Below are 52,435 nucleotides of genomic sequence, written 5' to 3' on the forward strand. Positions count from 1 at the left end.
AAAAAAGAAGAAAAAAAAAAACTTCGAATGGTGCTTATCAGGACTGTACATTGACATGATGTGTAAAGTGTTCCTCTGTGGGAGCAGAGTTGGTGGTTTATTTGTCAGGGGGTATAAGTATATTCTTCTGGCCAGGTGACGTGGGTGTAGGCAGGATAAATTGACAGTGCAACCCCACAGTGCAAGAAAATCCCCAGGAGATTTTGTATTTATTCATTTTTTTCTGCATAAATAAACTTGATGTTTGGCCATTTTTTAAAAAAGGACACAAATAGCTCCCAGTTTTCCAAAGATAGTCACACACTTGACTTAGACACAAGCACGATGTCGTGAGGAGAGACTGGGGAGGAGGAGGGGGAGGAGGTGGTGGCGGGGGGGTAAGGGCGTTCACCGGCAGGGTTGGTAGGAGCCTTTCAGAACCACGGACAGCTCACGTGAATCTCATTCAGGGAGTCTGCTTTGTCCTGTCCGCCTTGGCTGCTGCACCTTTCAACAAACACCCCTCCTAAAAAAAAAAAAAAACACAATACCCCAAATTAATGATTCTTGGATAACAATAATTCAATTAAATTAAAAAAAAAAATCTGTCAATTTTAGACCCCTTGCATGAAGCTTCTATCTTATTTGATCAGCTGGTGTACGCAGCTTTCCATCATTTGGGAAAGAGTTGGTATCACAGAAATAAGGATCACTTTTATAAACAAATTTGATATTTTATTACATCACACTAATGTGGCTGGATTTGATCTGTGACTATGCAGAAAAATATTGATATGCTGATAGCCAATTAAAAAATACACATTTATGAAACCATCAAATCCTGCGACCAACTGTTGAGCTTAGCTGTAGGTCTCATTTACACCGATCTCCTTCCAGAAAATTCAAAACTGAAGCAACTAAAAAATCTAATTTAACATTTTTCTTATTATTCCTGCTACTATATGTTTATTATGTGCAAAAATTGTCATTCTTAAAATACATTATTTGACTTTCTGCTCTGCAAATCCTGTAAAATGTAAAAATAGTTGAAAGCGGGAATTATTTTCTACAGTTTCATTGTCAAATAATGTAACGATTTATAACAAGCCCCCATCCTCATCCTTTTTTACTCAGATGATACCAATTTGTTTTAAAAAAATATTCTTTAGTGTATATAGTCTCTAGTGAAACTGGGATTTCTTTTTAACTGTTCTACAATAATGAAAAAGTCAAATATTTGGCAAAATTGAAAACATTTACTTTGGCAAATCAAATAGTACACCAAGTACTGTTTACTGCTGTTCTACCTGCAAGACTCAAATTCAACTATTGATTGTCACAGAAAGCTGAAAGATTGACCCTAAATGTCCTGACTCTGCGTTTCAGGTTCTGGTCCGTCTGTGACTCTGGACATCCTCTCCAGCAGAGACCGTGTTCTTTTCAGGTCTTTTTGCGGTCTGGGCTTGCTGTCAAGTTCATATCCAGGAAGCCCTTACCCCAAAAAGCATCTGCAGGGGATCCTTTCATCGACAACCATTAAGCAAAAAAATCATAGCTTGTCTGTAAATATGATTGTAAAGCACAAATGTGAATCTGTTTTATGTTAACCCTCAAACTGACTGCTCAACCAAACGTTGGGAAAAATTTAGAGAATACGTTGTTAAAAATGTTGATTGTGTGTATTACTCCCCAAGGTACGGAGCCTCTAAAGGGATAGTGAAGAAGTTTTTTTCACAAAAATTGAAACAATAATAATAATAGAAAAATAATTCTGGTTAATGGATGCACACCAGATAGTAACTGTTGTGCATCAATTAGTAACCAGAGCATTTTTAATTTAATTTTTGGGGGGAAAAAAACAGTTACTATCTGGTGTGCACCAGTTACAAACCAGAATTCTTTATATTTTTTACTACTTTAATTTTTAGAAAAAACAAGTTCTGATTAGTAACCAGAACTTGTTTTTATTACTTCATTTTTTTATGGAGCCTCTAAGTATTTTTAGAAGAAAATTTTTTTATTTCAATTTTTTGTTAACTTTGTCCCTTTAGGGGCTCCGTACCAAGGCAAAAAAACAACTTTTTTTGTGTGTTTTTTTTTCATTTTGAGTAGTTAAAGTGTAAGCATTTTAGTACTGCACTGTTTTTAACAAACCAGATAAATTAACTTAAAAACATAGCCAATTAGTTTTCTTCAACAATATTTAAGTAACAGTTTGTGTTGTGTGACCGCGTCAGGTAAAACCTGTTCTCTGATTTTATTCATGAGATTTGGGATTTAGGCAGGATGGGATGATTCCACAAGGTGGCAGCATTCTTTTGGAGGAGTTTTTCCTCTGAATATTGAAAGTTGCTTGCCTCCTACCCAGCACTGACTGGATCCTCATCATGTAAACAAACTCTGAGCACTAAAATGGACAATGAACACCTGAGGGCGCGTGGAAGCTTCTGGTGACAAGATGTTGCTCATTTGAGCTCTACACGTGGTGGACTGCGCTCTGAACAAATCTCTCCTCAGAGTGATTTTTATTAATTTATTTTAAATTGGAGAATAGCTGATATTTGAAGGGCACTATGTTTGTAAAAATGAAATGAAACCTCTGTGTTTGTCAGGTTGCAGCTTAAACTGGATGACAGAAGAACCAGAGTTTCATATCTGGTTCATGTAATTGTTATGCTTGGTGTGTTGTGCATGTTTATGACAAGCACTGAAGTTGGTCAGTTCTTTCCACGTGTGCAGCAATTGGAAAATATAGATGCTTTAAACAAGTTTCAATCAAAAACAGATGTGTTATTTTAATTCACAACATTGTCTCACAATGACACACAACACAATCTGGCAGAAACGTCTTATCATAAAACTGTTGCTCCAGCCGATTCAATTAGATTTAGATTATTTAGCAGATGCTTTTTCCAAAGAAACTCACAAAAAAACATCAGAGAAAGCAAATTGTGAGGGTCAGAGAGTTTGAGTTGTAAGACGGCTTAACCACAACAGAAAATGCTTTTGTTTTTTTATGTGGCAGGAAAACACAGACAGATTCTGTGGAGGTTACAACACAGGCTACTGATGGAAAGTCTTGGAGGAAATAGCTCCAGAGAAATGTGTCATCTCTTTGGTTTACGTTCATTGATTTTTTGTTTTTTCCCAAAGGGAATTCCTGTTTTTCGTCATTGTAAAAAACACATTTATAAATGTCAGTGGTTAACCAAAAGTTTATGTTTTTTGTTAGCTGCTTTCATGTATAGAAAACATGAGACACGTTTTCCATTTTCAGGAGAAAAAGTTCACATGAACAATGAGCTCCTACTTCTTTTAGTGGAATTTTCCTCTCTGACGTTGTTTAAATGTGAGTTATTTTTCTCAAATATATATTTATTTCTTAATTTATTAGTTTAATCCTTGTTACAGGAAAGTTATTGGCTGATCCATATAGAAATGGACATTATTTTATATAATAAGCTGAAAGATTTGTCTTTCTCCGTCTTTCTCTTTAATTTCAGGAAAAGTGACAGGCTGTCGTGCAAAAGCTTAATTTAGTACAGAGAAAGTGATGAAGCAAATGTGTCTTATAATTCATCTGACTGTAAAGTTTCATTTTCATTAAATCTTCAGTTCTCACGTGCAGCCGGACACCAGACTTGTTCTTTTTGCTGCTTCACCAAAACATACTGGAAGTCCTCAATAAAAGTGAAACTGTTCGAGAATTAATTATTTTTATAACCAAAAAAAAAAAAAAATTGCAATAAATTATTTCAAAAACATTTCTTCTCTTTTGTTGAAGAATTACTAAAAAAAAACTAGATAAAGTATGGCACACGACCTCCCCTTTAGATATCGACAAAATCATAACAGATAGTTTTATTAACTTTATTGACATATGAAGGAAACGTAACTGCTTATCTTAAAGTCTTTCTTGAGTTAAACCTGAAGTGCATTGTGAAGTATGTAAAAAGAAAACCTTTTTTTACCAAATACTTTTTATTAATTTTTGCTCTTTACAACACAAACACCCCCCTCCCACACAAATACTCCCAAATCTTAGTAAACTATACTTGAAATGTATAATTGAAAGAATTATGCATACATACATTTACAAATATAAATAATGAGAGTAATAAAAAATATACAGAACTGAACTGACAGTAAAGGTATAATAGGCAAAACAAATAAAGATAACAAAAGATAGTCATCCCTTTTCTTTTTCTCATTTTCCTCTCTTTCCTCAGCTGGAACACAAGATCAGCTTCACATTGAAGCAGATGTAGTTTGGACAACTATTGTTTGGCCACTAATCTTTAGAGAATGGTATTTTAAAAAGGTAGTAAATGGAGTCCAGAATTTGTGAAACTCTGGAACCGTATCCCTCTCAATATATGTTTTTAGGCACAAAGAGTTGGACATTTTTTTTAACCACTGGCTAAAAAAAATATTTTCTGAGAAGATTATATTTTTCTTCAAAATGCTGGAACGACATCATAGTACCCGCATCGTATAGCTCTCCTATGTTAGTTACCCCCCTGTCCATCCAGTGTTTAAATCCCATGTCATTTCTACCTGCTATAAAATCATTGTTCAACCAAATAGAAAAGAAAAGCCTTTTCTACAAAAACAATTGAGTTACTTGCACTAATTTTCTTGCAAAAATGATTTTTAGTTCTGGTTAAATGCCACACACATTTGGAAATAATGCACATTTCAAGCGTGTTGAAAGTGAGTTTAGAGGAAGGAAATCAGGGACAGGAAGCAACATGACATCAGTGGGTTTTCCTCATTTTTTTCCCCTTTTTTGTGTGTGCGTATGCTTCAGTCTTTGTTAGTAAATAGAACAATACATATTAATTTACTGCATTCAAGGAAAGTAAAATAGATAAATAATAATAATAACCTTCACTACTTTTGAACTGTTCAAATTTACAAGAGAATTGACCAAATGATGGTGCATATTGTCCTCTAATTGGATCAAATATTGACTCCATTTTTATGTCAAGCCGACAGGAAGGTTCCCACTGGGATTTAGGGTCTAAAAAAACTCAGTTGTGAATCAAAATATATGAGAGGTGTGTACGAGCCACATTAATATAGAAAAGCATGAACAAAAATTGATATATGTATCACATTTATGTGATTAGGTATTAAAATATATGATTTTTACCTAAATGTTTTTAGAGTTAAAAGCTATTTCAAGAGCTATTTTTTATCATGCATATTTTATTCTAAAACTAGTATTTGGAATTTCCTTCCCTCTCTGTCAGATTTAGATTTTAATCTTCTGATTTTTATCTGCAAGAGGAAGAATGATGACGAAGGTTTTTGTGACCACAGAAAAAAACTCTAGTAAAGAATTTGCACACCCACTATAAAGGAAAAAAAAGAAAGTCAACCATGACGTCATGTAGATATGACTGTTTGGATATTTAGAAATGTCTTTTTGTGTTGTGTTGCCCAAAAGTATCTGAACCTGCCGATTGAAACAGTTATGTTGGGAAAAAAACTAAAGAATTACAAGTAGGAAGATAAAGAGTCTTTGTTAAATTTGAAATAATTGTCACATTTTAAATGATCACACAGAGGGACAAATGAGTATTTTTTTTTTAAATAATGTATTTGTATGCTACTGCTGCAAATAAGTATCTGATCACCTGTCAATCAGCTAGAATTATGACCCTCATAGACGTGTTTGTCCACCTTTAAAAATCCCACATTCACTCCACTTAAATTAGAAGCCCCTTTTGGAGGTCGTTGGCTGCATAAAGACACCTGTCCACCCCAAATTTACTAACATGGCCAAGACCAAAGAGCTGTCCAGAGACACCAGAGACAAAACTGTAGACCTCCACAAGGTTGAAGGACTATGGGTAATTGCTAAGCAGCTTGGTGAAAGAAGATCCACTGTTGGAGCAATTATTAGAGAATGGAAGAAGCTAAAGATGACTGTCAATCTCCGTCAGACTGGGGCTCTAAAGATATCACCTCATGGGTCTCATGAGGACTCAGCCCAGAACTACATTAAAGGAGCTGGTCAATGACCCCAATAGAGCTAGGACCACCGTTTCTATGGTTACTGTTGGTAATACACTAAGACATCATGGTTTGAAATCAGGTTCCCCTGCTTAAACCAGCACATGTCAAGGCTCGTGTCTTCCAATGACTATTTGGATGATCCAGAGGAGTCATGGGAGAAAGTCATGTGCTCAGATGAGATCATATAATAACTTTTGGGTCTTAATTCCTCTCACCATTTTTGGAGAAAAAAGAATGGTGAATACCATCTTAGGAATCCCGTCCCTACTATGAAGCATGGGGGTAGTAGCATCATACTATGGGGGTGTTTGTCTGCACGTGGGACAGGACGACTGCTCTGTATTAAGGAGAGGAGGACCGGGGCCATGTGAGATTTCAGGGAACAACCTCCTAACCTCAATAAGAGCATTGAACACGACAACGGCCCAAAGCACACAGCCGGTATAACCAAGGAGCGGCTCCGTAAGAAGCATGTCAAGGTTCTGGAGGGGCTTAGCCAGTCCCCATACCTAAACCCAGTGGAAAATCTTAGATTTTCTTAGACATCTTAGACATTTAATCTCTAGAGAAGATCTGTGTGGAGGAGTGGGCCAAAAAAACCACCTGTAGTGAGTGTAAACCTCATGAAAAACTACAGGAAACGTTTGATCTGTGTAATCGTGAACAAACGCTATCGTACCAAATATTAACACTGATATTTTTCAGGTGCTTAAATACTTATTTGCAGCAGCTGAACATAAATAAATAATTTAAAATAATGCCATGTGACTTCTAGATTGTTTTTCTTCATGTCTCTCACAGTGGACACAAACCTAAGATAAGAAAATTCAGATCCCTCCATGATTTCTAAGTGAGAGAATTTATAAAACTACAGGATATCCAAATTTTAATTTTACTCCCTCTATCATAAAAAAAAGAATTGCAGGAAAAAAAGTAACTTTTTAAATTTTTCAGATTTATCAGCTATATTTTATAAACAAACTGCCATTTTGAACTACACAGGCACAATTTGTTTTATTTATTTCTTGAATAAAATAATAAAAAAATAGATTAAATGTGTAACAACCAATTAACAAAAAAGTTATCATTGCTAAATATTCTTTAGGTATTTGGAAAGTGAATGCAATTCAATTTTTCTTTCTACCTGGACCTTTCAGATCATATTAGCAGATGTTTTTTTAGAAGGTCCTGCAGAAGCCAAACCTGAAAGACATCAAACTTTTATGAACAGTTACATGAATCCTGCATCAGAGACTTTATCGGAACAAACCAAAACAACTCTAACTGTAACAGGGTGCACATCAAGATAAAGACATGGCTGACAAAAGTCTCCCATTTGGTGCCCAAAGAGTTGTGCCTCATTAAACCTGGCACAATAGCATGCCTGCATTACAGTTTCCACCATATTTGACAGATAGACACGGAAAAGAGAACAACATCATTAATTGTGGGAGTCCAGATGTGATCAAGAGCTTTTTTTCCTTACAAAGACAATCTGAAATCGAGAGCAAATATGCATTACATTTTGCATTAAAATGTTTTATTTCTTCAAACTTCTCAAAAGCAACAAAAAAGTTAACTAATATATGAGTAAAATATGCTTGCATGAATTACTAATGTGAAAAAATGACAAAAATGTAAGGCAAGTTTATTCTGACAGGGCTCCATCCAACTTCCTGGAAGGTGGAATTTTTTAAGCCATTTGAATGTATTATTAAACAGGAACAGAAACTGAATAATTGTGGGAAAGCCCTGACCGCTGCATAATTTCGCGTCATCTGGACGTTCTGTAGCGCAAAACAGACACATGTTGTTATCAGGTTGGACGTAAGAAACCACTCATGCCAGCTGAGTGACAGAGTATAAACCTGAATTTCTGCTATTCCTGACTCACAAACTTCCACCAGTCAGTTCAACAGAATTTCTGGCTTTTGTGTTGAACCTAAGCAATTAGCTTGATAAATCTGTAAACCGTTTTATCAGCAGCAGATCTTTCTAAACCATTAGCTTCTGGTGCAGTATTAGCTTTTCCATGACTTTAGGAGTTAAATAAAGACGTGTGCAGAGCTGCTGCACATGTAAGAGGGCAGACTTTGATAAGAAAGAAGCAGACACTTCAGGATTAGTGACTCATGTTCTCCCATAAATCATGTGATGCAAAAATCTCATCAAATATTGATAATCATTTCATGCCAGACTGTTGTATTCTTTTTTTTTTTTTTTTTTTTTTACTGTATGAGAGCTTCCTGTGCAAAATTGTACTTATTGCAATACTAAGATTCATAAAACCAAAGCAGAGAAAAAAGATTCCTTTCTTCTGTTTGAAGTTTAATAAATACTTTTTATGATGAGATCTAACTGTTTGGATGTCTGCTACTAAATAATTAAAACATTTTTTTGTTTTATTGAATAAAAACAAAATAGTATTGCAGGTGGTGAGAGTTTTTTGGCCTTTCCTCAAAGAAGGTCATCGCACACAGACGTCAGAAACAGACGTGCAAAGCCTTACACACACCATCTTTAGTCATTCCAGATGTTTGGCAGTGTTTTGGCCCATTAGTAAAATGTGTTTCCAAGCAGCTGGAAAACTTTTCTTGCACAACTTTAAAAAAAATATATAGACGTTTTCTCCCTTTCTCTCATTTGTATTTTTCCATAAACTTTTTTTTTCATTCACTGGTTAGTATCTGAAATTATTTAGTGCTGTCTAAAATGTTTGCCAATGTTTATTTTATTTCACTGATTTTACTCTCCAGTTTAACGGAAAATATTTTGTTTATCCGAAGACTAAATACTGCTTTAGACTTTTTCATATTTTAATCACAATAAAAGATTGTCAAAATGATTTTTTCACTAAAAGAGATCAAACAAGCATCAATATCTACTGCACATTTGATGTTTCATTTCTGAAAAGTTGAAAGTCAACCGTCAGTTTAAATAAAATAATTCTCTAGTACATAAACTCATCAAAGCTGTAATTGTAGAGCAAAAGTGAATAAAATTCTCTGGTTCACCAGTTAAAATATATTATGGAAAGATGCTGAGGAGGAGCTACAGGTAATTGTATATTTAAAAAAGATATAGACCTTTGTACTTCTCATCAATGAGTCAATTTGAAAGTAAAGTTTTGCTGTTTCCACACAAAGTACTTTTTATTTATTGTACTATTGACTCATAAACCAAATTATAAATCTAAGATATAATGAAATAAAACAAGAAATAATCAAAACCGTATTTGCTCTACAATATATTATATTTAGCATTGTATTTTTAAATCAATGTCCCATATGAAAAAAAATTTGTTTCACGTAATTGGTGAAAATAACATTTACCATAGCCAAGATATCAGCTCTGTTCATCTAGGTTTCACACAGAGTAGGAAGAAATATTAAAGATCAAACATTTTTCTTTGTGTTTATTTGGTTCTTATTCAACACATTTGGTCAGAATGACTGTATGTTGTCAATTAGACAAGAGAACTTTGTATTTTATTTTATTTTTTAGCATTTCATGTTGGTCCTGTGCCATATTTGTAATTTTTTTTAATGAAAAATGTTATTTAGCTAAAAAATAAAAGATTGAAAAACATTAAAATAGAGAAAAGTGATCAGAGGAGTGTTTTTTCCCTACTTTCTTTATTAAATTTTTATATATTTTTTAAATATAAACTTTTTTTGCCCCCTACAACCTAACCGGGATGTCCAGGAACATGAAGTAGGTAAGTTTCAGGATGAAGGGGGAGTGACTGGGGTGTCAGACAGAGGTGAGTAAGAGATGAGTCAACAGCCCTCACTATAAGATGCTGCATTATGGTGCCCAACAGCACCAGACAACCGGACTCAAACCGAGGTAAGGTCAACTCTAATTCCTCTCTTCGCATGACTCTTTCTCTATTTTATTTTATTTTATTCCTCGTATCATCACACTTAGTTTAGTCTAACTTGGTATTTTATTTATCTTTTTTTATTATGAATATTATTCTAAAGTTACATTTGTTAGAGATGTCCTACACAGATGACGTGCTGTGTACCTGTGGGTTCAGCCAGCACCTGAGCAGAGAGCAGTAGTGCTGCCAAACTCTGTGATCTTTGTACCTGTGACACCGTCAGATAGTCACTGGTGTCTCCATCTCAAATATTTGCTGCTACAGTCGAACATGCCGAGTTACAGGAAGGAAGCAAACATAGGAGAAAGTCAACATTCTGATATGAACTCAAGCCAGATTTTTTTTTTTTTTTGGTTGTTTTTTGAACCAAATATCAAGTGGAGAAAAGTAAGCAAATCTGAATGTTAAGAAAGTCTTTGTTTCAAGAAAAAAGTCTTCACTAGCATGTTATTAGTTTGAGAAAAAAAAAAAAAAACAGAAATTCTTGGTTTTTAATTAAAGAAAATCTCCCAATTGGGAGGCTGTTTTTACAGTTTAATCATGTCATCTTCTTTTTATTCTCATAGGACGTTTTGCACAGCTACATACTTTATTTCAAAGGAAATAAACTGCGACCATGGACTACACTCTGGTGCTTTTTGCCTTTCTATTCCAAAGTTTGAATGTGGCCACAGCCGCCCCCGTCAACGCAGAACTACAGGAGATGAAGTCAAATGTAATAGACATCACTAAAGAACTGTCTCTGAGACTGGAACAAATCTTACAGGTAAATTGTGTCCTTTTTGATGAACACTAACATTACATAAAAACTTCTTTCTGATATATGTTTTTAATTGATTCACAGACTTCTATTGGCCCAAAGTTCTCTCCGCCGTCCGATGAGCTGAACGGACTTCCCTCCATTATGGCCGTCTTAGAGGAATGCAGCAGCCAAATTTCAGACGACTTTGACGGGGCCAAAAAGATCAAGGCTGACGTCTCTGCACTGATTGACAATATGTCTGAATGGATGGAAAAGCACTGCGGGGAGGCGCCCTCGGCCCCAACAGAGAATCAGACATCCAGACGGTTCAGCATCACTGAGAGCATGCAGGCTGTCACCAGGCTGAAGAACTTCCTGCTGCTGCTGCCCAACAACTCCAACCAGCTGGAAATCTGTTGAGACATTTTGGTCTCTTAACTCCTGGATTTATTTCAAACTACGAGGGACTTTTGTGAACAAAATTGTATTTATTAAGCATATTTATGGATTATTCTGCACCTAAGTAACTTTGTTGTCATTATATATTTACATTTAAATATTTATGAAAATGTTGTTTTATACACTTAATGTTTTTAGTTATATATATATATATATTTAAGTATTGCTGCTTCTTAGCAGGCAGCAACAAAATTAACATTACATTAGTGTAATGATTACAGCCTGTCAGGAACAAGGTTGTCTTTTAAGGAAATTCCTTAAAATCAACATTGGTGAGTTTCTATGACAACCAAAGAGTATAAATGAATGGAAAAATTGCATTTTAATATTATCACTTAGTTAAGGATAAGTGCTGCAAAATATTTTGTACACTTTGTATTTATTTTTTGTACTTCTTGCAATAAAGGATTAATATAATTCTGTGCTTTCCACTTTTGTGAAATTATTTTCAGAATTAAATTGATTTCGACAAATTAAAAAACAAAACAGATTATTTTTTTAATTTAAACTTTTTTAGAGAGTGTAAGTTGCAAGTTTTCAGAGCATTTTAAAAAAGGGATTAAAGGTGGACAATATATCTAATACAATTATGAGAAAACATCATAAAATACAACTCATTCCTTTAATATTTATTTATTAAAAAGCAACAAACAAAACGTTGTTTCTTTACATATTTTACTTGTTTAAAATGAAAGAAAAAACAGTTTTCTGGAAAACAAATCGAGTTTTTTACACCATAATAAGTCTTTGAAAAGTGTCTCAAATTTTACAAGTTTTTACTATTTTTATTATTTCAAAAACAAAATCCTCTGCATTCATTTTCCGTTCTAACTATCAAACCACTTGTTTCTTTTGACGATTGCTCCTTTGTTCCCGCTGCCCAACAGTTTCTTCTTGTATTGCTCCACCAGGTTCTCAAAGCGGTCGCCATCTTTTCTCTTGAACCGCTTATTATTTTGATTTTGGACCTTCTGAAGATCAGAAAAAAAAATAAAAAGTCTCATCAGATATAATAAGACAGCTGATGATCATTCAAAATATACTACATTTTCTACAAGAAAAGTAAATTGAAAGTGTTGCTTTCCCCCACAAATGTAGTAGTTTGCAACTTTTTAAACTAAAATAAAAAAATTAAGGTCAGAAAATAAAATCCTTTAAACTCACAGATAATCTTCTTTTTCATACACGAGAATTACAACAGTTAACTTGTAAATGATCTGCTCATCGATGAATCACAAAGACAACAACCGGCTTATCAGTTCTACAAAAACGGCAAGTTATTTATTTATATTCCAGATAAATAAAAAAATAAATATGGGATGACCAGAACAGATGATCACTTCAGAGATGAGTTAATGGATTCGTCCACTGTGGCGACTTCAGCTCTCCATGGTGGCAGGAGGAGCTTTCCCACTAAGGTCTCATCGGTTTTCTTTGCACCAGAACTCCTTTTTTTGGGGCAGCTCAGCCAAAAACACTCAACACAGCTTCCACCTTTACAACAGCCAACATTCTTTGGAAAATTCAATAGAGGAAATATTCTGCCTCTAAGCTATTTTAAGATTAACAATTACCTTTCAGGTCTTCTCCCTTTACCTACTAAGAATAATGTATGGATTTGAAAAATATAGATACTGCATATAAATTCTGCTAGATCCAATTTAGTGTTATTGTACTATTTCTTTCTGTTACTTACCAATATGTCACATTTACCAAACTGTCATATTTTATTAAAGCCACAGTTTTCTGATCCGAGTCTTATGTTTGGTGAATATGGACCACATGTGGGTAGAAATGGCAAATTGTTTTGTGAGTTATGATGTTATTACTTGGAAAAGAAATTAAAGCATACAAACCTGATTTCTAAGCTGTGACGGCTTTTCGATCTGCAATCTCCTTTGATTGTTTCTTTTGGATCCTGGCTTCGCTTTCTTGGGGGGCGGGGCTTGTTGCTTTCCTTTGTCCCGCATCCTGCAAAAGGTCAAGAGTTTAATGTGTAGTGTCCAGATCAAATTGGAAAAAAAATGTTTTAACTTTGGACAAAATAACAGTCTAGTGATGAAAAATTGACAAAAACAAGTCAGATTTATTTAAGACGACAAAAGGGGTGCAATGATTCATTTTAACAACACTTAGATTCTGTATTTGTGGTTGCCGATTCGATTCACTTTCAATTTAATTACCTAAAATAAAAAAAAATTAAATATGTGCATAAAATAAATATGTAAACAGAAATTAATGGAAAATCAATTCAGATTTTAGTTTCAGAAAGTTAAACCAACTGTTGTTTTTTCCACATAAAATAATAGAAAGGGAAATAGAACATTATAGCTCACTGTATGGTCACATGACTTTATAATTTCTAATTCTTTCCATACATTGGACTGTTATGATGGTTGATCATTTTTTTGCTGCCATCATGTATGTTGTCAGCTGTGATGGCACCTTTTTAATAATAGTAAAATAAGCCCAACATGTCTCAATCTTAATTTTTTTTTTCCAATTTTCATTGAATTTTGAAACAATTTTTAATGATATAGTTGGATTTGATTCAATTCTGCCTCAGCCAGATGGATCAGGTTGGATCGTAGGAATAGAAATCGATTCATAGATGAATCGTTCCACCCCAGGAAACGATAAGTCATGAGTGTCTGTAAGCAGTAATCTTACCTGATCTTAGGTCCTCGGTGAGAAGGCAAAGGTAGAACCTTCCTTCGCTTTTTTCCATTCTGCAAATCGACATGCTCGACCTCGGCTTTGGTCTTGAAGCCCGAATATAATCCGCGTTGGTTCTGCTTTTCGAAATTCCCTGACAAATAAAAATAAATTGAAAAACGACATTTATAACTTGCTGAGCATTTTAAATGTTGGCATTCAGTGTAAGGGGAAAAATAAACCCATCAGTGATTAAACTACAAAACCGTTATTTTACAGTTGTGCAAAGTGCTCTGTCAGACTTCTCTCTTCCTGTGTCTCGTCATGAGTAACTGTACGGTGTCAGCGTGAGCACAAACTCTTTCAGATTGGGAATTACAGCTCAAACACATTGGCTTCACTTCTAACATCTTATCCTGGTCATCTATCGACCATGACGATGTTTGAGGTTGCTACATTCATCACAACCGCATGTCTTAGTCACCATGTTGAGGGTTTGTGTCTGACAGTCCTGGTGTCTCGAGACTTTTAACCTGGACTCAGTGCTCTAAAAGAAAGACAGAACCTTTCTTACATTTATCTTTTCCTTTCTTTTTAGACGTTGACTGTTCTTCATCTCCACTTCTCTGAGTTCTGTTAACTTCTCCAGGATATTTCTGTTGAGGCTTCCCTCCCTTGAAAGCATGACTTTTCAGGAAATCCTGTAAACACAAAGTCACAAAGTCAATGAAAACCACACAAGCGTGTTAGCTGCAGATCAAACATACTGTTAAAGAGCTACCTTGTGCTTTTGCTTTCTTATTTCTTTTATTTTGAGCTTCCTTGAATCTTCCAGAGAGAACTCCACAATTGGTCTCTACAGCAAGAAATGAAAAACAAAGATTTACATGTTGTTTTCTTATACCAGGGCATAGGATAGAAAAAAAAATGGCACCAAATACTGATTTTACAGTGTAAACGTGTACCTTGTGGGCGCTGAAGATGTCTGGGTTATTATTCAGGTAACGCAGAGTGCTAAGAGCGTGTTCATGCTCCTGGAACTGAACGAAACCATAACCCAGAGACTGTCCGACCACCTGACCCTTCTCTGGCTTCCTGTCATACATGACTCGACACTGAAAGAACAGAAGTCAAAGAAAATGACAAAATGAATCCAAACTGGAGGAAACAGATATTTGCTTAAAGCCAAAAACAAAGTAAATGCGTCACAATCTACCTCTACGATCCGAACTCCTTTGACTCCTTTCACAGCTTGAAGGCAGAGTGCCCGGAGCTTCTTGTTGTCCACTGACTTAGGCAGGTTGTGGATGCACAGGCGAGTTTTGGAGACGAACACGCTGATGTCCCGAAGCTTGGCTCTTTTCATTTCCTCAAACTATGTAGAAAAAATACATATTTCTTTAAAAAGAAGAATGATAAACAACATAGACGATTGAATGAAGCTTCATGCAATTACAAAAAAAGTTTTTTTTTTAATAAAGATTGACTGACTCTTGTTCTTTTGGCCATGTCTGCCTCAGAAACCCCTTCTGCAGCCTTGGTCCCAGAGCGAATCACTGAAAGTTAAGAAGAAATTTTACACTAAAAAAAAATATTTCCATGGATAATTCTAATATTGCAGTATCAAAACACACTATTATAGTTAGTTATTAAAAAGGCTGGAATGTGCTGACTTACATCCTTCTCTGGCAAGGTACAGATTCCTGCTGCCCGTTTCTACTTTCTTCTTATCATCTTTTAGCTTGACAGCATCTTCTCTGCTCACTGCTGCAACAACCGACAGCTTTCTGCCGTCCACACGGATGCCCCCCTTCTAGATCACATGCAAAGAAAAGTCATTATTTCTACAAAAGCAGCTCAGTTGATGGGAAAGAAAAAAAATGTATTTCTTACCTCTGCTTCATCCTGAGCTGCAGCAATACATTTGTCTGCAGCTTCTTTGGTCTTAAACTGAGCAAACGCACAACCTGAAAAAGTTACAAACAAGGTTTTAAGGGTACAGCTCTTTGTTTTGAAGCATTTTTGTTGGACCTTTCTGACCTTTTGAATGTTCCGTGTCTGGATGGAGGACGATCTTTATGTAATTAAGCTCTCCGTACTGAAGGAGAACTTCCTCGAGTCCTTCTTCTTCCGTGTCAAAAGACAAGTTCCTAAATCAGAAGTTAATGTTGAGATCAGAGATGACAAAGTGTGAACTCTAAAAAACTTCTGTTCAGCTAAGTTTACTGACTTTAAAGGAGAGTTTAGATTTAAGAAGAAGAAGAGACCAACCTTATAAAAACTGTTCGGCCTTCTTTCACATCAGAAGGAAGTTGTTTTTTCTTAGCTTTCCTTTTAGCTACAAGATAAATACAAACAAATAAATGTCAATTAAATATCAATAAAGAACAAATTTTATGATCAAATGTATATAACATATCTTAACCTGATTGATCATCTTCATCCTCCTCATCCTCACTGTCATCTTGTACACTGTCTGAATCAAGGCTATTATCATCATCATCATCATCATCCTCCTCCTTGTCGTCGTCTTCCTCTTCTTCTTGGTCATCTTCATTGTTTTCATCATCCTCACCGCCGTCTTCATCCTCACTGCCATCTTCATCCTCATCTTCCTCCTCACTTTCATCTTCATCCTTTGACTTGGGCTCTTCCACCGGCTGCACCACTTTGTTCTTTTCTTCATCCTCGTCATCAGTGTCTTTTGCTTCTATTGTTTTCTTGTTGCCTAAGAAGAAAAAGTAACATGTCTGCTAAATTTCCCATCAAAATAAAAACACTTGAACAGTAAAAACTGTTGATCAAGATTCTGTTTATTGTCATTTGACACATAGTATCTGCAGAGAAGTACACAGGTGAAATGAAATGTTGCTCCTGACTAGTATGACAGTGCAAACAGAAATATAACAATAAGAAAAACAAATACAATGAAATAGCAGTAAAATAGAACCATCATTCAGTTATTAAAAACTCACGTTCAATTATTAAAAAGTGCATTTAGGAGGAGCAGGAAAAAGAAAGTTCCAACAAAATCAAAACTTTTTCTAATAAAATGAGACATAAAATATGCATTGACATATGTAGAAGATATAATGTAATACATAACTGCTACGCAACTCACTTCTCAGGGAATGCAGCATGATGTGAAATAGTATCATTCGATCAGAATAGAAATCCAGTTTCACATCATGCTGCCTTCATTGAGAAGTGAGTTGCAAAGCAGTTATATTTTAAATTAAATATTCAACATATTTCTACATATATAGAAAAAACATAGTTTAGGTTTTATTGGAACATTAAGGTATTTTTTTAGACTCTGATGGGAAAAAGTTGTTGCCAAGCTTTTAAAGAGGCAAAAAATGTTGGTTTTGAAGCACAAAAATTCAAAAATTAACATTTATTTTTGCATAAATGTCAATTTATGTCAGCTAGTGCTTCTAAAAACCATGACCTGGCTCTGGTGCTGCTCTGACGTTGCATTAAATGTGTTTTCTCAATAAAAAATAAAATAAAAAACTTCAGTGGGAAAATTACCTGACTGTGATGACTGTGCTGAGGCAGTATACTTGTCCTTGGGAACAGCCCAGTCAACTGCAACAGGTCGACCTGTAATAAAACAGTTTCAAATTAAATATAACAATGCAAATTACAAAAAAAGACAAAAGTTAGGCCCTCTGACCTTTTATCTCCTTTAGGTTCATCGCCTTTAGTGCTTTTGCTGCTCCACACACATTTTTAAACAGCACAAATGCAAACCCTCGCATTTTTCCATCTATGAAAGAACCAGATATTGAAATGTTTCTTGCTGTTAAAACAAAGCTGTAATATTTTTGCTTAGAGAAAAAAATGTTCACCAGGTTTCAAGGGAATCTTGGCCTCCAAAACTGTTCCATATTTTTCAAAAACCTCTTTTAGATCATCCTCCGAACACTGAAACATAAGTAAGGAGTTATGAAACAGAGAAGATAGAAACAATTACATGATTAATTCTGTACCTTAAAGCTGAGATTCCTGATAATGAGTCGGGATTTCAGCTGTTGTTTTTTAATGCCCGGAGCTTTCTTTGGACCAGGATTTGGTGCTTTATCTGTCTCTTTAACTGTAAAAGTAAAGATATGTGAAAGATGTTAGAAAACATTGTGGTAATTAAGCTTGCAGCTTGTGCTGTTTTCTTCCCCCAAACCTGCTTTCTTTTTGTCATTAATCTTCTTCTTTGCCATAGAAAGAGAGAGCTTCTTCCCATCGTAGTCTTTGATTTCTTGCAGGGCTCGTTGTGCATCTTCTTCCATTGAATACTTGACAAAACCAAATCCCCGACATTTGTCTGTCCCTGGTTTGGAAATGGACACAATTAACTCAATTTACAAGAGAGAGAAAAATAAAAAAAATAAAGTAATAACTAGGTTTTATATCAATGTCAACATAAAGAATCGAATCATCTTTTAGTCATAAACGGTTTCTATTGATAAATAATTACAAAGATCCTTCAAAAGCCAATTTAACTTGTTTTCACATCACTTACTAGTGCTTTATATTATTTAAAAATTGCTCCACATTTTTCTCATGTATTCTGTTTGATGGTGCATGGTGACAACAGTACCTTTTTCTCGGACCACGAAGCATTGTTTGACCGGACCGATTTCTGAGAAGATTTCTTCAAGCCGTTCGTTTGTAGCTGAATCTGGTAAAGACCCAACGAAGATGGTATGCGTAGACATGGCTCTGCCTGCAGATTACTGCTAGCTACAAACTTAACACGGAGTAACCCACTAATCTTTGAAAATTAAAAAGGCAAAATATAAAGATTTTCGTCAAGTTACTCAACTGTACAATAAATGTGAGAGAAATGTCGTTTTTCAGAGCACCCGATAACACACTTAAGTCGCATGTTTACATGTGGGAGAAACCATCTTGAAAATGGCAGGAAGTTTGGTCGTTTGGTACTTTCTCCCACAAAGGAAGTGTGCTGCCACCTACCGTCCGGGCGGTGAACATACCGGTGGTGCTCAACTGCCACCTATTGATCTAAGAAATGAACTTCATTCTCAGTTCTAATGCCCACTTGATCCTAATCTACAACTGACCGTATCAAGTAAAAAGTATTACAAAATAAATCAAGTCAAATATTACTCATTAAAATATAATTAAAACCATAGAAATCGAAGCCTTTATTGTCAGTATGCCTGGTGTAATGACTCTACCTAAATGGATTCTCAATATAGCTTTTGTTCCTTAAAAGTATTTAGTCCTGTCTTTTTTCCAACCAACATCTGTCATTTTATTGTAAGTCAGATGTGGTCATTTAAATGTGCTTTTTAATAATCATAATTTTCCTTAACTTTTTTCTGAGTAGTCTCTTACAAAATTCTTCTTTTAATTGCCTGGTTGATTAAAACTCACTACAGTTAAGTCTCCCATTGTTTTTCTGTGGTTTCACTTTACCAGAGGCAAACTAGTAATCTTTAATAAACCATATTTGTAAAATACTTCACTTCCCACTTCAGATAGGATGTTTTCTTCAACTGAAAGTACTAAATGACTCATTTGAGACACTATCATGAGTATTAAGGATTACTTTCAAATGAAAATTAAGAAGCAATGTATATTGCACAACAGTTTGGAAGTAGCATGTAAAAACTGTGTGTTGGTTTACATGAAATAAAACAAAGAAAACAAACAAATAAAATCCATTTCATACAGTTTTTTCTGGTAATTTTCAAGTTACAAGCATTACCAAAAAGTTACACATTCATAACAGAATTGTTCAAGTATAGATATGTAGTGTCATAATGAACCATCAGGTCACAAACCAAATCACTCTTCAGAATTAAAAACAACTCAAAGAAAAGTCAGCTACAGAAAAAAGACCTTCGTTTATCACTACTTAATATGATAATGCATGACGGTGATTTCTCTCTGGTTCCACATTGTTCTGCAGTGTTTCATGACAAAAAAACTTTTTCACATGAGGCAAAAGCAGTCAAGAACATCACCTCTAAATGTTAGAGACCACAAAAAAAGGTAATAAAATGGCACTTGTGTCAGAGAACTAAAAGGAGAATCTCTAAACATAAACACAAGTGATTTAAATATGGTATAACAGTTAAAATTCAAGTGTTACATGTTTTGGTTATATTCATATTTCCACAACTTCCAATAGTTTATCCCGTCTCGACTGATCTGTTTCTTGATTCAAACTTTTGATTGATTAATGTAAGAATAAAGTCTCACAATCAAGTGATTATAAGGGAGTTGTTGAGCTCAACGGAAATCTGTTATTGAAATGGAAGACTTTTCCGGAAGTATCTCTCCTCTCCACAACAGTTTGTCTTGGGTTTAGGTAAACTGTGTTCACAGCTGTACTGCATTTGCAACTTGCACCCATGAAATCCCCACATTTAACTTGTTAAACATCAAGATATACAAATTATAAAACAAGAAATAAATGGAAGTGACAGTTTTCAAAAACAATAACTTCAGTCGATTTATGTAAAACTTTCATTTTCAGTTCACAGTAAAGTATTAAAAAGACTGATTTAATTGATTTCTGGCAGCTAAAGTAAACTTGAAATAGTAAAACTGCTGTTTTTCTGAGAATGTTGTATCTGAACCCTGCTTTGGATCTGCATTTAAAAACGCCTTACATCTTTGCCCTGAGAGGGGAAATTTGAAGGGAGTGGAGGAACGTATTTAAGGCGGTCAGATATTCTTGAGGATACCGCCTTAAGTGACCTGCATGTGTTGAATCCTCCCACTTCTTTGAAGTGACGTCCATCCCACGCGTCTTCCAGTGATCGATTAATTTCTCCACCGTCTGTGAATGGCTCATGACATCGTTCTCACAAAAGAACATCAGTGCCGGGGCTTTGACTGGAGTGTTCCAGAAAACGTCGATGCCGGAGTTAAAGTAGTCCACCGTTTGGGTTTTAAAGATGGTGAAGTACAGCAGGCTTATTTGTTTAATCAGAGTCTCGAAGCGAGGAAAGACGGTTTTTCCAAGACCTAAATAGAAAAAAAGTTTAAAAAAAAGCTGGCTTTAAATACATAAATTATTGAAGAAAAAACAAATCTACGGTCTGAATTTGACGCTTGTACAAACTTACCTGTGGCCATTTGCTCCAACGAGCCAATCACCAAGCTGTCATAGACTTGGCCTTTGATCCGATTGACAATTTCCTGGTATTTCTGTTGGTCGTGCGACACATGAACAAGCAGCTGGGCAAATGTGTAGCCGCCGATCGAGAAAGCATGGACGAGCAACGGCCGGGACATAAACTGATCAGTCAGAAGTAAATCCAGCAATTTTTTCCCGCGGTCTAGTCCCCATCGAGGCCACAGGAAATCCTTTACCTAGATAAAAATAAAAGGAATGTTGTGAAAATGAAGCTATTACGTGCAAGATCAAACCTGAATATGTATGAACATTACCTCTTTAAATACTATTATTACACTTAGGTAAAGAAAAAATGGATGTACGTATCCTTTAGGTTATTTGAAATTTGTATTTTAATTTATACATTATTGATACACTAATATTTGATGATTTTATTTTTTTAAACCCAACAAGTTAATTACAACTTGAAGAATGATCTGTGTGAACAGTGTTTCATTTACAACATCCTCAGTAGTACCCAAAACATGCCTATTTTTTTTTCCTTTTAAGTTTCATCAGCTTTTTTATTTTTCCTGATCACAGATAACTTAAACAATACTGTCATTCAGGAATTTCCATTATGATGTATTGTTTTGCACAAGTATGGGGCTTTCCAAAAACAGGTAATGGAATAAACTGTCATTTAATTGTATTTCACTGCATCTGCAAAACAAATGTTTAGCACAATTTAGGATTTTCCACTTAACTGCAGGGGCTTCAATGTGAGTTAAATTGCATTTTTTAACTCAAAGTTTAAATAAAGTTTTATTTCAACAGTCCTTACCTCACTCTCCACCACAAGCACGTCAAAGCCGGTGCGAAAGTAGATCTCACAATACTTGGCCACAGCTTGTGGACGTGAACCTAACCACGGCAGCATCAGCATCAGTGGTTTGGAGGTCTGACTCGGACTTTCCGAACCGGTAGCCGTCAGTTCATTCATATACAGAGTTACGTTTTTACACAGGTGCTGGGCAGTAACGCCTCTGCTCAGGGCTGTTCTGGCCAACATGGTCGCTGACAGCATTCCGAAAGAAAAGAAATGTCTGCAGAGGGGACACAAACCGGGATGAGAAATTAAAGCACGTGCGCATCAACAAATAACACGTATAGCAGCTTAGCTAAGCTAGGCACACACTAGGTTTGAAATTGTGTGTTTAGCCACACGCGTAAGGTAACATTTAAAGAGATTTAAACTTTTTGCCATTTTGTATTTATTTTCAAAATAAAGACATATGTTCAGATGTAACATGATATGTAACATATAATTATGTAACTTTTTACATAAATGAGAAATAAAGTCAAAAGTTAAGGTCGTCAGGGTTCGGTTGGATAACTGACCTGTTTGTTCCGAGAAAGGACAAGAAAAGGCATCTAAATCGTAACTAAAGCTCGTTCGAAACACGACAGTAGATAGTTTATAATCTAAATATAACTGTTATCTAAACTAAAACGCCATGATAAATAACAAGTTTACTCTTGTTTTTCCTCCCCCCGCTCCACTCACTGATGTCCCTTTCTTCTTCGTGTGTTTCAAAGCTGTGACGCTGAACTAGCGACATCTAGCGGCCATACTTAACGTAGTTTGTCATAAAAAACTTTATTGACAAAATTGACAATGACACAAGATTATCCGCTGCAAAATGGTAAAGGAACATAGAGTTGTCTAAAACTTTTAACGCTAAAATAAAAAATGAAAGAAAATAAAAAAAATAAATTAAAAAAAGGTCACGTGTTCCAGTTTCTTACAGACCAAAACCCAGCAAGAGCAACAAAAACATTTAGAAAAATATACTATGTATGCATTTGTGACCATTCCTTTATAACATGTAGCTTTTAAATATTAACAATAATTAAATGATAAAAAATTATTTGTTTTAAATAAAAAACAACTTTTCAGCAGCACACACTCTTTCAAAATAAAATACACATTGTGTCAAATAAGATCCTCCTGTCAAACATGCTTTAAAAAAAATCATTGTAGGTTTTGTGTACCACCATTTTTTACTATCAAATGTAAAGTTGCAAACATTTTACCTTTAGGTGCATATGCAAGTATACCTGAGAGTATATTTGAGAGCAACAACTACATGCTGTTGTGCAGCAGAAGACAAAAAATTATGCTTAACTTAACTAAATATAAATTCATGACATTTTTCTTTAAAGTCAACAAGTTTTAATGGAAAGAGATGACACATGTGGTATCATAACACAGAAAAAAACTAAACTAAAAGGCCAAAGATAGATACTAATAGCCTAAATATAAAAAGAGAGAATAAGAATAAATAATACAAAACATTTTCTCATTAATCACAAAATTAAAAAGATGGGGAGAAAAATGAGGCATAGCCGATCATTCTTATCACATTTTTCCAATGTGTTCCAAGTTTTTAAAGCCTTTAAATTCTCTGAGACACAGTTTTGTGATTCGCTGCGGTTTGTTTTTTGGTTTCCTCATTAAATCAAATATAATAAATACAGTTAAGTGACGTCAATGCCAAAAAATGATCTTTTAGCTATGAATTTGAAGCAGTTCGAATATGAATCTTGAACAGTGAAATTTAGCTTTTAAAATGCAACCCATTACAACTGCTACCTCTGTAATGAATTAACAAATAAATATATAAATATATAAATAACCAGTCAAATAAATAAATAGTGCATCCTAAAGAAGGTACCGGTAAATATAGAATAGAGGGTAACAACAAAATAGTAAAAAAGAAAGAAAAAATGATTTTCATAACACAAATAATTTTGAAAGACTTTAGTTGATTCCTTAATTATTCATAGATTTAAAGATTTCTCATTAAGATGGGAAAATGTTCTACTTTGTTTTCTAAGAAACTTTTAAAAAGAATAATATGGTCCCATGAATAAATAATTTAGCAAAATTTTGCATTCATACATGTAAATGTAATCATAAAACATAATATTTTCCTTTGTTACTTAAAGATGTGAATTTATACCTAAAATCAATATTAAATTCCTTTGTCAAAAGAGTATAAAGACAATTAATATTTGCGAATTGTTCCATGCATTTATGCAATTAACTCCCTTGGCTGTTTATTGTATTGTATTGTACACTTCTACATTTGTTCTCTTGTTGTGCACTCTGCTCAGTAAAGTTGAAGACAACAAACACAATAAACACAAGAAATAAACCAAGAGTTGCAATATATATATTTTTATTAATACAATATCATCAGGAAGTCAAGTTAAGTTTCCTTCACCTTCAGCTGCTGGTACTTTGGCACATTACTGTCACTCAGTGGTACATTATGGAAGTTTTTTTCGTGTAATTTTTTATCCAGCAAAAGGGCTCAGGAGCACACACACAAGTTAAAGTTAAAATATTGTTCTACAGTGAAGAAAAATAAACTTCAGTGAAGTACTAACTGCTGAAGAATTTATTTATATATACTTTGGCAAAACACATATTTAAATACTTTGTGCCAAAGTATTCAAATATAATTTAAATACATTAAATTCAATTTAATTTGAGACATAATTGCCCTTCTTTGACTGTCTAGTCCAGGGGTGAGCAAACGTTTTGACTTGTGGGCCACAAAAAGTTCTTGAATTTGACAGAAGGGCGGGACCAGGAGCAGATGTGTGGAGTGTTTTGGTAATCCACGCCAATAGAGGAGGCATTAAAATGAAATTTGAGCAATATGTTGCTTTAATTTTAATTGAAAACTGGCATTTTTATTTTTTAGACAGAACATTTTGGCATCTTTTTTTCAAAACATTTACTTTTGTGCTAATGTAAGTGCCAATTGCATCAATGAGTTGATGTCTCTCAGGGATCATGATCAGAAAAATGACTGTTGAACTCTAAAAACAAACTCAAACATCAGAAAAATGACAAATCTTCCAACAACACACGAATACAGAGTTTCTATCTGGACCTGAACAAAGGTTAATGTATTCACAGTGTGCCATCTATGGGGAGACACCTGAATTACAGGGAAAAAATAAAGCATTAATAAGGATTATCAATGTAATGTATTCCAGTTTGGTGGACTAGAATAGTTTAACAGTCTGCATTTGTCGTGGTTTGCTCACCCTCGTCCAGCTTAAGACTTTACTGTGACTTCACTTCCTGTGTTTCTTCCTAGGATATACAGGAATTAAAAGTTGAATTTTCTGAATTAGTTAGGTATCATGGTGTATAAAAATGTTTTTACATTCATTTTATAAATATCTAAGAAGTGGCCTGTGTTGTAATGCCATATTGTTGTGAGGAATATTCCAACAAACATCACAAAAATAAGAAATATGTATGTGTTCCAAACATGTTTTATTAGCCTGCATGTTTACTGGTACCAGGTTACTAGTATCAAATAAAATAATTGTTTGAGTAACTTACATCATTCCAGTTTTGTCTCAAAAATTCAGAAACAGTTTAAGTTACTGTTACCATAAATGTAGATGATCCTATTAGATGCACAGATTATTCATCTTTGCAGCTCTCTCTCCGTGTCTTGTCCTGGTTGTCCTCATTCCAGGCTGCAAATCTGTCCCTGCTGACTTAATGGTGCTGGAGAATGAGTAGAGCACAGACCCTGTTTATTAAAACAGCAAGTTTGGAGGCAGCAGTGTTTGGTTGGATCATTCCATGAGCTCATGTGTTTGTCCTGTCATTGTGGCTCTCCGGTCCCTTTAGTCACGGCTGGGTTGGTGCTTTCCTGTGTCCTCGTCAGATACCGGGTTAATCACCCCCCCGAGGTGGAAGTCTCTATAACTACTGGCTGAACGGTCGAATGACCTGAAATAGCAACACTGTCTCTCAGGCTTTACCTATATTGATATTGAGAGTTTTGTTTGATTTTAATGTGCAACCAACTCCCTTTACAACACATTTTATTAATTTATATGGTCATAAAGTCCACACAGCAGTGACCTAAGGAATGTTTATGTCGAGAGACCCATCCTTCGATCAACCAGACATAAAAAGTTAGCTGCATCAACTCTCTGTTTCCACATGTATATAAAAGTATGTGGTAATATCCCAAAACCCTGACTAAGTGTTTTAGATCTGCTTTGTTGAATACGTTTCTCCTTGTCACAACTGTCTTCCTCCAGATCTAAGTTGATCTCTCAATTATTAAATATTAAAAAACTCTCTCCACAATCTTCAAACTTAAAGTTGAATTACTTTATTATAATTTTTTTAATTAGTTTTTATATGGCAATTTAATCAATGTTTCCATCCATGTTGTTAAAGTCGACAAAAATGAAAAATTATAAATTTTGTGAAATATTAAAAATAGTAAAAATTGCTGTAGTTGCTCATGTTTGCTTAATTTGATTTGACTGGTTTATGTCAAGAATAGCAAAATTTAAAAATAAAAATCAAGTATCAAGGATTTTAAATAATGCATTGATTAAAATCAAAGCAGAAATGCATGGAGTAACAGTCATGTCACATAAGATCCAATAAATATAATAATATGGTGATCAAAGAAAGTCAAGAAGAGTTGGATTTGTTGCTTGAAAGGGATTGAGAAGAAGCAAACTTCATAAAAAAATCAACAGTTTTTCCTTGTTTGTCGTTGTCGTAAAATTGTCACTGTTTTATAGAAAATTAACTACACTGAGATTTATAAAGTTTAGTTTTGAGGTGTATAGGAATGTATCAGAATAGAAGGAGCAGATGCAAAACGTTGCTAAAACCAAGACACACTTGCTATGTTTTAGCCTTCCATTTGACTTAAAAAAAAGCTCTTAGACTCCCTTAAAGTACATCATCATACATAAAACTAAATAATCTAATCTACTTTCCTTTTTTACTGACATTATTATGCGTGAAATGGGGAAATAATACAGGAATGACGACTACTTTCTGTAGAAGAAGGCAAGTAACTAATGACGTAAATTTAATACCAAAATGTTATGACTTAATTGTACAAACTAAGATGTGATTTGCAATGAATGAATGAATGAAATGGTTTATTTCAAGCAATCAGTAATGATACATGAACAAATAATAAAAACACATCACATTGAATGACATCTAGATCGCTTGAAAGGAAGTGAGAGGAAGCGAACTTATATAATCCCACCCCGGCTCGACCGAACCATTTTCTCAACATGAATTATCAATATCCGGTTCAGGACTTAATGTCAAATATTTATACTCTACAGTCACAGATTTAAGTTATAAAGGATCATTAATATCATTGATATAATCAAATTTCAAAACTTCCACAGACAAATCATTTATATTAATCAGTAACATAATCAAAATATTCTTATTTCAAAAGATTGTATTCATCAAATAATTATTGTATTAATATGATAAGTAATAAGTAAGAATCCTCTTCATTTGTTAATCCTGAAAAAATCACAATATTCTCATTAAAAAAATACTATTTGTGCAGATTGTTTTCATCAAAGAATGATTATAATAATACAAAAAGTAATACGTTGAAAAGAAAAAAAGACCAGTAGAATCAGCGCTACATCACATTTAGGATGACATTTGCTGCATCAAAAGTCTTACTGGATCTGGTTGATTTGGCTGAAGATGTGTGCCGCTCAGCCTAATTTCTTTTTCTTCTTGTCCCTGTAAAGAGGTGGTGCTGATGATGGTGCCTCTTTCAGGATAGCACAGAAGCAGTGTGTCGGATGGTGGGGGCTGGCCAGAGGAGGTGGGGCCATTCTCATGTGTTGACTCTCTGATGGAAAGAAGAGGGGCACAGCACGTAGAAAATGAAAAGACACAGTCATTTTAAGGCTGCAGGCATGCAGTAACAGAGTCCAAAGCTGCCGGATGGATTATTTAGAAGGTAAGAAAGATGGAGAGCAGTTGCTATTTCTTTTGCACTAAATGCAAAACGTCTTTTAAGAGTAGTTACTTCTTGTATCATTGGAGTATTTACTTTTATTAAGTTTCTTGATGTACTTCTAACAGTACTGCATAGGTTTATTCTCCTAATTTTGCATACTCACTTGAGACAGAAGAATGCTGACCTTATAGGGGGTTCTCAACATTTTTAACCTTTTTTTATTCAGGTGTGTTCCATTTGAGGTCCATGGAGAACAGATGTTTGTGACCAGTACCAACCATGCGACCGGACAGCCTTTACCGCGCCTGACTTTGCTGTGTGCAAACCTTCGTCATGGTCGTGCTGTGGAACATTGATGTTTTCCTCGTCTTTTTCTTGACATCATCACTTCATGTAGAAGCTTTAACTGGTAAAAATGCCAGAAACACATCCCAGACAGGAACGACGGTGTCATCTCTCAATCCAGCCTCACACAGACCTCATGGATCGAGATTAACTCCAGATGATCCCGAGTATGGACCTGAGGTTGTTGCTTTGAGATGGCCCTCATCGCCTGAGGATATTGACCGACAGGGTGTTATTGGTGAATACACAGAATCGGACGAGACCTCTGAGACTTCTCTGGAAAATCATTATGAGGGAAGACTCATATTTAGACCAACTGAAAGTACAGCGAACAATGTGACGCCCAGGGAGAGGATAGAAACAGTAGTGTTGTCCCCAGAGAAAGCTGCACAAAAACCTACACCGGAGCAAAAACTGAATTTTTGGTCGAGAAAGAAAGCGAGCGGATCCATTTCCTATCCAACACAAGCCAGTCAGAATGAAATATCCGTGACGACGCGGCAATATGGCACGACCGATAGCCATTTGTCTTTTTCTCCATCAAGGATAAGAGAGACAACCGAGATGAAGGTGAAATCAACGGTAGTTTCTCAGACAAACCGTGGGTCACCTAGTCCACCAGTATGGATCACAAGGGTTTCTGTCTCTAGAGAGGGAGGACACAATGGACTGATAGATGGGTCAGAACAAACCTTACATAGAGATGTTGTCAGCACAAAGTCAACATCAGGTAAGATTCGTCTTTAAGCTTGTTATAGGAATCTAAAGGTTGTTTAAATACTTGACATCAATTTCAAACTTTTGTCTTTTCAGTCATCACAGGGAACCCCATATAGCTCAATTTATTCCAAATTCACAGCATTGCTTTATTCTATTGGTAAACCATTGTTTTCCTCATGAAAGCAGCATCACCACTCTCCTCACAGGCTTTTAACCCTTTAAAGTCATATCTGTCTCTGCTTAATTTGTTCTTCTCATTTCCGACAGATCTATCATTTATTTTTAATCATCTTAAAAAATTTACTTAGCAGATATCCATCTCTCACCTCCAAAGACTGTGGGATATTCGGGGGCATTCATGCACAAATAGGACAGGCAGTGACATTTATTTGCCAAAGTGAACATAAAGTGTGAAGGAAGGGAACATTTCTCTAAGTAACTACAAAAAAAGAAAAAAAAAAAAACTGACAAACTGTCATTAATTGGTTCATATCAAATATTAAAATCACTTGTTAGGTTAAAAGTTTGTTTGCTGACTCCATATTGACTTTAACAGCTTCACTGCTAATGGAGGTCCAAAAGTAGGACGCATTCCATTTATAGCCAGCAGGTTACCTGATTCATGCGGCTCCATATGTTTCAGCATAGAGGCTGTGTCATCTCAAAAATCAAATGTAAGACGATCAAAACTCAGTGAATCTTGACCATGCTTCAGAGTCATTTTAAAGATAAAAACAACAATGAGGTCAGTATTGGTTAATCAAAACACTTCTCTCACATGCATATGTACACACAACATGTTCACACCCCCCCTCTCTGTGTGACCCAGTTAGAGCTTCACCATTTCAAGCCAGCTCTCATTTACAGTACTGTGGACTAAATTTGCACACAACTTATTCCAGCCTGCTTTTCTTTATGAAAATTTGCATGTCCTTTTGATTTATCTTGACCTGAATTTATTGCTAAAGATGTTCCATTTAAGGTCCAAGTCCAATCATATTTTGATGTATTGTAAAATCATTCCCAGAGGTCTTTTGATTAAAAAACAGTCATTTTCTTGGACATAGTTTCTGTAGACCGACAGGAGTTCATTAGAAAATCCACCCTGATTGTTGGAGGGGAGTGAACCTGCTCTTATTTCCCAGCATCCCTTTGTTTACACTCTCTTCCATTAGCTTACAGCCCCTTTCAACACCAACCAAATATTACTAGTGCAACAAAAACGGCGAGAAATATCGAAGCTATCCAGACATTCAGTTTCGAGCCAGATGTCAACTTGGACAAGGAAAATGAAGACATACATGGATCTATTTGCCTGCAAGTGGATGCATCAGAATGGAGCAGATCAGGGAGCTTGTGGCCTGTCCATTCTGGTTTGCATGTGACAACTACAAGTTTTTTATCCTCCTAATTCACAGCCATTTGGATAAAGAAATACTCAGAAATGTAAAACACCAAAAGCACAATTTTCATTAAATTAAGAAATTAGACCTGTTCGTTTGTTGTTTTTTTAATGTAATTTATTGCTTAACATGTTTACACTAGACAAAAATTGGTCAGTAGCATTTAATTGCATCAATTGTTTTGTCATTTTCTATAAAAATATCTATAGTCATGTGTCTAGTCATTGTGACTAAATATGTGCACTAGGCTAAGAACAAATATTCATTTTCAAATGTTTCCTTTTCAGATGACTCCTGGAATAACACTCTACCTGCTTCGCTAGCCACACCCACAGCTTTTATGGACAATAACAACAGAACATCAGTCACTCCCTGCAAAACAACTAATCAATCTTGGACTCCCCCTTATCAAGAAGATTCAATCCAGTCTCTGCACCCCTTCCTGGCTCTGGGCCCTCCCTTGGTCCCTCTGTACTCGGACTGGAACTCCGCCTTTGCTACATGGGGATTTGCCTGGGAAGCACATATCTATGGTGTGGGGTCGATCTTCATTCTGTTTTGTCTAATCTCTGTGATCTCGCTGTTAGGCTTGCCCTTCCGGTGCCCCCCAGGAAGCTTGTACATAGCTATGCTGCACTTCTTCCTTATGGCATGTGCAGGGATTCAAGCTTTCTCCTTGCTCTATGATGCTTACAGCTCTCAGGACCGTCTTCCCCCTGTGGTTGCTCTGCTGCTCTCCGAACTCCCATTACCTTGCTTGATATCGGCCTTCTCTTTTGCGTTCCTTTTTCTTTCATCCCACTCTCGTAAGCATCTTTCCCTGCCACTTGCTGTGTCCTCCCCATTCTCGATCTTGCCCAAACCTTGCATTCTCCTTTGCGTGTCGTTTTTTAGCTTCATAGTCTCTCTGGGGTGTGTTGGTCTCCTTCAGCTCTTCCATTCTCTACCACCTGTGCTCCTGTTGATCCCTCATGCTGTGTTTGTTTGCCTCAGCGTCTTTCTCTCGCTTTCTTACCTCCTCCATTGCTGCCTTACAAAAATAAATACCAAACATATTTACAGGCTGAATGACAATGTAGAAGGGGGAGGATCTCCTGAACTGATTCGGTCTGTAAATGTAACCTTTTCTAGATTAGAGAACTGGAAAAGAGCAACTGGAGCTGGAATAGGAACTTCTATGTGCTTATTAGGATGTGGAGGCCTTCAGCTTTATGGGATACTGCACGCTTTTGGTGTCGGTGGGGTTAAAGGTTATGGCTTCCTACCCTGGCCCTGGTGGGGCTACCATTTGGGATGTAGACTTTGTGAGTCTGGGGTGTGTCTTGGTTTGTCTATTATTGGTACACACTCTCTTTTCTGTCACAAGTCCTCAACCAAGACTTTGACCAGTTCCCGACCTGGGTCTTGGTCTCGCCTATCCTGCAACTCGCCTCTACGGGAGCAGACCATGTCCACCCAGGATGGAGTAAATTCTCCTGTCGTCTCCTCTCATAAATCTTGGTCCAAAGGGAAGCAGGACAAACTTGTGATCTGTGATGTAGCCACAAAGAAGAAGACAGAGGTACTTCCACTTTCTTCAGAAGTTCATGCTCCTGCAAATGGAGTTAATGGTTTACACCAAGGCCAAGGAAAGCTACCTCTACCCAAAGCTCCAAGCCCACCACTAAGAACCAAAAGCCCTATGGAGACTCAACTGGACAGCTTAAGTGTGGAGACCGATTCTACTAAAGACTTTCGTCCCCCATCTCCCATAGATTTGTCCCGCAGTATTGACCAAGCTCTTTTCAGTGAGTCTTTATTTTCTCACAGTATTTTTGGTCCACAGAGGCTGTTCCAATCCTCTTCAAGTGTTTCTTTGAGCTCTCCTGGTCAAGGTACATTAAATTTAGGGCTTAGCTCTGTGGGACATACATTTTATCGAACTTCATCCTGTGGAGATGTTGACCATCCTCAAGGAGATTTGACATCTCACAACAATCTCCCAGTTTCTCCAGAAAAATGTAACTGGAAAGGCAGTGATACTGGTTCAACCCAAGGGTTGTGCAGCTATCCCAAGGAAAGTGGAAAGTTCTGTACTCATTCCTGGGCAAACAGGGGGCAAAACTTTGCCCAATGCAGTCTCCAAAGGGGAATCCCTCACTTGTCTTACCGCCGGCATTACAGAACCCTGAGTCTGGCCTCCCAAGACGGTAAAGGTGGCGGGAAGTTGGCGGGGACTAAACACCTCAGTGAAAGCCGACAGCTGGAATGGGATATGGCTGTACAAGCAGAGTTTGTCAATGTGTGCAGACAAATCGACGCTCTCAGTGTTTGCAGTGATACTATTGAATTATAGAGTTCTAAAAAATATATTGTGCTGTTCTGCAGCTAACATTCGTCTCACTAATTTAAAGAGAAAAAAATATTTAGTAGTTAATGTGTTAATGCACTTCTCATGTTTTTTGTAGATACTGCTCATACTTTTAAATATTGATGTTTATTGTGTTTATATCCTGCTTTTATCCACTCTTTTCTTACTCATTCATATAATGCCTGACTCTAGCCTGTGCAGCAAATTTACTGAGTATAGTATGGGTTTACGGTCCTTTTCAAGACTTTTAACATTGACTCCATTAAACTAAATCATTTTTAATGCAGTGTTATATTGTTTATAATATATCAAAATAATTACCTGTTAAAAGAATTGAGTTCTGTCTATCACCTTAAAAAAGAGACAGCAGGTGTGAAAAAGGGATGACGAGGTGGACGAATAAGTCACTGTCTGAAGATATAACGTTTTGACAATGAAAAAGCAAAGAATTTACAACTGCTAGATATAAAAAGAGTGTTTTATTAAAAGCTTTGTTTAAATCTGTATGTTTAAATGTACTGGCTTTTTTTTAATAGTCTTCTATCACTGGAACTCAAACTGTTTTGTTCTACCAAATCTGCTACTTGGCAAAGTTACAATTATTCTAAATACATTTTTATTTATGTAATTGCACTAACTCTCAAGGTAAGTATTGAATGTTTTAAATGGCTAACAGTTCAAACTTGAAAACAATTAAAGGCTGAACTGAATACAAAGAGCAGGAAAAACAATTAAAAAACATGGTACCAAGGTGAGTCATTGGCAGATGGATCCATATACAGTGCTTTTATTTCGAAAGCTTGGGGAATTCGTGGTGGGTTTGGTGGAGGTTAGGCACTGCGATGAGTTAGTGGTCATAGTCTGAGGCAGATCAGTGGTCAAAGACTGGCTGGGTTGAGGCAGGTTGAAGACAGGGACAGCACTGTTGGCACACAGGACCAAGTACAGTCTGGAGTATGCTTGTATGTGTTTGGAGTTGATTGCTTGGATGAGAAACAGCTGGTGAGGTCTGGGAACTTCAGGCAATGGCTGATGGGAAATGGAGTGAAGATGAGGCTTGGGAGGCTTTCAATAATGGGGAGATGGCTCCCTCCAGTGGTCAGATTGAGAGGCAAGAGGACTGATTCATGACACAAGCCAAGATCTTCTAAAAATATTTTAATTTGTTCACACTTTTTACAGGACTTCAAAAAATGTCAAATATACAATTAAATAACATAACTTTTAAGTTCTCTGAGTTGAAAATAAGCAAGATACTTGATTTTTTTTTCCTATTGGAGGGGCGTGTTATAGAAATTTAAAAGAAAAAGAAAACAGAAAAGAAAAACAAAACAACTATTGATGATAAGGTGTTTTTTGTGCTTTAACTGACAACTTGCAAATCAAACTTTAGTAACTAAATAAAGAGAAGGCTCAGTCATTGTTTTTACCTCTTAATTTTCAGAGTTATCTGCCTCAAACCCTCCATTAGCCTACATTTCAAATATGTCAAGAGCCTTGGGTTCCTTTTTAATAGAACATCACAAAGCTGTTTTGGATTTGTTGAACAATGAAAATAGTTCATTTATTTTCTAATTTTTAACAAAAGTTTTGCTAATTTTGCCTAAAAACAAATAAATTACTAAAACAGTATGTTCTTTCTCATTATAAATCAGTACTTTTCAAAAGCAGTTGAGAACCATGTGCTTCTTTCTAAACCAATAAATTAAAGTAGAGTCATGATTACCCACTCGTTATCCTTGATTTATGCTAGAGGTGACAGCTTTTTACCAGCTTCACACTGACATCCCAAAAAGCAGTGTGAGATTCTGAAGAGTCATTGTGTGGCTAAAACAGCAGCGCTGCGTTGGTGACCTCCATCACATGCGACCATTGCATCTGCTCAAAGCAGCTGGAGTTGGGACATTAGGTCCCGATCGTGCACCTCCTCTTCCTCCGGTCTCTGGAAAGTCGCTTCTCGTGACTACATTTGGAACACAAAAGATTGAGAAACATCTAAATACTTTGAAGAACACCTCTTAATCGGAATTAGACACTAAGATAAGTACAGGAATGTACTTACATGGCACAAAAGAATAACTAATACATCAGTTTGAGTTGGAAAAGAAGAAAAGGAGAATTTAAGTTACATGTGATTACTTATCAATTTTAAATGCTTTTATTAAACATTTATAAAACTAACTTTAGTGAAAGAAAATTGAAAAAAAAGAATGAAGCATACTGACCTATACAAATATATACAAAGCAGAAGGTTATAGGTCAAACTCACGAGTGAAGTCCATGAACTCCTCCCTCCATCTGAGCAGACATGGTTCTCTTTTCAAACTTCAGTTCTCCTGAGTACATCATTGACCTGGAGCACAATACAAACCAATTTACCGGTTATAAAAAAGACAGTTAAAACACAAAAAAGGACATAAATGTGAATTTACCTTAAGACACACAAACTCTTGGCTCCTATGTCCTGACAGCCATGCTGTATACCCGCGATAAGGTAAGGAACAAACTTCTGGATGGACCCTTTATCTTGCACCGATCCTGAAACCCCTTGTGCCACTTTCACTTTATCCCCCTCACTTCAACGACAGCCAGTATTATAAGAGAGGCAAACTTTTCACAACAAAACAGATGTTTAAAGGAATTCTAGTACCTGAAGTAACGCTTTTGACTGTTGTTTTTCTCCATGGCATCCAGGGAGCCCATGCCTCTGTACTTTTTCAAGCGAACACCATCTGAAAAGAAATATTCTCCAGGAGCCTCAGTAGTCGCTGCAAGCAGAGACCCCATCATCACTGCAGGCATAAAAATAAAAAAAAGTGTTATCATCCAGTGGAAAATTAAAAATAACCTTTTAAACAACATATTGTTGTATTCAACCTGTAGATGCTCCCAGAGCGAGAGCCTTTACCACATGCCCCACTGTCTGGATGCCCCCATCAGCGATCACCGGGACCCCAAACCGTCTGGCATATTCTGCAACCTTGTAAACTGATGTACCTTGAGGCCTTCCACATGCCATGACTGAAAAAAATATTCAAAAAAAATTATGTATGCTGTTAAAAACTTAATTTTTGCTTTTTTTGACGAGCAGACATGCACACTTCAGCGTACCTTCTTGGGTGATACAGATAGAGCCACATCCCATGCCAACCCTGAGTGCATCTGCGCCTGCATCAATGAGGTTTTTAGCCTGTGCAGCTGTCACCACTAGAGGGAGCCAAAGTGACAGAAAAACAAGATTGAGGAAGTGCATTTTCTGCAAAACGAACTAGAATTACAGTTGTTTCACAAGAGTGTGAACTCACCATTTCCTCCAATCACTTGAAGTTCAGGATGCTTCTGCTTAATGTAGTTTATCATGCTTATTTGATATACTGAGTTTCCTTGGGAAGAGTCCTGACAATCAAAAAAATGTGAAAATAACAAAACAAATTCTGTTTATTGCAATTCTGACATTAACAAAACCATATTAACACTTAGAGAACAGTAAGAGATTGTATACAGAATTGCTCAAAATTAAAACAAATGATTCATTCTCTAGATTCTAAAAAAAAGTTTTTTTTTATTTCTCAAAATATAAAACTAAAAAACTAAAATCATTTTCTAAAGCTACTGAAGATTTTTATAATTTAAATTAAACAATCTGTTGTTTTTCTTTACGTGTAATTTTAGCTTTGGCTGCATACATTTGCAAACTCAAACTAAAATGAAAAATAAACAATTAATTACAGCAATGTAAGATCAATCATCTGAAATCGGCTTTGCAATTATGTATTAGCTTGACATCGATTAAAACAAACTTTTTTGTTTTCAAACATAAATTTGAAAGCTGCATCTTAGCAAAACTTACCAAAACTACCACATCCACACCGGCCTGCACAAGGAGGTCCAGTCTGTACTTGTCGTCTTCCCTGGTGCCAATGGCAGCCCCACAAAGCAGCTGTTTATGGGAGTCTTTGGAAGCCAGGGGGTAGTCTCTGTTCTTCTTTAAGTCAGTCCGAGCTATAATTGAAACCAGCTCATCGCTGTCATTAACGATGGGGAGTTTACCTGCAGACCAGAATGAAAAACAAGTCAAAGTAGAAAACAAAGCCCTCCAAAAGTTCTTGCTTTACAAATCACCCAGCCTTGAAAGATTTACCTTTTTTGCTTCTTTGCAGAATATCATTGGCTTCTTTCAGAGTGACTCCAGCAGGCGCCACAACCAAGTCTTCTCGTTTAGTCATAACCTACATGAAGCACCAAGTGAGCAATGTGTCGTTAAAAACTTGTGAAAAGTTGACATTATTTTTTGAACACGATCATATTAGATATCATTGTGTGCAAAACCCTATATTTATTCGTTTCTCTATCTGTGAAAACTTGTTACCTAAAAAAAAGAATTTAAAAGACTTTTAGAATAGAATAGCCTTCAACTTTTTTGTCATTGCACATGTCAATACACAGCAACAAAATGCAATTTGAATCCATCCAGAGTGCTTTAGCAGATATCAATATTTAATACAAATGTACACTGTAGAATAAACAGTTATGGCAGGTGTAGTAATTTCAAGTACTAAATTAAAAAAAAAATACTTTACTAAAGCAACTGATCAGAATTTAATAAACTGGTCTGCTGCTGAGTTCTGCTCTGTAGCATTCAGGGTGAATGAGCTACAAAGGAGAAACATTAAAGGAGTTATCCTCAATGTCATTATAAAAGCTCCAAAGACCCCATGTTGCTTTTCGACATTTCATTTATCTATAGAACAGTCACTTGGTAGTCTCCAATAAAAATATCATTTTTAAACACGATCTAAGACTTTTGCCAAGGATTTATGTCCCAGCAACTGCAGTGATTGACAGAAACCACAGACTTATTTAGAACAGATTATGTAAAGTTTAAAGAAAAAAAATACTGATAGTAAATAGACCTTTGAACAAGAAGCATGAGGGTTTTCGGCATGTAAATCACTACAGATGCCATACTCACCTCTTCAAGAGGCCTGCTGTGCTCCTTTTCAGACAAAAAATCAATATCTCTGGAGGTGACGATACCGACCAGCTTGCTGCCCATTTTTCCAGTCTCTGTCACTGGGATTCCAGAAAAACCATGGCGCATCTTAGCCTCCAGCACATCCCCAACAGTGTGACTGGGACTCATTACTACTGGGTCTGTTATAAAGCCCTGCTCAAATTTCTATCAAGACAAAGAAAAAATAAATGATGTATTATGAGAATGACAAACAAAAAAATAAATAAATAAAACAGCATTTAGGATACAAAGTAGTCCTCACACTCAAGTGCTTTGACTTCTTACCTTAACTTTGCGCACCTCATTGGCCTGAAACTCAGCTGTGCAGTTATGATGGATTATTCCAATGCCTCCCATCAGCTAAAACGGGCCAAAGCATTGAAGTAAAAAGAAAGCATGAATATAGCACGCATTAAAAAATACATTTTATTTAATGTCTGTGCATTGTTTGTACTTACTGCCATGGCAATGGCCATAGACGACTCTGTGACGGTATCCATGGGAGATGAAATAAGAGGCGTCTTCAAGGTGATTTTTCTTGTCAGTGCAGAAGTGAGGTCCTTCAAACATGGATAGATTTAGAGGTAAATGTTAACCAGCACCAAGCAAACTACTTCAAACGTGAACATATTAGTGTACAAATGAAATTTTAGGTCTGTGTGTTTGCATGCAGGCAGCCTAATAGGACTAAGTCTTACTTGCTGGCATCACCTGCTGAGTCATGTGATGCAGGTGTGTCTGCTCTGAACACCTGCCATCCACAAACCACATGTGACCAAAGCATGAAATTAATTTTATGTCCCAGCAGAGTTGAAAGTAATACATGGTTGGTAAACAAGTCTTTGTGCTTAGTAATGAGGTATAGATGGATGAAAAGGAGGTAAAAAATTTGGAATAAAATCAAATGACATTTGAAAACTTTTTTTGCATTAAAGGAGAGCAAATTTGAGGTCCAAACTAATGCATTTAATTAATAAATAGTAGAATTATGTGAAGCTGAAATTGGACGTGTTGCAAGTAATAAAAAAGCCTACCACTTCATCCGCAATAAAATCTATGAAACCAGGGAGAATCAAGAAGTCACTGAAAAAAGAAGAAAATAAAATTATGTCTCATCTTTTAATCAGTGCAGAGGTACTATATATGAAATATTATATTTATCAGTGTGTACAAAGGATGCCACAATTCTCAGATTTAACCAAAACCGTTTGTTACACCACTAAACCAAATCTTAGGGAAAGTAAATTGTTGCATCCCTACTGCACACCAGTATGTTTACACTGAAAATGTTAAACATGAATTGTGCTAAATTTAACAAAGATTCGTTATGAATGCTTTATTACATTATACCAGGGTTAGGCTGCGATCACACGACTGCCCTGCGGAGACATTTACACATCGCCGGCCATCCAGCTCTCACCTCATTTTGTAATGCCGTCATTGCCGCCTGTCACTGGACTTCCAAATCAAAATGTGATTGGGGGGCCACAGACTGATGTTAATGTTTAGAGAAAAACCGTCCAGTTGCTGTAAAATTTGAACTTTATCTTAAAACCTTAACGGCGTAGAAAAATGCAGATACCACCTGGTAAATTTGCTGAAAAACTTGCATTTAGGTCGGCACACGGTGGCATTTAGGGAAATGTGACTTTAGTCTTAATGTGTGGCAAATGAAAGATTTTTCTTTTCTTTTAGTTGCTTATTAGTAAATAAAAAACAAAAAACGATTTTTCTGAATATTTAGTTTGTTATTTCATAATACAAAAATCCTAAACCAAAACAATGACCTAAAATCTAGATTTGAATAGAATGGAAGGGAAAGTAAATGATTGCATCCCTAGTTTGTACATATATCATCTGTTAGAAACATTCCAATTTACAGAGGGTTTTGGGGGGTATTTTTAAATCATCATAGTTCAAGGTTAAATGCATTGGTTGAGTTCAGTCAGAAGTGTTAAAGCTAACAGTTAAGTGAAAAAAAAAACTATTACATTTATCCGTTGCTCACTAATACACCCAACAAAGCTCCCATCAGTGAAACTACTCTAACACTCATTAAGACACTGACAGGGACACAGACACTTTAACTTGATGCCTTTAAGCTTTTAACTTTCACCCCTACTAATACTCATGTAGTGAAGCATATGTCATATCAGTTGAGTATTTAATGGAAAACACTACATTAGTCATGCTGTATCTATTTATATTCATATGCTTTGGTGTCAGTTTAGTACACCAAATTGGACTACACATATATGTATTTTTACTGTCTTACTTGTATGTGAGTCCATCACAGTTTACAAAAAGCTGTTGTGCCGTGAGTCCATCTTCAGGTACATAACCCGTACCTCCACTGATCAGATAATCGGCCATGCTGAAATGTGAAAGTAAACAAATAACGGTACACTTTTTTTTTTTTTCACATCAAAATATTTATTATGTACTGAAAAGACATCCGTTCTCATTCTAAATATGGTTTGGTGAAATTCAAGAGAATGTAATTAATATTGTTTTGTTTTATTTTACATTCATGACTTTACAGACCCAAGTTAAAGTGTATGTGCAAAACCTCTTGAAGTTGCTGTGAGTGTAATTGCATCAGCAACTAACCTGCTTTAACTCACAGATAAAGGTTTACCATGAACCAGTTTATCCCTTGGACAAAACAGGGATGTAGTTTGCCCTTGTGTTTATCTGTTTGACCTGTGCTGCAGCCAGATCAGGAAAGGAAAAAGGAAACACTGAGCATCCATGTCAACGGAAACTGTCTTACACAGGTGCACAGGTAAGAGGATTTGGTCGTCTGCCCAGACTTGAGACAAATGAGCTTGTATGAGTACACAGCAAGTGCTCCTAAAAAGTGAAAACATGTCATGTGTTGCTCGATATAGAGAATTTAGAGTGTTTTATGCCGAGTTCCTGGATTACAGACAATAACCTTAATAAATTAGAGAAGTACTTGACCTTCAAATAGATAAAGAATGGTAGTAGATGTACTGAAGACTGACCTTTCTGGCCCGTATCCAGCCTGGATGCGTGTGGCACTGTATCTTTGCGCTGCCGTCTCATGTCCATGAGAGGTCGGGTGGGCGTAGGTCATACACGGATGACATGGATCCCCTGCTCTATTTGAAGGGCATGGCCACGCTGGTTCAGTGTCTCCCACAATCCTCCTGTAGTCAATCTCGTAACTGTCCCTCTCTCGTTGTTCAAAACGTTCATAATCTCGATCCTCCATCTCCAGGAAACTTCTGACCTTCACAAGTCGGTCCTCACTTTATACAAACAAACTTTTCTCTCTGACACTCCCTTTGACTCGCTTTCTCTCCTCAAGCACTTCTGACTTGTTGCCTACACGTGAACAGCCAGCATTTCTAGTAAACAGTGGCCTCAGCAGATCCCCAGAGACTTAATTTGCTGCTCACCTACAAGCACTGATGAACACAAAATGCTTTGAGCGCATATTCACACCTTCCAGACACACACAAAGGACAGAAGAAAGCTTACTTGCCATCGTCCCTGTTGTCTAAGAGACCATTTAGTTAAAGGGGGAAAAATAGGTGTCACATGTAAAGTTTTTGTATGCAAAAACACATCCAGATGGATCATCAGTGAATCCTTGAACCAGTGGATTTATATCCCAGCATGGCATCACATATCCTTGGGAGCCGTTTAGACTCAAGAAACGAGTGGTCAATGAGAAGGTGAAAGAGGTCTTGATAAGCCAACGAAGACTTGTTCCCAGAGGAATCTGGAGCTGGTTGGTAAGTTGATTGGTGGAGGCTTCTCTCCACTCAGGCTGCTAAGCTTAATTCTGCTTCTGACTGCAGCAGACGTCACTCTCCCACAAAGAGGATTGGGGGAATTAAAGTGGGGTGGAGTGAGATGGGCGTGTCGGGTGGAGAAGTAAGACCAAGGATGAAACAAGTGTGAAAATGTGTCTGTTTACATAGATAGAATTATTGCCTGTTCAGTGAACAGGAGTTCATCTTTTAACACAGCAGAACACATGCAAACAACACAGATATGATAGAGAAAAATCACATCAATATAACTAACTTGATTGAGAATCAGAATCTATTCTCACCAAACCCTAAAGATTTACCTCATTTTGAACATTCTGAATACACCAGTACAACATTTTTTTTTTCTTTAGATTTTTTTTATACATATTTTCTTTTTATTAATATATTTAAAGCCATTATCATTGTGTCATTTAGATTATTACTCAATGACTGAAGTGACCAATTGACCCATATATTAAAATGGTCGCCTACCATCATCTACAGGTGACTGACCTGAAAGTAATTGGGGGATTGAAACAGAAAAGCCTCTTATAAAGTCTCTCTCTCCCTGTGTTTTTCTCTGCAGTGTCTCCCTCTTTTGACCTGTCTGCCAACTTATCTTCATTAAACAGTGTAAAAATTAAACACTAAGAACAAAAATGTTCTTTTCAATAAAAAATACAAGAAAATCCAGACATTTTGAAAAATGTAAATAGAATTGATGCTACTTTTAATAGCTCTTTAAAGATTAACTTTAATGAAAATTGTATTTTCAATGTTTTTCACATGTTATTTTTTTCATGAAGGAGGATATATATAAATAAAATCAAGCTTAAAATTGCATTTGAGCATTTCTTTATTCAGAATGCACACACATCTACACACTGACTGCCATGCAAGGCACTAACCAGACCACTAGGAGCAGTGTTGGGTTCAGTGTCTTGCTCAAGGACATTCAGACAAATGCACAGGTAAAGCAGAAGAGATGCTTACCAGTCCTGTTTTGCTGGTTATGTCTAAAGTGTTTGAAATGAATGCATTCAACCAAGTTTTAAGTCTCTGGTTGTAATTTTATGTCAGTTTTCAAATCCTACATTTGTAGATTAAAAATGTATTTTTTTTTTCTAAAACTTGTTAGGACACATTAACAGGCAGTTATGCATTGTTAAAGCAAAAACACTCCTAAGAGGAGTTTTATTATTAGATCTGATAGTAATGCTCTGGAGATAAAAAAACGAGTATACACAAATGAAAATTGTACACAAGTCCCGACAAGCTTTAAGTCTCAGCATAGAAGATTTGACAGAACTTAAGAGTTTCATGTCCCAATCTCAAATAGTTCAAATAATCCTTGACCTTCTGATCAGAGATTTTGTCCTGGGAGATTTTTGCCAAATAAAAGAAAATGTAAAATATTTAACCACATGCAAAGAAAAAAAACATGGAACTCATTTCAGATGTATTTAAATTATTTTATTAATTGTCTACTATATTTCTTTCACATTCTACAAACTAGATGAAATATCAGGTTTTTCTTGAAAACTTTAACTACGGTACCGGGTTGACTCTGTAAAGAGGGTTTATGGGAATCTTTGATTTTCACAAGAAACCCGTAATAACTGTTGACAGGACTAGCCAGAGGCACACTGTCGTGCATACCAAAGCTTCTTAGCAGCACCTTCACCATGCAACATTTGAAAAAGAAATGTACTAATTATTGCAATTGTATTGACTTTTTTCTCAACATGTGGATAATCTAAGCATGTACAGCGTGTTACATTGATACGCATGTTTGCCTGTTTTTGTTAGAAAAATGCAATATAGAGTGCGTTTAAGTCAATGAGAAAATATATTCAACACATGGAAGTGGGATTAACAAAATTGGGAAAAAAGGTATTTTCAGAAAATCAAAGTGTGAACTACTTAGTCAGTACTAGTTCTTCATCTTCCTGTGTATTGAACTTCCCTGTTTTGAACTTAACCTAAGTGGGGAATTCAGTTTTGCAATAGCAGGGCTGATGCCCAAAGCTATTTTGCTTTATTTTAGGCATGTTCTTACTCATTATTAATTAGCAACTGTCAAACTAAATGCTGATATTTTCTCTTTATGGAAAGATGATGAAAATCAGTCTTTGTTTTACACAAAGGTGGTTTTGAAATACCATAATTTTAGGCTTTTAACTAATTTTTAAGTTTGCAGGATATTAAAATTATAAAAATAATTGTATTAGCTTTACATTTTACTCAACATATTTATTAGTTTTAGGAGTTTTCATAATGACAGCAATATGAAACAGTGGAATATCTGTTGTTGTTGCTGTTATCATTTATATTTCATTGTCAAATTTATTTGTGTTTATGCCGTGTTTTATTTTAATCATGCTAAGGCAATCTTGTGAAAACAAAAAAAATGAGGATCGTGTTATACCTGCTTTTTCAGATCTGATAGGTAAGCAGTCGAGCAGAGCTGTCTGTTTAACAAGAAGATGCAGGACAGAAACATTTAAAAAAAAATAATAAAAAAAAAAATAAAGCAGAATAGGAACTTTCAGATTGTCTGCTTTATTGAGCTATTCATAATGAACTGTGTTGATTTAGAAGTCCAAATGGACAAACACATTCACAAGACTTTGTGACTTCCCAACAAAAATGCTCAATTTGTGTGGTTTATAAAACCCAACTCAATTTTATTTATATGGAGCCTTCAAAAGACCAGAGTCAAACAAGGAGCTGTACATTAAAAGCTCAAAACATAAATAACAACTGAAATGTTAAAATAATTGATGGGAAAAAAAACGTAAAAATAAGTACCAAAAAAAAACACAAGATAAAAAAACAATAAAACAAGCCAAGTCTCATGCTAGGTTAAGAGTCTGAATTTGAGACGTTTTTAAAATGGACAGTGATAACGCCTGTCTCTTGATAACCATTATCCCCTTAAAATGCCCCATAAAACAACAAATACCCATTATAACAACTAAATTTGGCCACGGATGCAATTAAAATGTGTACAGACATGCAGCAATGTTGGTCTTGAACATTAAATTTTCATCGGCTTTTGCAATTCATGCAAAAAAACATCCGTCATTTCTAAACCGTTTTGTCCTTTTCGGGGTCACGGATCTGCCAGTGTCACAAACGGACAGACAGACAGTTGGTTTCACATGCAGCAGATTTATTAGTTCAGACAGGAACTAAACACAACTAAAAGTTCACAAAACTAGATCAGGGTCAGACTGGCAGAGGTTTGGGTTTACATTTCTCTTAAAATTTATAAGGTTACTTTTTAATATTTTCATAAAATTGTGTTAAACGGTGTTCAGCTGTCGGCTTTGCTGGTCTAAACTTGAGCTCACTTTGCACAGTAGCGGGGATATTGTCATTTTGTCTGTCGCAGACAAATAGGTACATTGACTTCTTTATTTTCTTCTTCTGAGCTGCCATCTGGCTCGAAACTGAACAGCTGGATAGCGTCAACATTGCTCGCCATTTTTGTTGTTCCTCTAATGCTAGCGTGGGGTTGTGAGGGGCTGTAACCCAGCGGGAGAGATTGTAAATGTAGGGAATATAGCAGGGGTGTCAAACTCAATCACAGAGGGGGCCGAAATCCAAAACACACTATATGTTGCGGGCCGAACAGGAAAAACATTTATTGAACACAATAAAACTACATTTTTAAAACTTTAAAAAACTTTTTACATTACTATGAATAAAAACAGGCAGGAATATCACTCATGGTGCACCATATCAGACTCATATAACTTGAGCTTGATTCAACATTACAAAGTGGGCAGCCAAGATATATAAATGAGTCAAATTAGTCAAATATTGTTGATGTTTCTATTTTAGTATTACTTCAACTCAAGTAATTTATTAAGGTTTTTCAAGGCTTTAAACTGCAACAATTTTAGTCACATATGTGCCCAAATGGAATCTATGTAACTTCAAAATATTTGGGAGCAATAGATTACTAAGGTGTGTGAGCAAAAGTCATGACATCAGCCTCTATGATGGATCAATTATCAGTTAAATAGGTTTTAATGTATCTTGAAGGTTCAGGTAGAAAGAGAGGATAAGGAAAAAACTAAAAGTCAAGCTCAAGACAGAGCAAGGAGAAACAGGGACATTGATGCAGGTGGATTGAGAGGCAGAGGAAGATCTGAGTGTTACAGAGAAAGGACAGAGAGGGGAAATTGTGAAGCTGCTGCCGCCACTCATTCCACTGCAGAGTTTGATTTAAGGGGCAGAGTCACAGGGTCCAAACAGGTGAAGCTCAAAAGCTAACTTCATGAGAGTTTTGGTACACAGAAGGGATCATTTCGCCAAAGAGAGTTTGAAAATCACAACTGGTTACAATATTCAGAGGACAACTTTCTGCTTGCTGTGTGGTGTTTGGCAAAAACATCCAACATGATGGTTTAGTCAGCAGTGGTTGTAATAATTGGAAGAAAGCTTTAGCCGTCTTTGGCAAGCAGGAGATGGCACAAATACATGAGGACAGTGTTGCATTGAAAAGCTACCAGGATACTAGCAAACATGGATACGTTGCACAAAAAATAGTAACTGTAACTGTTCATACTGTGAGCATCTCTTGGGGGCGAAGTCCCCCATTTTTAAAACCTAGTGACGTCCCTGGCTGCAATGCTGCTAAAGATTTTTGCCAGTTAGTGGGGGTGGGGGGTGACTTCGAGACTATGTTCTAGAATACAACACTTTTTTAAAATGTTTTTTTTTTTTTATTTTGGCTTAAAACTGCATAATCATAATCAACAGACCACTGAGAACACTTTTACAATAATGATGAATGAAGTGGGTCTTGATTTGCAAGATAAAAAATGAATACTAAATAGATTTAGGATATACATGCACACTTTTGCCTTCATGATCTGCAAAATCTGTCTAAGGCAAGTACTTGTGGTTTACCTCTTTGAACACCCACAGTTCAGGGAGCGCAACTGAAATAAAAAGAAAAAAAAACACTTCCTCCTTTTGGGTTTCTTGTAGAATCAGGAAATCTGTCTTCAAGCTGAACCATCCTCACAACTAACACAGTACAAACATGACCAATTTTTTGAGAAAAAATGACAAAATTAAATTCATGGATTTTTCCACAGTAAAAAAGAAAAAAAAAGAAAACAGTGTAAGTGTGTGTCCCTTATTTCACAATGGAGCGTGACCCTTTTAAATTCAGTATAGGTACTTCCTGTTTTCTCAATTTTGTGTGCATGATAGTTTTTTTTTCTGTTTTTAGCAGTCGGCTACAGCAGCTGCACCCACTTGACAAAGCAAAGGGTTTATCAAACATCAAATCAGTCTGCACAGCCACAAAATAGGTGTGAGGTTATACATTAGCTTGACCGAGACAGCAGTTGAGAAGAAAAACGGTAAGAGCGTTGCTTTTTTTGTTTTACATGCACAGCAGATGTTAGTTCAGTGTGAAATCAAGAGAAAGGTGGGTAAAGAGATCCCATATAAGATTAAGAAGATTAAGAAAACCTTTCTTAGTCCCACAATGGGGAAACTGCAACACATACAACATATATACGAATAACACAAAAGAAGCGTATGGAAATCTGATTTTTTTTTTCTTATCCTTTTTTAGGCTTTTGTGGATATGAGGAGATGGAACTACTGAAACCCAAACCTTTTGATAACAAAGAGTTAGAAAACTGGCATTTCATTGGCAAAGGAGGATTTGGTCTCATTTACAAAGTCAAACATAAAAAAATGGGACATGATGTGGCCATTAAGCTGCTTTATTGGTAATTTTGCTGTTTGGTAATTCAACAACTTTCTAGATATCTAGATAACTTTATTAGTAATATCAACAGAATGCAATGTTCTTTCAGTTCTGACATGGAGGGGGCATTGTTTAAGGAGGCCAAGTATCTAGAAACATCATCATCCGATTATGTCCTGAGGATCTATGGAATATATGAGGGAATTCCCCCTTTCCCTGGAGAAAAATTCAAAACCAAGGGGATAGTCACAGAGTTCATGCGAAGAGGATCCATTGAGAGCATTCAGAAGAAACTGAATTGCACTCCACCGGTGCCTCTAGCCTTTCGTTTGGCTCATGAAGTGGCTTTAGGAATAAACTTCCTCCATTCAATGGGCATTTTACACCGTGACCTGAAGCCAAGCAATGTAATGCTGAGTGAAAGCCTTAATGCTAAGGTAAAATACAGCTAAGAAAAGTGAGTTTATTTTGATGCAATGATTAAAAATAATTTTTCTACCATATATTTTGTAGCTGGCAGACTTTGGTCTGAGCACATATTCCTCCAGTGCTAACACCAGTTTTGAAGAAAAAGCAGCAAATGGAGGCACTCTGAAGTACATGCCACCTGAAGCTTTTGATCCAAGCTACACACCTTCACGCTTTTTTGACATTTACAGGTAAATCATGCTTACTACAATGTTTTAGGACCAAATTTTGTTCACAAATGTGCTATTAAAGAGTCTTCAGTTTCCTCATATTTTCTAACTGAATTCTAAAATCTGCTACTTTCATTCATCAGCTTTGGGATCCTTGTGTGGTCCATCTTTACAGGAGAAGAGCCTTACAAAGGTATCTATCTGTCTGTCTGTCTGTCACTGAGTGAAAGCTAAACAAAGTGGTTTGTTTTTGATTGCATCAGTGGGTTCACACACTGTTCAGCTGTAACACTGCATTTCAATTTCAGTTTTTTTTCCACTGGATTTTGGCTGTTCTGTGTTGTATTTGTTTACTTCCTGTTTTTTAGGAGCACTTCCAGTTCAAGGAAGTATAGTGTACCCACCTATTTTGGTTTCCTTTGACAGACCTGTTTTAAAACTAAAAATGCTTTCTTTTTATTTTGTGTTTCTGTTCAGAAATTGATGTTAAATTGAAGACATATTTTTGTTTCATTATGTTGAATTATTTACAAGTAAAATTCATGTGAATGTTTGTTTCTTGTGATATGTGTTTTATTTTTGATTAGTAATTACTTGGTTTGGTGAAGGGGTGGAGCTAACCACCTATAAAAGAGGACCTTCTTTTAAAATGGACACCTCATTCTTTATAGTGTTATTTATTAGTCAAAGCTCCACACTAAATAAGACATCTCCACACACATATCAAACATTCCTCACAGACAATTCAGACCCCTGCGCTGTCTGCCTCTGCGCACTCATGTTTAAATCTCCCGCGAGCAGAAAAAGTCATCGTGCATGAGAGACAGTCTACTTCCTACTCCTACTACTGGCAATTAGGCAACATACTCCTCTGTAAACATAAACTTCCTGACTACGTGGGTTTAGAAGGCATCGTCATCCTCAAAATAGACCAATCAGAAGGAAGCCAACTCAGCCCTTTTTTTCCATCCACAATTGTAAAGTCATTTTTCACTTGCACTCAGCGAGCAGAGATATAACCCCCGCATACGTACATGACAAAATGTCATAACTGAAATTCTGTTATCTCTCACACATGATACCTGATGGACCAGCTCACACACGCAATGACTTTTACTGCTCGCAGGAGGATTAAACACGAGCATGCAGAAACAAAAATGCGTTACCTTCTAAATTGTCCGCGAGGAATGTTTGATGAATGCATGGAGATGTCTTTTTTCTGCGTGGAGTTTTGACTAATAAATAACGCCATACTTTTTGATGGATGGCTTTGTTGGTACATCATTTGAAGGTTCCCTCCCTGCCATGTTTTTTCCTAATTCATGCATGTTTCATACATTTTTTCCAAGAACAATATAAAAAGAAGAGGACCTTGACTATTTGTGTGGACAGTAGTTTGTTCATCTGACACCATCTCTCTCTCTCTCTGTTAACTGCCATCCTCATTTACTCTTACCTCTACATGTTCATTGTTTTGTAACTAAGATGCCTTGGATATTGTGGTGGAGATGAAAGTACCAGAGGGCCAAAGACCTCCCCTTGATCATCAGTTTCTGGAAAATACAAAAGGGTTAGAGGACCTGAAAACCCTTATCTCCAAATGCTGGGAAGGAGAGCCATCAAAGAGGCCAACAACTAAAGGCATGTATTCATACAAAATATAAATATTGGAAAAAAATCTTTGCTCTCATGATGCAATTTCTTAATGCAATTGTCTTGACGGTGTTCTTTTAACATGTTGACAATGACAAGAATTTGCTCATCCTAATGTTGTGATGTGTTGTGAATCATGTCTTGGATTTGGTCCTAGAGTGCATTGAAGTCACCAAGAAGATGTATTTAATGCACGAGAATGGAATTAACCAGGCTCTCTATCAAGTCCTTGAAAAACTGGTAAAAACAAAATGACTTTTAACAAAGGGAGGGGGGGTTATAATGAGTCGTAACTTGTTCTTCATCTTTTTGGGTGTGGCATGCACTGTAGGACTCAGAAAAATCTGAACCTCCTGAAGCAAGTGATAAACCCAGTTTAGCAGTGGCAACAGGTATATTGTTTAATTTTACTTTATTAACCAACATTTTGTTATATTTTAATTGTATTATTTCTACTCATTTCTTGTGAGCCACTGAAAAACTAAATGCCAATCATTTTGTTCTTGTTAGGTCATGGAGAAAATGGTGAAGATCGCTCTGGGTTTATAGCACAGGTAGTCTCAAAACACTTAAAGGTTTAGTCATATAAGCTTTAAGATTATAAAAAATATATAAAAATATTTTAATTAAATATGTTCTTCTGCTTTGATATCAGCAATCTGTAGTTGATGACAAAAACAATGTGGACAAAGGTCTGTCGCTATTTGCTTTTAATTTTCAAATTATTTTCTCTTTAAACTGTTTATGCTTTTTTGTGATATTTACTGTCCTTTTCTTTTGAAAACAGTAAAATTTGTTGACATGAACAGGGCAAGTTTGATCAAATTCGCTACCAAGGTGATGGAAATAGTGGATGATCTTGGAGACATGGTCCAGACGGAGGCCTGTTCATTCATCAAAGTGCAGAGAACGAGCCAAATGCAAATGACAGAGCTGTACTGCGGACCTTTACATTCAGGAGGGACGAAGGTTAAAGCAGCATTTTATGACGCTCTCAAAAAGCATGAACCACAACTGGTTAGAGATCTCGGTATGACATTTCCTGTTTTTTACATTCACCTGCTTGTCTTCCACAAGTAACTCAAGATTTTAATTTTGCTTTCTCTTTCAGGTAACAAATTTAACTGATGGGATTTTTTGTTTCTCATGAACTGAAGTTACAAAGCGTTTCCAAGATGCACCTCTTTGCCACAGTGTATCATCTTTAATAAATATATCAGTTTTCCAGATTTAAAGAAATACATCATTAAATTCAAACTGAACATTTTACAACTGACTGATTTTTTTTTGTTAAATTAAAGATACTGGAATAAGAATCAGACTCTGGACAAGATCCCCAAAACTTAAGATTTTTTGTTTTTGAATAGGAGAAAGCAGACTAGTAGAGTGAGGTAGAACAGGTCTGGGGTTCTCACTTTGTGAAAATAGTCATGGGTTGCATGCTAAGGGATTGTCGTGTTGCCACCCAAGTCCTTGCAACTCTTGCAGGTCCAAAGAGTCTGTCTATCTAGGCTGTTGACTTGATGAAAACAATTTATAAAAGATTAAGCACTTGGCTTTAAAAAAAAAGACTAAAGGTGTATTCAGACTGAGGGAGTCTGTTGGTTTGGATCGAGTCCACTTATTCTTTCCGGATCGAGTCCTGGAGATTGCATTTGGTGTGTATTCAGACTGCCGTCAAGCAGACTTTCCTGTTTCGTACCAATGCTTGTAAACAAAACCACGTCACTAAAGACCGCTTCAGCCATTGGCCAGCAGTTACGGAGCGGGTCAAAACAAAATAAGTAAGGTTGAGGTGCTATGGTGCTGTGGTTTGCCAGGATTTTAACTAATTTAAATATTTCATTTTGCTGACTGATTTTGAGCATCATTATGGCAGTTCCTCGCACGCGTTCCATATAACGAGACACAGAAAAAGTGAGTAGTAGGTGTTTATAGTGGTGATAAAATTAACACTAACAAGTAATCATTTACTTCCTTTTTGCTAACACGAAAGGCAATGCTTTACTTTTGTCCATGGCTCACCGATTGCCTCATTCCAAACGTGTTTATATCACATGACTGCCTTTTATGGTGACCGTTTTCGTTCAGTTATCTCTGTCTCTGAGCAGATCGTATTCAGACTGAAGAATCTCAGAGCGAACCGAAGTTCAGTCCAAACGGAAAGTAATTGAGACCACTTCAAAAGATGAGTCTGAGAGCTGTTCCTGGTCCAGGACCAGGATTCATCTGTGGGTATTCAGATTGAAACTTTGCTCCACGTTATCGAGGGAAACGAACTTTGATTCACTTTAAGCTTACCAAATGTGTTCAGTCTGAATACACCCTGTCATAAACGTATGTATTCCTTTTCCAAAGTGGTGAGACAACAGGAACAGCTGGGCAAGTCATGACAAGCTTCAACATAGAAACACACACAGCATTTCTTAAATCACTTTTCCAACATTTTTATTTTCAAATTGAAGTCTGACTTCTGGTTTCTCAGAAGTAAGTCTTTGACAAATCAAATATCATTTGTAAAATCATTGATTTAGAGGTTCAAATATAGATGTTTTATTTTAGATCTAGCAATAAGAAATAATAAAATTGTGAAAAAATATAGGACAATCAAATGTTTGATCAGGAAATTATTATATATTATTTGTTTTTTTTTATATTATTCTTCTTATTGTGCCATCTTTATTTTTACTTAAGATTTGTGTAAATGTGTACCCTATGTGTATTACACAAACATTTAGACTAAATCTAAATTATATTTCTGTTATTCTTTAGTGTTTGACAGGTCAATTGACACAATAATCCAGTAGAATGGTATTTAATATTCTCATTCATGCAATACAATTTAGAGAATACAATCATATTAAATTCACATTTTTTAAACAATTAACAGACTATTAAAATATGACAATAAAAACAGACTTAAACCAGAAAGACTGAAGAAAGACTGCCTGAAGCTCTGATGATCAGCAGTGTGGCTATTTTGAGACAGATGTACTCTGTGTACATTTGAAAAGGTCCCTCATGTTAAAAATCAAAAACATCTTTCAGAACTAATTCTTTCATTTTCAGATTTACCTTTAATTTTTGGGAAAGGTGCG

General features: G+C 36.0%; 6 protein-coding genes across 9 annotated transcripts; 3 read left to right on the top strand and 3 right to left on the bottom strand.

Annotated features, from left to right (window-relative positions):
• Positions 1-9,382: 9,382 nt before the first annotated feature.
• On the top strand, positions 9,383-11,459 carry LOC112152829 (leptin-A-like). Its single transcript, XM_024282625.2, has 2 exons — positions 9,383-10,655; positions 10,734-11,459. Exons 1-2 carry the CDS (start codon positions 10,506-10,508, stop codon positions 11,049-11,051), a joined length of 468 nt encoding a protein of 155 aa, XP_024138393.1. The 5' UTR covers positions 9,383-10,505; the 3' UTR covers positions 11,052-11,459.
• A 234-nt stretch (positions 11,460-11,693) lies between these two features.
• On the bottom strand, positions 11,694-18,791 carry rbm28 (RNA binding motif protein 28). The gene is made up of 19 exons (XM_024282613.2): positions 18,346-18,791; positions 17,929-18,075; positions 17,741-17,844; positions 17,600-17,675; positions 17,425-17,517; positions 17,280-17,351; positions 16,171-16,473; positions 16,017-16,083; positions 15,786-15,895; positions 15,639-15,712; positions 15,423-15,558; positions 15,237-15,301; positions 14,962-15,120; positions 14,711-14,860; positions 14,527-14,601; positions 14,320-14,446; positions 13,761-13,899; positions 12,947-13,061; positions 11,694-12,061 (listed from the first exon to the last, which is right to left on the bottom strand). Exons 1-19 carry the CDS (start codon positions 18,461-18,463, stop codon positions 11,918-11,920), a joined length of 2,274 nt encoding a protein of 757 aa, XP_024138381.1. The 5' UTR covers positions 18,464-18,791; the 3' UTR covers positions 11,694-11,917.
• Positions 18,792-19,431: 640 nt separating this feature from the next.
• si:dkey-5i3.5 (uncharacterized protein LOC565091 homolog) lies at positions 19,432-22,858 on the bottom strand. Of its 2 annotated transcripts, none has more exons than XM_024282724.2 (4): positions 22,406-22,858; positions 21,683-21,944; positions 20,849-21,095; positions 19,432-20,747 (listed from the first exon to the last, which is right to left on the bottom strand). In XM_024282724.2, the coding sequence occupies exons 2-4, from the start codon at positions 21,923-21,925 to the stop codon at positions 20,386-20,388; spliced, it is 852 nt and encodes a 283-aa protein (XP_024138492.1). In that variant the 5' UTR covers positions 21,926-21,944; positions 22,406-22,858; the 3' UTR covers positions 19,432-20,385. The 2 variants fall into 2 exon arrangements, with proteins under 2 accessions (XP_024138492.1, XP_024138491.1); XM_024282723.2 differs by having other exon boundaries at positions 22,240-22,858.
• Positions 22,859-27,585: 4,727 nt separating this feature from the next.
• On the top strand, positions 27,586-33,011 carry LOC112152855 (proline-rich transmembrane protein 4). The gene is made up of 3 exons (XM_024282660.1): positions 27,586-27,689; positions 27,916-28,764; positions 30,445-33,011. Exons 2-3 carry the CDS (start codon positions 28,023-28,025, stop codon positions 32,490-32,492), a joined length of 2,790 nt encoding a protein of 929 aa, XP_024138428.1. The 5' UTR covers positions 27,586-27,689; positions 27,916-28,022; the 3' UTR covers positions 32,493-33,011.
• Positions 33,012-33,453: 442 nt separating this feature from the next.
• On the bottom strand, positions 33,454-42,762 carry impdh1a (IMP (inosine 5'-monophosphate) dehydrogenase 1a). Its single transcript, XM_024282661.2, has 16 exons — positions 40,530-42,762; positions 39,797-39,895; positions 38,556-38,604; positions 37,980-38,081; positions 37,807-37,881; positions 37,480-37,686; positions 36,649-36,736; positions 36,358-36,557; positions 35,813-35,903; positions 35,619-35,714; positions 35,385-35,528; positions 35,158-35,299; positions 34,940-35,083; positions 34,777-34,860; positions 34,570-34,586; positions 33,454-34,470 (listed from the first exon to the last, which is right to left on the bottom strand). Exons 1-16 carry the CDS (start codon positions 40,757-40,759, stop codon positions 34,367-34,369), a joined length of 1,872 nt encoding a protein of 623 aa, XP_024138429.1. The 5' UTR covers positions 40,760-42,762; the 3' UTR covers positions 33,454-34,366.
• Positions 42,763-46,504: 3,742 nt separating this feature from the next.
• LOC112152644 (receptor-interacting serine/threonine-protein kinase 3) lies at positions 46,505-51,053 on the top strand. 3 transcript variants are annotated; one of them, XM_036212441.1, is made up of 11 exons: positions 46,505-47,068; positions 47,156-47,483; positions 47,560-47,705; positions 47,828-47,877; positions 49,170-49,325; positions 49,495-49,577; positions 49,669-49,729; positions 49,848-49,891; positions 49,993-50,029; positions 50,125-50,367; positions 50,449-51,053. In XM_036212441.1, the coding sequence occupies exons 1-11, from the start codon at positions 46,929-46,931 to the stop codon at positions 50,463-50,465; spliced, it is 1,305 nt and encodes a 434-aa protein (XP_036068334.1). In that variant the 5' UTR covers positions 46,505-46,928; the 3' UTR covers positions 50,466-51,053. The 3 variants fall into 3 exon arrangements, with proteins under 3 accessions (XP_036068334.1, XP_036068333.1, XP_036068331.1); XM_036212440.1 differs by having other exon boundaries at positions 46,505-46,690; positions 46,909-47,068; positions 50,125-51,053; XM_036212438.1 differs by having other exon boundaries at positions 50,125-51,053.
• Positions 51,054-52,435: the final 1,382 nt, after the last annotated feature.

This window comes from Oryzias melastigma, linkage group LG6 (genome assembly GCF_002922805.2).
Source record: "Oryzias melastigma strain HK-1 linkage group LG6, ASM292280v2, whole genome shotgun sequence".
Taxonomy (NCBI): domain Eukaryota; kingdom Metazoa; phylum Chordata; class Actinopteri; order Beloniformes; family Adrianichthyidae; genus Oryzias; species Oryzias melastigma.

Bases quoted from the DNA above. Each gene is read 5' to 3' on its own strand.
- LOC112152829 (XM_024282625.2), top strand. From the start codon at position 10,506: ATGGACTACACTCTGGTGCTTTTTGCCTTTCTATTCCAAAGTTTGAAT. The intron at 10,656-10,733 runs GTAAATTGTGTC...ATTGATTCACAG, and splicing joins GACTGGAACAAATCTTACAG to ACTTCTATTGGCCCAAAGTT.
- rbm28 (XM_024282613.2), bottom strand. From the start codon at position 18,463: ATGTCTACGCATACCATCTTCGTTGGGTCTTTACCAGATTCAGCTACA. The intron at 14,861-14,961 runs GTAGATTGTGAC...CTGTTCTTTCAG, and splicing joins AAGGAGTTCGGATCGTAGAG to TGTCGAGTCATGTATGACAG. The intron at 14,447-14,526 runs GTAGCTCTTTAA...TTGTGTTTACAG, and splicing joins TAAGAAAGCAAAAGCACAAG to GATTTCCTGAAAAGTCATGC.
- si:dkey-5i3.5 (XM_024282724.2), bottom strand. From the start codon at position 21,925: ATGCTGTCAGCGACCATGTTGGCCAGAACAGCCCTGAGCAGAGGCGTT. The intron at 21,096-21,682 runs GTAAGGACTGTT...ATTTTTATCTAG, and splicing joins TGCTTGTGGTGGAGAGTGAG to GTAAAGGATTTCCTGTGGCC. The intron at 20,748-20,848 runs GTAAGTTTGTAC...TTTTCTATTTAG, and splicing joins GTTGGAGCAAATGGCCACAG to GTCTTGGAAAAACCGTCTTT.
- LOC112152855 (XM_024282660.1), top strand. From the start codon at position 28,023: ATGGTCGTGCTGTGGAACATTGATGTTTTCCTCGTCTTTTTCTTGACA. The intron at 28,765-30,444 runs GTAAGATTCGTC...TTTCCTTTTCAG, and splicing joins CAGCACAAAGTCAACATCAG to ATGACTCCTGGAATAACACT.
- impdh1a (XM_024282661.2), bottom strand. From the start codon at position 40,759: ATGGAGGATCGAGATTATGAACGTTTTGAACAACGAGAGAGGGACAGT. The intron at 37,882-37,979 runs GTAAGTACAAAC...GGCCCGTTTTAG, and splicing joins CTATGGCCATTGCCATGGCA to CTGATGGGAGGCATTGGAAT. The intron at 36,737-37,479 runs GTGAGTATGGCA...TGCTTCATGTAG, and splicing joins ACAGCAGGCCTCTTGAAGAG to GTTATGACTAAACGAGAAGA.
- LOC112152644 (XM_036212438.1), top strand. From the start codon at position 46,929: ATGGAACTACTGAAACCCAAACCTTTTGATAACAAAGAGTTAGAAAAC. The intron at 47,706-47,827 runs GTAAATCATGCT...TTCATTCATCAG, and splicing joins CGCTTTTTTGACATTTACAG to CTTTGGGATCCTTGTGTGGT. The intron at 49,892-49,992 runs GTAGTCTCAAAA...CTTTGATATCAG, and splicing joins GCTCTGGGTTTATAGCACAG to CAATCTGTAGTTGATGACAA.